The sequence below is a fragment of the Blennius ocellaris genome (assembly GCF_963422515.1).
Source record: "Blennius ocellaris genome assembly, chromosome: 21".
Lineage (NCBI taxonomy): Eukaryota > Metazoa > Chordata > Actinopteri > Blenniiformes > Blenniidae > Blennius > Blennius ocellaris.
Genome location: NC_137670.1, coordinates 13,545,250 through 13,610,297, shown reverse-complemented (window position 1 = coordinate 13,610,297; position 65,048 = coordinate 13,545,250). Strand labels below are relative to the sequence as shown.

The 65,048-nt window shown below is 41.9% G+C and overlaps 6 protein-coding genes across 6 annotated transcripts; 4 read left to right on the top strand and 2 right to left on the bottom strand.

The window, feature by feature from the left end:
* Nucleotides 1-8,489: 8,489 nt before the first annotated feature.
* crygmxl2 (crystallin, gamma MX, like 2) lies at nucleotides 8,490-9,501 on the top strand (the record flags this gene model as incomplete). Its single annotated transcript, XM_080516674.1, has 2 exons — nucleotides 8,490-8,741; nucleotides 9,226-9,501. Coding segments are annotated over 2 exons (528 nt in total), but the record flags the coding sequence as incomplete, so codon positions are not given.
* A 50-nt stretch (nucleotides 9,502-9,551) lies between these two features.
* Nucleotides 9,552-11,495, top strand: crygmx (crystallin, gamma MX; the record flags this gene model as incomplete). The annotated part of the gene is made up of 4 exons (XM_080517467.1): nucleotides 9,552-9,582; nucleotides 9,936-10,006; nucleotides 10,710-10,952; nucleotides 11,220-11,495. 4 exons carry the CDS (start codon nucleotides 9,552-9,554, stop codon nucleotides 11,493-11,495), a joined length of 621 nt encoding a protein of 206 aa, XP_080373593.1.
* Nucleotides 11,496-16,363: 4,868 nt separating this feature from the next.
* Nucleotides 16,364-25,098, bottom strand: aldh18a1 (aldehyde dehydrogenase 18 family, member A1; the record flags this gene model as incomplete). Its single annotated transcript, XM_080516658.1, has 15 exons — nucleotides 24,949-25,098; nucleotides 24,352-24,456; nucleotides 24,098-24,256; nucleotides 22,951-23,041; nucleotides 22,425-22,549; nucleotides 20,271-20,415; nucleotides 20,119-20,192; nucleotides 19,865-19,964; nucleotides 19,300-19,520; nucleotides 19,039-19,176; nucleotides 18,667-18,862; nucleotides 18,438-18,559; nucleotides 17,933-18,119; nucleotides 16,683-16,778; nucleotides 16,364-16,560 (listed from the first exon to the last, which is right to left on the bottom strand). Exons 1-15 carry the CDS (start codon nucleotides 25,090-25,092, stop codon nucleotides 16,364-16,366), a joined length of 2,100 nt encoding a protein of 699 aa, XP_080372784.1. The 5' UTR covers nucleotides 25,093-25,098.
* Nucleotides 25,099-34,548: 9,450 nt separating this feature from the next.
* Nucleotides 34,549-35,720, top strand: pnmt (phenylethanolamine N-methyltransferase; the record flags this gene model as incomplete). Its single annotated transcript, XM_080516666.1, has 3 exons — nucleotides 34,549-34,723; nucleotides 34,929-35,139; nucleotides 35,282-35,720. The coding sequence occupies 3 exons, from the start codon at nucleotides 34,549-34,551 to the stop codon at nucleotides 35,718-35,720; spliced, it is 825 nt and encodes a 274-aa protein (XP_080372792.1).
* Nucleotides 35,721-39,361: 3,641 nt separating this feature from the next.
* LOC308145290 (protein phosphatase 1 regulatory subunit 1B-like) lies at nucleotides 39,362-48,100 on the bottom strand (the record flags this gene model as incomplete). Its single annotated transcript, XM_080516671.1, has 5 exons — nucleotides 39,362-39,648; nucleotides 39,753-39,884; nucleotides 41,610-41,685; nucleotides 41,881-41,964; nucleotides 47,969-48,100. The coding sequence occupies 5 exons, from the start codon at nucleotides 48,098-48,100 to the stop codon at nucleotides 39,524-39,526; spliced, it is 549 nt and encodes a 182-aa protein (XP_080372797.1). The 3' UTR covers nucleotides 39,362-39,523.
* A 5,822-nt stretch (nucleotides 48,101-53,922) lies between these two features.
* On the top strand, nucleotides 53,923-56,935 carry LOC308145289 (neurogenic differentiation factor 2-like; the record flags this gene model as incomplete). The annotated part of the gene is made up of 2 exons (XM_080516670.1): nucleotides 53,923-53,997; nucleotides 55,828-56,935. Exon 2 carries the CDS (start codon nucleotides 55,841-55,843, stop codon nucleotides 56,933-56,935), a length of 1,095 nt encoding a protein of 364 aa, XP_080372796.1. The 5' UTR covers nucleotides 53,923-53,997; nucleotides 55,828-55,840.
* Between the last annotated feature and the right edge of the window lie 8,113 nt (nucleotides 56,936-65,048).

Here is a 65,048-nt window from a genome sequence, read left to right as displayed (position 1 = left end):
TTGGATGATATAACAACGCAGGAGATACATTAGATGTGCCAAGTGAAATATTTACCAAACAAACCATAATGTAGGATGTTGCTGCGTGTGTGTTTTCATATCTTCAGAGACAAACGTGTTGCTAGCAGTGGAAGCAAAGCTGAAAAAGAGGATAGAGGTTTGTGCTGTCACACTCTTCTCCATCTATGAGCTGCTGAATTGCACCAGGGAGGTGATAGTGGTGGTGGTGGAGGTGGTGGTGGTGGAGGGGTGGAAAGTCAGTTTATGCCTGCCTGATCCGTCTGAGCCTGGCATTGTTGAGTTTTGAGTTTGGGTACATTATCCCGATTGTCAAGCGTGAAATTAATTTCCTTCTTTTCCACCTTCTAAACGGCTGAAAAGTGCCACCGAAAGTGCAGATTTTGTCGTCTTCAACCAGATCGAAGCGGTCACAGCTGCTGACAAACATCACGTCTCCACTTTCAAACAAAGGTAAGTCCAGGACAAACTCAGCACTTTGGAATTTGTCCGCATTGAAAAGGAAGTGATAATGAACATTAATATGTACAGCTGGCTCTTTATACAACTCTTGCTGTGCCGCCTTTGGTGTCCTGTTGAGAGGGTGTCTAAGCAGTGCACCATCAATGGCAGGGAACAAAGCCGGAGGAAGAAAAAAAAAAAATCAAGTCCTTTTCCACAACTGCCTTCCTGCCTTGCACTGCCTTAAGATTAATCTAATTTGGTCTTTATTGAGAAATGGGTAAGAGCAGTTTTGTTTTATTTATGTGTGTTTTTTCCTCCTCTGCTCCTTTCCTTTGTTGCTTCTCCTCGGCTGCCTCTGACAAAAGACAGCCAGCCTGCCAAGCCCGGTGTTGCTCTGGGACGGACCTGTCAATCACTCCTGACGGCACCCTGACAACATGTACGTTAAAATTTCAAACGGGACTCAAAGGCAGCGCGTGACAGCCGAGCCTTTGAAAGTGGCTGTAGCGCTCGGCGACAGCCAGAGGAGTACGGCTGGAAAACAAACTAGAAAACAACAGTGCGGAGGGAGAAGAGAAAGAGAGTCAGAGGCGGAGAGGGAAAGGGAGAAAAAAAAAAAAAAAAGAAGTTAAAAGCAAAACCGTGAAGAATGTGGGTCTTGATGATGGGAACTGGTATTAGTTTCTCCCTTAGTGTATCATTGTTTTTTAATTTGGTTGAGACTCCCCTGAGTGGAGCTTTCGGTCTTCCAGGGACTCTGCAGAGGGCCTGTTTCCTCTGCAGTCCAGGGACGCCACAGCTTCTCTCCTGCTCCTCTGAGGCCTCATGCAGATCAAGTCAAGCCTCTTATGCATCTCACTACCCCATCCTTGCACACAAAACAACTGTGCACGAATCTTAATAACATTCTTGATTCCATCTCGCATACCTGCACTCCCTGGTTGTGCAATTAATTCCCAGTAGAAATGGAAACCCGAGTCTTTTTCTGTAGAATTCATAAATCTGAGATATGTAGCTTCCAAAACCAAGCAAATAATGAAAAAAAAAAAAAAAAAAAGGACAACTCAATTTAGATTCTTACTCTGTTGTCTTGAATGCACTAGGACAAAATCCCTTTCAAAACAGTGCATCCGTGAGCCTTTGCCTGCAAGCGAACTGACGCCATATGGAGAACGACGCACGCGTACAAGCTTGAAGATGTACTTTCAACTGATCACTCGGCACAACACACCGACACACACCGCCACCGCCTCTTCAGCGTGGCTAAATGAACAGTGTAAATGGGGTTCAACACAAAGGCCTTGGCTGTGCCAGACCCTATGGGAGAACTGCCATCTCTGCAGTCCTGCAGTTTGTGCACTGATCCTTCAGTCAGCATCCGCATCTGCAGTTCAAAAACTCACACTGGCTTGAAACTGCTACAAAGCTAACTGTTCATTGTCTGTCTGAGACTTTGTTTGACCATGCTGTTTGGCTCTGTGTGTGTGTGTGTGTGTGTGTGTGTGTGTGTGTGTGTGTGTGTGTGTGTGTGTGTGTGTGTGTGTGTGTGTGTGTGTGTGTGTGTGTGTGTGTGTGTGTGTGTGTGTGTGTGTGTGTGTGTGTGTGTGTGTGTGTGTGTGTGTGTGTGTGTTGTTTCAACAATGAAGTGGCCAAGCAGCACCTGGGACACACAGGTCATGTCATGCCTGTTAGACATTTATGTATTTTAACGTCTCCCTTGGTGAAGCCGTGTCAGACCACTGATAGGCATCGGTACAGACGGGAGTTGTGGCACCGACATACACGCCGTGGAACCACGTGAATCTGTGCCATTGTCAAAGTCACGTCTGTATACATGCTTCCAAGCTTACTTACAGATGAATATATGCAAACAAACCAACACGCACTGAGACAACGTGCTCAGAGATGTGGCGGTTGTATAAACAAGTTAAAATCAGTCGACCTGCACACAGGCAATGTTTTGGCTTCTAGTGCCCTCTAGTGCTGGAGACTCACAGGCAATTCAACTGGAAGGGTTGTTTTGCAGGGCAAATGTGAAACAAAGTCACACAGGGTGCTTCAGAAATGTCCAAACATAAGAGGGCAACATCAGATGTTTTGCAGAAGTTATGTCCCCTAACCCTAACCACATTAACAGTTCTCTAAAAATCGTTTGCCTACTATTATCAAGGATCATTGAGGGAAAAAAATAGTTTAGGATAATAAATATAAGCTATTGTATTATGTAATACAACAAATGTGTGAATGTCACAGTAAAACTTTGTTAAGGCAGATTAAAAAAAAAAAAGAAATAACAAAATTACGCAACTCTATATCTTTTCACTGTCATCTCGCATATTTCAGATTTAGATATAAATATGAAAACTGTTTCTGAAAGACTGGCTGATTAGATGATATTGCCTACTTAACTTATATCTTCTTCTTTATTTAGGAATAAAAACAGACGGTATATTAAGAATTAAAACAGGCTCACCAAAAAAAAAAAATCCCACCATCTCGTCTGATCAGTTCACTTTATATTAAGATCTTACAAACTCAAACCAACACATACTTTTCATTTTACAGTCGAGCCTTAAGGTTTTTCTGTTGTCTAAGTAATTGCAACATTTTCTGATTCTAACATTTCATAAGCAGATTAGAACATTGAGGTGTTTCAATTATGTCACTGAATACAAAACCAATACAGAATTATAAGAATTGCTTCTCGTCAAGATGTAAGCTGTGCTATTAAAAAAAAAAAAAAAAACATTCACACAACAAATACAGTCTGAAAGTGGTTAATAACTACAATAGTGTGTTTTAAGTGAGTCTTATGGGAAAGTGATCTAAGACGTATGTTATTTTAAATGGTGCGTTCTTAAGCAAATGAACAAGAAAGAAAAAAGAATCCTGTTATTATACTCTCTGTTGTACATTATTTATTTGCTGCACACAAAAAAGCCTCTGAAAAATTAGGGTGTCACTACAAACAAAGTTATTTGCACATCTTTGACGCTTAGAAATATCACAAGTTTGGGGGGGGGTGAAATGCTTTGATTTCTTGAAATAAAGAAAAGTCTGTAAACCTTCCTATTTATTATCTTGGTCCCACTATTTGGCATGCAAGTGGCTGAGATGTTGGGTCATTAATGTAAAATAATATAAATATATAGGTTTCCAAATCAAAGAAAAAAAAGATGTAGAGCCACATTTTTAGGTCAGCTCAGATCTCTGCCTTGGAGCGACTGATTCTCCCCGTTAACGTGGTCTTATCTGCCACTTAATTTGCCACAATAATGAAGGGTTTTTGTAAATCATATGCGTGTGTTTTTTCTTTCTTTCTGTATGCATGATGGAGCCAGCAGAGGTGGGATTTGAGAGGCACCTCAAAGCTATGATTATCCTGAGTGTCTCTGCCCAATAATGTTACCTGCTGGGACAGCAGCACTGCTCCTCTAAATAAATTGCAAGTGGCCTTGGGCAATAAGAGGAACCCTCCTTTGATCTGTCTGACTGCCAACCAGGAAAATGTGCAGGCAGTCAATCAAGCTCTTAAGGCTTTGCAACAATAGAGCCGACCCCAGTTTATTATTTATTTTTTAAATTGATGTATTTCATTATCACAAGGTGTCTACTTGGTGGGGTGGGGGGGTGGAGGTGGGTGGGGGTGGGGGGTGGGGGGGATGCAGGGACGGGAGCAACATGATCAATAATTGATATGCGGTGTGAAAAAGCTGATTTGCTGCCTCTCCTCTGGTGCACTTGTCACTAGCTGTTGTCAGAACACATTTGCTTTGATGACAAATTTGAAGAAGTGAACAACAGCATCACATCTTATTACAAATTTAGCGAGTTGTGAAAGGCAGGGGCCCCTTCTCGCTGAGGCTCTGTTTGTTCAGGGCGCTCTGGAGGAATGAGTACCAGGCTCCGAGGTGAGTTACAGTCTTGTAAGCAGAGAGATGAGAGGGGGTTGAACTTTTTTGTCATGTGTCAGTAAACAGCGTGACTTGTTTGAAAGGCACCTGGATTACAGGGTGAAAAGTTGCTCTTTAAACCTTTAAAGCTTTGGGGTACGGGAGACACGCCACGTCAAAACAGAGTGAGGAGATGAGGAGTGAGAGCAACTAAAAGCCATCGCTCCCTCGGGTGTGTCTGCTGAGAGTTGAAGGAGTTGTCCTGCTTCTTTTTATTTATTTTTTTTTTACTGAGTTTGGGTCATGCTGCATGGTGGAGCATCTCAAATTGATTTAGTCAATGAAAAGCAAGACGCTGGGATGATTCAAACAGCGCAGGTTTGGTGAAGGACAGGTGTTCTGATGTGAAGGAAATCTGTCACAAACAAGGATTTTGGCGGCTGAAAAACACTTCTAGGCTCCAATTTAATTTCTGAACTCAATACAAAGTGGAGGAACTGTCATTTAAAACTGCAATATTTTGAAGACACACAGTTGCCAAGTGTGGCATTGTTGTAGGCACCCTGAAGAGGAAAGGTTTTCGTAGCAATACAGATAAAGCTTTCTTAAAATGACGAAGGTTTAGATGAAAAAGCCTTTACCTCAGATGTAAATTTGTGTGAGTGTTGTTTTTTTTTACAAATTCTCTCAGAGTTGTACTTTATTGATCACCTGCGAGTCATCGGAATCAAGCTGAGAGAAAATCTTACCCGGGATTTTATTGCTAAGAGCAGTTCTTAATTAGCCTAAATGTTTGTTTTAATTGCATGTATGGAGTGGAGATTTACCACAAACTTTCAAACTAAATCCTGATGGAGAACAGTTCAACACACAATCTCAGGGAGAGAAAAACAAACATATCAACAATTCCACATAATTGACAGCTGCATCCATTTGCTCAGTCCAAGCCCCCTCCCTTCTGCTTTTCCACTCTGTTCTTCCAACACCATTTCCTCTTTTAATTATCCCCCAGCAAAAAGATGGAGCACATCAGACGCATCGCGGTAAATCCTGGCCCTGGCACTGGCTCACAGTGGCTCCTGCGTCTGGCAATCCCGATAGAGCCTGTGCGCTGGCAGTGACAAGAGAGGGAGGATGCCTGGAGATTTTCTGACAGAAAGAATGGAGAGGATGATCTCTCAGCAAAAGAGAGGTCCTCATTCTACTCCCGGCGTGGGAGGCTGTTTGGCAAGCACTTTCCCATCATACCACATTTTCAGCACCAGATTAGCCAGTTCTCAGGAGCAAAACTCACATAGACCCCTTGTTTACACCTCAGTACCATAGTGTTTTTGTAATGACTGTTCAGTAAAAGAGCACATTGGAGGCACTGCAAGCACGCCTGCACTCCTATCTCTCCCTACAACATTTTTGGGGTGAGGCATATTGCATATAGCAGGGTCAGCGAGACCAGGGTTTGGATTAAGGGAATATGATTTGTTTTATATTGAAAGAAGTCTCCTCTGACCCGAAATGTGTTTTTCTGAGTGAATTGCACATTCACATTCTAATTAGGTATCAGCTACACGAGTGGATTTGTCTTTTGGAAGCTGGTTAGATGAAAAAAGGTTGCAAGTTAACTAGTGCCGGGGTTGCTATCTGTCAAAGTTTCTCCTCTCTCTGTGGGGCGCACATCAATCACAGCGGTCCCCGACTGACAGTCATTCTGCGGGCTAATAGTGTCGTCATCTCCCACGCGATTACACGGATTGCACAATGAGATCCTCGGACACAATGGAGCGGCAAATCTAGCCCCCCACCCTGCTCCCTTCTCCTTTCCTTTTCTTCCATCATTCTGAGATGAAGAGTGGAATGCTCCACAGTGGGTAGCTTTCTTCTCCTCCGGGGGGAACTGAGAAAGCAGGCGAGGGCCTCTGTGATGTTAGTTTCCCTTCAGGGTGGGGAGGAGATGTCTTGTAGCACAGCTAAAGATGATCATTTGAGATCCTGTGAAACAAGGTTCCCCCCTGGAAGCCACAGCGACGGAGAGAGAGCCAAGGTCCCAACTAATGAGTTAGGGTTAGCCGATGTTCCTCAGTGATGAAAATGAGAACGAGAGTGACGATAGTGCAAATCACTTGCTTTTTTCCCCCTTATTTTTTCTCCCCCTATTGTACCTCAGTGACACATTTCTTGCCATACAAATGTCACAGGTCAGGTTATACAGCAACTCTCGAAAAAGTCCAGCTCAAAGGTGATTAAAAAAAAAAACAACCTCTGACCAAATCCAAGTATTGGTGTTGGTCATTCTGCTGGTCTCTTGTAAACAAAAGTATCTTACATTTAATATGCCCGACGGAAGAAGTGATTAATCCACAAACATACAAGGAAAGTAAAGAAATATTTCTTTTGTTTCTTTCCTTATATAAAAAAAAAACCTTTCCTCTCAGAGTAAACATTCGCTCCAGAAACTCACAAAACAACATCCCATGTGATAATCAGCCACAATTACGCTGCACGGTTTTGATAAAAGGATATCAACGGTCTACTTATGTCATGGAAAAAGAGTGGCGCTTCAAACATGAAACCTATTGAAGCCTATGAGGGTTTCAAGTCGATCAGTGATCAAAGGAGCCAGAGCTTATCAACGCTGTTTCTTAACAACGAAACAGTGTCATGTAGCGTTGGATGTACAACTGGGGTAACAGCGTTTTTGCCCAGGAACATAATGCCTATTGTGTTTTCTGAAAACATTAGCCTTTCTACACAGTTGAAGCTGCAAAAAAAAAAAAGCACACAAAGTGGAGAGGGGGCACAGGCTCTTTATCCTGATGAAAGGCTAAAGGATGGGACTGACCTTTCTGGCATCAGCTGGGCTTTGGGAACACAATACATGACGGCAACTCTTTCTGGCCTTTTCCCCTTCAGCTCTGGGCTATGCTTACAAGCCAAACACTCAAGTCCAACATCTATCATTTCATACAAAGACTCAAAACACACAGATGCCCCAAACCCCTGCTTTCATATCACACAAACATACACACAGACACACACAAGCTGTGCAGTTCTGTCTGTACATCTGCAAACAGACCAGTCCCGTCTGGCATCACAGTACAACTGCAGGCTATGGAAGCAAAGAGACAACAGATCAGTGTAGATTATATCAACACAAAAGCTTAACTCAGTCCACGGTATCAGCACCATTTCCCTTTAACATGAACTATACCACTTTGGGAACGCAACTCTCCAAACTTACACAAAACTGGGACCGAGAGAAACGCAACGATGCTTCAGTTTCCCCGGCGCTGACATGAAATGAAAACCATGACCTGGTTAAGCACTAGTTTACCGACTGCCCCCTCAAAAATGACCAAAGCCACTGTACATTTTTAACGCTTTGTGGTTGGGGGGCCACATATCCAAAGGCCCTTTGTGTGATATTTCAAAAGGCTGCATCACAAGGTCACGGCAGAACAAGGGTCATGCAAACACAGAATACCACTTGTGTGTTGTTTATTTTTGGGAGGGGGGGGCATCAATTCTATAGGTAAACTCTAGCAGACAGGAGATAAGTTCCCCGTGGGGTGTCAGACAAAGGGAACAGTGGTGGGCATCTGAAAAGGTAAAGAGTAGTAGTCCCTGACGTGTCAGAGGCCTCATCACCAGCAGGAGAGTATAAAAGGACCTCTTAGAGTGTCTGGGGCTACGGTGCGCAAACATCCACAGCCCCACAACCATGGGAAAGGTATGAGATCACATGCAGGAAGACGTCAGTTTGATACGAGGAGGAGAAGATGGAAATGCTGCTATTTGAGATAGAAATGCAGTGTATGAGTGGCGGAGCAGGAGAGGTTCTCAATTCAGTGAAAATGTTGTTCGCTTTTATTTGTGTATCCTCACATTTGGGGAGTTTAGGTGGGGTTTTTTTCTGATTGGACAAAAAAAACACCTAAACCTTTTCGATGGGAAAGTAGCTTAGCTAGTTGTTAAACTCTCCAACTGTTACACAGGAGCACAGGAAAAGTTTGAAGGTCTCATGAAAAGTAATTGAGTTTGTTTAAGGGAGAGCAGTGTCCCCTACAGTCTGCTCAGCAGTACAGCAACTAGAGAATCCAAAGAAAACTTTTTTTCTTTTTTGTCTTTTTTAACCTCCTTTTTTCCAAGATCATCTTCTACGAGGGCCGCAACTTCCAGGGCCGCCACTGGGAGTGCAGCAGTGACTGCATGGACACCTTCAGGCACTTCAACTGCTGCAACTCCATCCGGGTCAGCGGGGGTCACTGTGTGGCCTACGAGAAGCCCCACTACATGGGCTACCAGTACATCCTCAGCCCCGGCGAGTACCCCGAGTACCGCAGCTGGATGGGTTTCAACAACTGCGTGCGCTCCTGCCAGATGTTCCCCCCCGTAAGTCAATCAAACCGACAGATAGGAGTTGGTAGTCTCCCTCTCTATCCCCCGCTCACCTTGTACATCAAATGGCGCTTCAGAATTGGATGTCAATCACGGGCTTTTTGATGTCATTTACAGATACTCATGCAGGTCATGGCATAAAAGTCTCGGCTGCAAGGCCCGCTAGGAGAGGCACAAGCAGCTTTAAAAGGAATATGACGAGTCCCCCAAAAGACTTTGTGCCGTCACTATAATTCTGCTCGTCACATTTAGTGTTTTTGGCAGTTTGGGGAGGTAAAAAAAAAAAAAAAATCTAATTCAATCATGCTCCTGAAGAGTTAGTGCTCATCCTCATTTGTTACCTCAGGAAAAGAAAAAAAAAAAGAGTCATGCAAGTACTCTCTTGAATTAAAAAACCAGCTCCACTAAAGAGTTCTCCTCAGGGTTCACCGCTACCGGAACAGCATAGTGATCTTGCTCTTGTCTCTTGCACATACAGTACAGAGGCTCCTACAGGATGAGGATCTACAACAGGCCCGACATGATGGGACACACTATGGAGTTCATGGACGACTGCCCCAACGTGCTCGACCGCTTCCGTTTCCGTGACATTTACTCCTGCAACATCCTGGAGGGTTTCTGGGTCTTCTACGAGCACCCCAACTACAGGGGACGCCAGTATTTCCTGCGGCCCGGGGAGTACAGGGCCTGTGGCGACTGGGGCTGCCACAACCCCATGGTGGGCTCATTCAGGAGAATGAGGACTCCCATGTAAACACCATCCATGCGCATCTTAAATAAACGTTGAACATTTAATTTTGCACCATGTTTGTTGTGAAGTTGTTTGTGTATGAGTGTGAACTGCAAATAAAAAGCTGCGCACTTGCTTCCTGCTCATGATGACACCATAAAAGCACATTACTGCAAGAAAAGTACCAAAAAAAAAAAAACCTATGGAAACACACCCTGTCTTTTCTGTCATAGGTTTCTGGCATTCACGTCCATAAAGGCACATGTTGCTGCTGTTGTTGTAGGCCTTTGAGAAAATGCAGTTGTACAGTATTTTCCATAGACAGACAGACAGAGCTTTGACAAAGACAAAGCAGCCGCCGCAGCTCACCGGTCCTATAGTGTTCTGCCGTCCATAGCGCAAACTGTGCTGACACGACGAAGCTTTGTTTCACGTTTGCAAAGCCCTGATCCCAGCAGGGTCTATAAAGAGGTCCGATACAGCCTACCGACTGGTCTGGTCTGAACTTTACACAGTTACAATGGGCAAGGTAAGAAAACCTCACAGATTTTACAGTTGAGATGGTTTTAGCGGCGATATTTGACATGCGGAATATTTATTTGCTTAAACAGCAGATGAAATAATACCTGCTGCAAGGAATAATTCAGATTGTTTTCTTTATTGTCAAATAAAAATGCTGAAGAGCTTCACAAAGTAATAGCTGTTGAATTTCAGAGGTAAAAAATGTATTGGTCAGTTGTTCTACAAAGGCTTGTGCATCACAATTTAATGAAATAATCTTTAATTAATGAAAAGGAATTTAAAATGAAATCTGCAGATAGAAATCTTTTTGTTCTGTTAAGGACATTTCTACTGCAATTAGAGTCAAATCTCATGAGGGAAAAGACCAAAAACTTTTCACAAAGTCTTGTAAACTTCCCTTTCACTTTATTAAAATATACCACATGCTATACAGCATTTTGTTCAACTTTGCTTCCGGCACATCATCTGGGACTTTTTTTTTGAAACTCCCTTTAGTTTATCTTTTTAAAACTTATTCACTGCCAGATATTCTGTCAAAAAAAAAACTTTGTTCAATATAAGCAACTTGAAATCCTTGTTCGGAATACCAAATGGTACGATTATGGTAATGATTTTTTTCCTCCTTGTTTTTTAAGTCCTGAAAAAAAACTCGTCGTCTTGTCTCGGCCTTTGCACTGATGTTGTGATGTCCTCTCATCTGTTGCACGCAGATTATCTTCTATGAAGACAGGAACTTCCAGGGCCGTCACTACGAGTGCAGTAGTGACTGCCCCGAGATGCAGAACCACTTCAGCCGCTGTAACTCAATAAGGGTTGAGAGCGGTTGCTGGGTGGCCTATGAGAAGTCAAACTACGGCGGCTACCAGTACATGCTGCACAAGGGAGAGTACCCCGACTACCAACGCTGGGCAGGCTTCAATGACTGCATCCGCTCCTGCCGTATGGTGCCACCTGTGAGTTTTTAACTCATGTCCGACACTGTTTGCAGCAAATGTTCCCACGAAAAAAGGGTTTATCTGTAAAAGTGCCAGTTCGGCGTTATTTAGTTCTCAAGCCCAGTGCTGCTGCTTTCACTGCTCTGTGCCAGTAGCCGTTTTAGCACATTTCTCTGTCCACTGAACTTATTAAACCAGGCCTGTTTACGTGCGACTGTGGTGGAGGAGTTGAAGTGTTCGCCTGACGCGGCAACCGTAACTTTTATTTCCTCATGTCTTCCTCAGTACAATGGGAACTACAGGATGAAGATCTTTGAGCGGTCCGACTTTGGAGGCCAGAATCTGGAGCTAATGGATGACTGCCCAGATCTGCATGAGCGCTTCCACACGCGCGACATCTCCTCCGTCAACGTCATGGAGGGCTACTGGATGCTGCACGAACACCCCAACTACAGGGGGCGCCAGTACTTCCTGCGTCCCGGCGAGTACAGGAGACACAGCGAGTGGGGAAGCACCACCCCCACCATCGGGTCCCTGAGGCGTGTCACCGAGCTCAACTGATTCAGTTTTTTAACCCTTATTGATTCCCCCCCCACCCCCCCACCCCCCCCCCCCCCCCCCCCCCAATTGTTAAGATTCCACCCTCATGTCTCCCCCCAATCTCACCACTGTTTCAGTGTCGTCTCAACACTCTGCTGTCCGAACCTGAAGCCGCACATTTGATTAATGGGGGGTTTCAGTGCGTCTCACGTTGAGGGTCTGGTTTAGTTGGGTTGCTTTGCGTTGTTGGGTGAAGTTCATCTCCAACCCAAGCAATGCTCACAGTCAAGTCTTTTTTTTTTTTGCATTGGTTGCTCCATTGCAAAACGATTTGCCTCGCCAGTCCCCAACCTCCTGTCCTACTGGAATCACAATAAATGAAAACTTGATGAAAGTCAACTAAAGAGAGCCTTTGTTCATTTTCTATTGACTACTACAGCTGTCACTATCAAAAGATCAGGGGGATATGGCTTGTCATGAATCTGAGTGATATTTTTCCTCTTTAACACAGCGTTTGAACTTTAGTTTCATCAGGCCACAGAGTAAGATGCAGTCATGTAACCACCGAGGTCCGAGCGAGACTGAGAGTTTCTACAGTTTTTTTTTTCCGTGATATCGTCGGTCCACATACACAAAGGAAAATTATCAAGGAAACAGAAACTCATTCTTTGAAGTTCACTATTAAAGACAAAAAAAAAAAAAAAAAAAGGGTATCTCAGAATGGGCATGTTGGAGTCTTTATGAGATCACATGGTACAGAGTAAGCGCTTTGGGTCCATGAAAGATGCCCGTATTAGATCCACATCACAGGGCCAGTGCCAACTCAAAGAGTTGGAGTCAAAGTGGCCTGGTATTAGCCCCGAGCATCAAGCTCTCTCAGAACAAAAAACAAAACCCAGTCCACATCCCGGCTCATGCATTTTTCATCAGCCCAAGATACTGAACCCTTTCAGAAATAAATATCAATTATTGAAATTGTTAATTAGACGCTGCGTAATTGGCGAAGATACACATGAATAAATAACTTTGACCATTAATTATTGATTCAAAAAATTTTGAAGCCCAGCAGGGAGCGCATTTGAGAGTCTCTTAAGATCAAGTACAAGAAATATGAGTTTTGGCCTTGAGTAATGTCCAATTAAAGGACTGTCAGCTTTGCTGTACGCGTCCAGTGATTTGCCCTCATCATTCCTTTTTCATATCTGTGGACAACAATGCCCAGCGGACAACACAACATCAACAGGGCGCAACACGGGATCTGATCAGCTGGGGTCTGGGGGCAATGCCTTAGAAGAGATGAGAGGAGAATGTACAGGCTGCCTGGCTCAAGATATAAGTAGAAGTTAATCTAAGGTCAAAAGGGGGCAGGAGCTTTAAACATTAACAAGGACACACACAAAAAAGAAAAAAAAACATTTTAGACTCACACGTAACTAGAAATAACATGTTCATTTGATTTTATGATTAATATGATCCCAGCTTTACATAAAAGAAATCTATCAAAAAATGTCTTCATTTTCTGCACTTAAGGTCATGGGAGGCTGAGATGAGATCCCAGCTGAGTATTGGTGAAGGCAATATTTAGAGTCAATCATTTTAACAAAAGGGTTGGGCTGTGGGAAGGAAAAAGAAAAAAAACCACTCACAGGAACAAAATGCAAACTTTGCACGGAAAGGCTCCAAAGTCTTTCTTGAACTCAGAATATTCACGCTGTGAACAGAGTGAAAATACTGTATTCATTTCTGCCAGTGAAGCAACACTACGAACCACAACACAGAAACAACTGAAAACAGACTGCAGAAATATCAACAGCAGCAATAAAGTCGATGCCTTAATGTCAGTGTTCGGGTTGAATTATATGAAAAAGAACATGAGATCATATTTTCCCGGATATAATTTCAATATTTTCATTTCGACCGCCCTCACAGTTTGACTGCAAGAGAATTAAATGAAATAAATGAAACAATAAGACGGAGCTTATTGTGGAAATCTTTAAGAAGCTATTAAAACAATTCGAAGACAAATACAAATGACTTATTTTGGTTGTTGTTAATGAAATGGCTCAATTTCACAACAAAACCCTCCTCAGTATTGCTTCACCTGCATAAAGTCACCGGGTGTACACCTTCCCCTCAGTAACTACTGTAACTGTAACAAACAACTCTGATCCACAAGATATAGTAAAATACGATTCACTGCATCAAAGCGGCAGTACTCACTGTCCCCAGTTTCTCCTCTACCTCAAGTCATTTAGATGATATTTTCAATCGCTTCACACATAAAAAGGACAAAAGAGTGAGATCCGAGTTTTGTCTGCCTCTTCATCTCTGAACCCTTTGGACTTGTGACGGGGAGCCGATTGAAGGGTAAGTAGTGCATTTTGGAGAATGAATTCTTTAGATGATAGAAAAGAGAAGAGGAAAAAAAAAAGAGGGAGAAACAAGAGAAACCCAGAACATAAGCCTGTGATTCCATTATTAGTCTCAGTTCTCCTTTTTCTCGCTTTTCATTTGTGATGGCTGGATAATTAAACCTCTATAGTATTGTCTTCCATCTTCCTTGCCCCACTTCCAGCAATATGAATTCCCCTATGGGCAACTTTAAAAAGGGCCTTTTTAGACATCTGTTTTTCAGATCACTATGCACCCCCCCCCCCCCACCCGTTCCATTAATTTGTGTTCTCTGTGAGAGTAGAAAGACGCACGTCAGGACAGAGATGAACATACATGTTTTGAGTAAAAAAAAGAAAGAAAAAAAATCCTCAACATTTTTGCATTTAAAAAAAGAAATTCAAAGAAAGTAAGAACAACACCAAAATATTCTTTTTCAACTTTCTTTTTTATTCTACAATGCAGCTATTAAAACACCCAAATCAAACCTTAAATGTGCACCGTAAGACATCAGATAGCAGCTCAGAGGCTGAAATGGTACAGAGCTTAATTTAAAAGCAGTCGCGTTCTCCCCTCAAGCTGGAAGGAGGCAGCTTGTCAATTACGATCTCTGCTCTGACAGAGGCTCTGGGCGCCACGAGAAACAAGGAGGAACGCAACAAAGCATGAAAAAGAAATGAGTAGAAAAACTGGTAACGCTATTTAAATAAATAAATTTTAAAAATAGGAACTGAGACGGAGGTGCGCCAGTTCAAGTATATAAAGTTTATAAAGTCCTCTAATTAACCCTTTAGCGGCCATAATATTACGTTTGGCGGCGCGTCCTCGCTTCACGTTTCTTCCCAACAATAAAAAGTTTGACAGTCACGGGACTCCAGATTAAATGGTTGTGCTGAAACGCAGAGATGGGAGCGACTTGTGTGTGATTTGTAGACTTATTGAAAATGGAACATTTTGTTTTGGCCTATTTGCTTTGGTAATAAATCCATAGTCTCATTCAGTGGACCTGATTGGTGCTTTAGAACAGTAATATAAAAATATTCACACTGTATTTGTTGATATGCATAGTCGACAGTATGGCCATTTAAATACACACTTTATGAGAAGTCACAACTAAATACCGTAATTATTCCTGAGATATTTAGTGACACTTGTTCAATTATGCCCTTTGCATTGTATGTACATGGTATATAAGAGTTTTTAGTCTTACAGGTTGTAAACTCACAGAATTCAAAGGGTCTAATATTTAATTATAGCATTAGAAATGGTAAAATATAAAGGGTTGCAGGTTTCATATAATTAAAAAAAAAGCTTGTTAACAACCAGGTGTATGAAAGAAAATGTTTGTCAACATGTATTGACAAATATGGTTTTACAGGCTGATTCAATGTAATCTCTACAAATCAGGCTTGAATTATGAACCGGGATCAAATTCAAAGAAGTATTTTATTCAACCAATACTTTGACTCTTTCCATACAATAAAATGACCAATCACCATACTGAGCTGATAAAGTGCCTTTTGTTGTTAATGATATGTTTTGGTATGTTTGTTGACTCACTGTTTCTTGTGCTGAAATGACATCACCAAATTTAATATTCAAGTTTTATAAAGTTTTGACAGTTTTACCCCCCAAAATTGCATTTTGTTGTGACATTAATACATTTTCTATGTTTGATAAAATTCATGCTTCAGTATCATGTCCTGAAATCAATACTAAACAAAATAGTTAAAGCCCATCGTCTGATTGACTAAATGTAAAGTATGAAATGCTACAATAACATAAAACAATATAAGGCTGAGCGCACGAGTTCTATAAGGAATGGTTTGAATAGCCAATATGAAATATCAAAAAAAGTGCTATTTGAATTAATCAAAAGCATACTTCTCAATAATACTGTTGTTTTATTGGCAGAATAGACTCAACAATTTCCTGACCTGATAAAAATGTAGTTCAGTAAAAAAGGAAATTGAGTGCTTTTGAGTACTTTTAAGTACGGCTGCATGTGCTACTTTACTTTACCTTCAAATAAACTTACATACAATGGATCTCTTTTTTAAATTGTAGAAGATGTTGATAAGTTGCAAATATTCTTAATCAACTTATAACACGTCAGTCTTAATAATACTTTGCTTTATAGTCTATAGTGCAGGTTGTAATGACTTGCTGTGGCGAACACTATAAAACTGAGCAGTCAGATAGATTCATCATCAGGAAAAACTGAGTTTCATGTTCTAGCATCACCAAAGACACAACCAGAGTAGAATTTGTAACTTTACATTAAGTAAACATCAGCCAATGCTCACTGTTTCCTTAATCACTGCATACCTGTGTATTGAGTGTCGTGGCGATGCCTCTTGCAAGACTGTACTAAGGCGACTTACGGAACTCGTACACAAGGTGAATATGTGTATAACAGGCTGAGGTAGACTTTAAAACATCTTTATAAAGACCCTGGGAGTTTATTGCGGAGAACCACAGCTGGTTGGAGTCCTGGACTAGTTGCTGTCCCTTTGACCAGGTAAAGTCTGACTGACTGGCAGGTTTTCATGGAGATACTTCATGGTGCCGCTCTCCGAGAAGTCAGCTGCCGTGTGGCCGTCGCCTCTCAGGACCCACTTGGTGGTGAGGAGCCCCTCCAGGCCCACAGGCCCCCGGGCGTGAATGCGAGCCGTGCTGATGCCCACCTCTGCTCCTGCAGAGAATAAAGAAGGCGGCAGGCCAGCGTTCAGGGAAAATACAATGAAGCAGGATGCTGAGGAAAAAAAAGAGACTGAAAAGTAAAGTAGTGGGTATCCTAACAAATCTACCACACACCCAGTCCAAACCGGTAGCCATCAGCGAAACGAGAGCTGGCGTTCCAGAAAACACAGGCACTGTCCAGCTGCTGCAGGAACTTCTCCGCTGTGTCCTCTGTGGGAAAGAGTCATGTCTGTCTTTAAGATCTCAGATTGATTAAATTGGCATAATACCGTTTGTTTTGCAGGTACAGCAGATTTGAAGCCATTCTAGCCATTCAAACTTTAGATACACATCACATTTCTGTTGTCATGTTTAAAAGTCTAAATGTCACCAACAGATTTCCTTGAGTTACTCGATTCAATGTCTAAACAGATAATCTAGATTTAGGCTAGCTCGTTTTCTTTTGACCTCACAGGAACCCTTCTTTAATCCTTTTTTGCCAAAAAAAAAGTGATCTTCGTTCATCTACATGCCTCAATATCTCAAACCATCCCTCCTGGACCGGCTTTATGTCCACAATCTCCTCAGTCACATACAGTATTTGGTGAAAGTTACAAGTATTTCATTGAGGTACCTTGTGTATGCCACCAGAGGGCAGCAGTTAATCCTTCACTCCAGATGAGTCAGTGAAGAAATGCGCTTTTGAAATGGTGCTCAATGATTCGATTGTCAAAAGAAAGTGGAAAACACTCAGTATATCTATTTAAATCTTGCAGTTTCACTTTTATGTTAAAGAATCATTTAGTTTACAACAAGTTTGCTTGAGCATTTCTGTGGAATTAGAAAAAAAGAAAGATGAAAAATGGCAAAGTGTCAACACTGTCCACGTGCAATATGGTCACAGCCTGTAAAATCAGGGAATCCTCTGCGGGGGCTGCACAGGACAGTTTCCATCACAACATGTTAGGCAAGATGCCGTGTGATGGCTCTCTTCAAAAGACAGGGGAATGTTTGAGCGTGATTCAAAGTTATGACGGGGACGAGTCTTTTAAACTGTGAATCATCTGCTGTACATTTTAAATGGCTTCTGTCCACTACATTAGAGTCACAAAGGGAGGGTGTGCACTCATCTTGACAACAAAATGTCACTGCTCATTAGCCGCCGTGGCAGAAAGTGAGCGGGAAGGGGAAATAAATCGACAACGGTGAGCGGGAGAACTTGATGAATGTTGGAAGGTGACGGAGAGAGGCGTGGACCGGGACGACGCCGACCAGAACTGACAGATGCATCTTGGACAGAGTGAGGCAAGATGTGACTGAAGTAGTGGGCGAGTGCTGGTGGTTTTAAAATGCTAATTAACAGGGTGAGCCGCAGTGTCACCTACCATTTTCCGTGATGATGACGTCCGTGTGGGAGCTGCCGTACTTGTGTATATGGTCCACGGCCTCCTGCATGCTGTCCACCACCTCCATGCAGCACTCCAGGTCTCCGTACTCTGTCCTGAGGGACTTGGCCTCTGAGGGGCTGAACGTCAGGTAGGAGGCGAACCGAGGGCCTGCGTGAATCTTGACCTGATGATGACATGCAACAGATGCAGGATCACTCAAAGGGAACAACACTGAAACAATAATACAAACAAAAACAGACGGCTCTTTCATTTAGCACCTAAAACCATATATATATAAATGACACTATAATGATTTTCTTTTCCTGTTGTTTTATCTGTATAGTAAATCAACCTGTCAATTTTGTTTATTTGGCCTAAATGACAATCCAAAGTTATTTTCAAGTTGAAATATTCTGAACTAATCAGTTTTATTTAAAAGTATTTGAGAAAACCGATTTGGCCATTCGTTCAACAGGGCGACGAGACGCTTGTGTTATTTTACCCGTTCAGTGCGCAGCATGTCAATTATTTGATCGAACAGAGGAGTCCTGAGGATGTCCCGGTGGATCAGCAGAGTTTCCATTGCATTGCATGCAGCTGGGTAGTCACACTTGGAGTCCCTCACTGGAACAAGATAGCAGCAATTTATATCACGAAGCCTGTCTTGCAAGTACTTAACCTTTATTGTAGAAGACATCTGTGATATGGGATGAAATGTTCATTTTACTGACCTATTTTAATGACTTTATCCACGCTGGCCTCGGCATCGACGTAGACGTGGCAGATTCCCTCGCTGTGGCCCAGCACCGGGATGCCCTTGGCCGCTCGCTGAATGTCTCGCACCAGCTGGGAGGAACCTCGCGGGATGATCAAGTCAATCACCTTGTCCAGTCGGCACAGATCCTCAACCTCCTCGCGGGTGCTCACCTTGCTCGTCGGAACCGGGCCGAGAGTTTATGTTGGAGTTATTAGGAAAACAAATGACATTCCGCGAAGCTGACGGGTGAATGACGGAGGTGGGGCACTCTGACCCCACGTCAGTGAGATGTGACAAGCATGCGGAGATTGTATTCATGCTGCCTTTGAACGACAAATGAGCTCACCAGCTGCACGGCCTCTCTGACGCCGTGCATGGAAAGAGCCTCCTGGGTGAGCTGGTGGAGCACGCGGTTGGTGTTGGCTGCCTCTTTACCCCCCTTCAACAGAAGAGCGTTGCCACTGGCTATGGCCAGGGCGGACACCTGCACACCAAATAAATATGGGGATAAATGAGTGAGACAGGAGCAGATTTGTTTTTTTTTTCTTTTTTCTTCAAAAACTTGATGAAATAGACGGGACTATTAGGAAAAAAAGAAAAAAAGGACCTGTGGCAGGCAGTCCGGTCGGGCCTCAAAGATGACAAGAAGCACGCCAATAGGTACTGTGATCTGCTCCAGCTCCAGGTTGTGAGCCACCCTGGTCCTGCGCAGCACACGGCCCACACTGTCCTGGGCGGCCGCGGCTATCTGACGCAGGCCGATGGCCAGGCTGTTGAGTTTGGAAGGTGACAGGCTCAGACGCTTCAGCATGGCTGGAAGCAAATGGCCTGTGAGAGGAGAAGGCAGAGTGAGTCTTCAGACTAGAGAGAAAGTAATGGTTGCCCTCTGGTGGCGAGTTATGGATTAGAAATATGACTATAATGGATAGATAATAGTGGATAGCACTCAAGGAGGGCTTTTCATATCACTCTAAAAAAAAAAAAAAAACACCCCAAAGCACAAGGCTGCACAGTCCATATCATCACCTTTAACAAATATTTACTTCAGTATTAATAACAACTAAGCAGGGCACACGAGAGGCAGTGAAGACTTAAACAGTGGTGCACATTTCAGGTACTACGCCGCGTCGCCTTTAAACCTAAACACAGACGCTATGTGATAATCTTGATACCTGCACTGACAGCCAGGTCCATGTCCATTTTGTTTGCAGCCAGAATTTCTTCCTTCCTTTCAGTCAAAAGGTCTGCGAGACGACAGATGATCTCACTTCTCTGACAACACAAATTACGGGTATTGATCATTTCTCCACAGCTCACAACTGTGGGTCTTTGTAAGATTTTGAACGCTATACAATCATGGACACAATGCATTTATCGAATGGGAACTTCACTTTGTGACATTTTGCATCCAAAAACGATGCATTACCTGATCTGGAAGCAGTGAGGCAAGGCTTCTACCACAGTTACTCGCCATTTCTGTCTGCTCCTCCACTGATGGTCCTGCAGGGCAGCAGCGCAGCAGATGAAGGCCAGCGGACGCCGCGGCGATGCGAGACAGACAGCGATCGTTCGGCTTACCTGCAGGTTTGATTTCAGAGAAGAAGGTTCCTACTTTCTTCCCTTCGACAATGTCGGTGATGACGTGGCCCGTGACTTTGGGATGAGTGCCGTTGGCAATGACCACCGAGGTGCCGCCCTGGAGCGCCCAGAGAGCAGCCTTCACCTGCGGGAACCGGAGTTACACGCCATGTTAGTGAAACCTTCAAACTGGTCCTGCGCATGTCTACCTGTACATTTACAAAGGGACACATTGGTTTCCGAATCTGATGTTGCTGTTCTGTCCGGCAACTGAGGACAAAAGACAAATTAATTCAGAAACGTGTACTATGTATACTGCAAGAATGTCAATACATTTCAACGAAGAGTACGTTAAAAACTTACTGGGCAGAGTGGTCATCTCTCAAGTGGAATTGGTTGCGCGTCCATTTACCATTTATAGAAAAATATATATTTAAGAATTATTGTATATCAGGTGTATTCAGGGAACATAAAGTCCCATTTGACTGCAGAGGATCCAGACTGGTTTCTTGGTTTTAGTGCAGAGCTACAAGAACATCATGATTTGTTTTTCTTTTCTTTTCTTTTCATTTTTTTTTTTTACAAAACCTGTGTGCTTTAGTAATTCTCGCTAAACAGAACATGACTTCTGCAGCCATGAGCACGCACGGCTCTTACATATTAATCGATTGTAAAATCTGCTAGCAATGAGGAAACAGGCTTTCACAACAGCCTCCTGCCACAATCTGCTGTGTTGTTTTATCTGCTAATTCTTCCTAAAAATGCATGACCCAAGGTCGACACACTTGCAACAGCTGTTGCGTTAATTGAAAATTTGTACTTAATGAATTCTTTCTTTGTAATTTTTACTTAAAGCCAGATTGGACTCTCTTTTGGCCTGCAGGCGACATACTTAATACTCCGGCTAAATACTTTAAGCAGCACATTGGTGTGGTGGTTAGCTCCATAAGGAAAATGTCTCTGGTCCAAGTCCAGGTTTGACTTTTCTTGGCTCTACTTTGCTGCACTGTGGACCGATTGTCCAGGGTTTAGCCTGCCTTTGACCGCAGGCAGCTGGGATGTTGGATCAAGCAGTACAGAAAACAGATGGATAGACTGGGCACTGTTTGGCTGATATAGTTTTGAATAACTTCATATAGCGAGAACAATAATTACCAGCATGGACCTCTCCATTATTTGGGAGGCTAATTAATAAAAATAAATACATAAACAAACAGTTCACATTTGTTTAGCTGCAATGTTGAAATGTCCGAACTACTAAACGGGCGTTCGTTGTTGGAACAATAAAAATTCAACTGTTTTCTGAAAGCTCCAAAACTTCCCTTTTCAGCCAAAATCCAGGTATTGTGGGAATTTCATTCATGTGGACAAGCGGACTGTTATGTGGGCTTGTATCTGCAGCCAGAGAAAAGCTGCTCCTGGTACCACAGAGACCTTTGAATATGAAGCGACTGTGTCTGCAGCCAGAGGAGAAAGTGGCAAAAAGGCCCGGACATAGTTTGTATTCTGTGGCCTATTTGCACAAAATATGAATCGAAGACTCAAACACTTCAGTCCCAAATGAAAAAACAAACAAACATTTGTTCAAATTTCAAGAGTCAAATAGGATTTGGTATTATTTTAGATAAATTAAACAATTACCATGATAACAAAAGCGTTATAGAAAATATCGGCAAAATCACTTTTGCACAATATATCTTCTAAATGTTTTAATTTCAAAGTAAAAAAAGGTATTGGTGGATATGTTAAATAAAATCAAACTGTTTGTTTCCATTGTCTATCTTCTGATTTATAAAATAGTGACAGTTGGATTGGTAAAACGCTTCAGAAAAATGTCTTGTGCTGTATCACATATTCTATATATACATATTAGGTGAAGTTACTTTCCTGTCAAAAGTTCTTGTGTTTGTTGTAATTCTGAAAATATGTAAGATCATCTCATCAGTTGGATTGGACCCTATTGGGTGAGTTTTGGCCGTCAGTTTTCTGCAATATATGAATTCAGCTGAAGGCTTGTCTCCTGTTGTAAACATCGAAATAAACAAAAATAACCACAGCATCCAAAAAGCATTTAACTTTACCCAAATAAATAAAGTTAATCAAGATCACGCTTGAATGTAGATTTTAATGTGAAGAAACGTTTCCATGACCCACCTTGGCCTCCATACCACCCAGTCCCACTCTGGACTTTGTCCCGTAGGTAATGGACTGCTGGTCTCCGGGGTAGAAGATATCAATGAGTTTGGCGTCATCTGTTCCAGGGGGACTGTTGTAAAGTCCTACATTATGAAGAACAAGCCAAAGAAAATCAATCTGGATGACAAATACGCAATAATGCAACAATATTTTATGTGCAGTTTTATCAGAGTGATGCAAAAATCCCAATCAGTCTGACCTGGAGTTCAACTCTTAAAAATACATATAGAAAACAACTTTAACTTCCTCAGTTGATGCCGACTGACTGCAGAGACTTGACAAGTCGTGGGTGCATGGCGGCGCTGTGACGACCCCATCAGCATTCATTTCAAACATGAAGGCAGAAGGTCTGTGTTTGTCTTTCTCACAGGAGTCTCATTTGACCCTGAAAGTGCTGCTTCTTCCCCTCCGGTGAGGAGCGCAGACAGATGGTGTTGTTACCTAACAGCTGACCCAGACTGTTGGTGTGGAAACGCACACATACCTTCCACGTCAGACAGCGCGATGAGCAGGTCAGCCCTCATCTCGACGGCGAGCCGCGCTGCCAGGCTGTCGTTGTCCTTAATGCTGATCACCTAAGCAATCACAAGAATTGCTGACATGAGCTCCCGAGGACCGAACAGTAGCAGCAGGAAGTCAACCGCCCGCCAATAAATCAGTCTTCTCTATTCGGCTGGAGCCGAGCTGATGAATAAAAACAAAACCTCAACTCGAATGTACTGTCACTGTTTGCTGTACCATCAGGGAGAAAGTCAAACGGTAATTATCAGGTAACCAGGGATCCAGCTTCTTGTGCCAATTTGTATTAGATAAGAAAGTAAACACTTTAAGAAGCGGAGCCAAATTAAATCCACGGGAGGTTTTCAAAAGAATGATATATTGCATATGCGAGGATATAAACGGAGTTGGCCCAAAGATAGAAATAGAAATAGGATGTTTTTCCACTATAAGGTGTTTGGCTCAGATGTGGCTGCCTCTTCGTACTCTTCCCCCTCGTGACTCTGCTGACAGTTTAGTATCGCATGCCTCAAGTTGTATGCACTCGAGTGCAAGCACTAAGCGTACCGATATGATGGCTAAATGTCAATTAAATGAAAACACCCAGCATTCACTAGCTGTAAATATGGTGGAAGAGCCACTAAGTTTTTAGTTTGGGGAATGACTGTCCTATGCTTGACATAGTTTGCTTTTGTCACTTTGCCTCAAGTCATTGTCATACAAAATAAGGTGTACATTACATTGCTGTGGCAAAGCTTGATGGTAACACCTGACTGACCGCAGCTCAGCTGCTTAATGTACCCCCCCCCCCCCCCAAATAAAATGATCTAGCCTCAATGAAATGTGTCTGTTATTCTGTGTAAGAGAACAAAACGAGCATTTTCATCAACGCAAAGTTAGACCTGCATGCATCTCAATCCACCCCCTCCCAGCATGCACATGCCTCAGTAGTGGAGTTGGGGAGGTGATGCAGGGTGGCGTTCCAGGAAAAAAAACAACAACAACAACAAAAAAAAGGGTTACTGAATACTAAACATATACATTACATTGAAAAAATGTCTCTGAAAACCCCTCAGCACTCCTGCTGTCACCATCAGGAGCACCAGCGTCGCCCCCATGCTGTCTATACCCACATTTACCCCCTGCAGGTCGCTGTTGGGCTCCGGAGGGGGAACCACAGCGTCGTTGGTATTGATGATGGGCACGATGTTCATACGCAGCAGCTCCTGCAGCGTGCTGCTCAGGTTCTGCCTCTTTTGGTCATCATGAAAATCCAGATTTGTCACCAAGACCTGACAGCAAAGAATAGAGCAAAACGTTTTTTTTCTTTCCAGAGCCATGAGTGATGAAAAGACACATGTGCAGCATCTGTTTACGATGCACGTACCTGTGCAGTGCACGTGCTGTACTGGGTGAACATGGCCTCGTATAAAGCCATCAGGCCACTCTGTCCTGCTGCGGCACAGGCTCGGGCCTCCAGCTCCGGCGCGGACTGCAATGCAAGTGCAAAACCCTTCCTTTATGCAAATCCTCCAACAGATGTTCGATTAAATGATAAAGGTCCAGAAGGTATTCACACGAGGAAGATTAAATTCAGCAGACAGCTAAGTGGGCCTAATAGATTTGGCACAAGCTGTTACAAAGAAACTTGGGGCCGCCCTATGATGGCGTAAATATGTTGCATGCTAATATTTATTGAAACACACTTGTGACTATATTCAAAAGAGCTGCATGACAAATAGAATTTGAATTGGCATATTTCCATGTATATTTTATCAGTGTTAAACTCCACTCTGACAAAAGAAGCACAAAAATAAACAGGAAATTTAGATTCTCAAATGCAGTGCCATGTCATCAAGAAGTACGGTTGGAGTGTGGGTTGTCAGAGTTTGCATGTTTCCCCTCTGGCTTTCCCTCGACATGCATTTGAGGCTAATTGGTGCTACACAAAAAAAAAAAAAAAAGATCCTCGATGGTTCCTTACCATGTCTTTGAGTGGACTGTGTCCGGAGTGCAGCGCCTGCCGGACACTCTGGGACAACAGGATCTCATGTCTCAGCCTCTGCTTTCCAAAGGCAACGGCACCACTGGTGACGATCAACATCTCCCTGCCTTGATTCTGCAACATCGCCACCTATAAAACAACAACATAGCTTTTTAGTAACACACGTTATTTTCCTGTTTGGAGAGGAAAAAAGATTCAGCCTTTATTGTCAGTTCTTCCCAAATCAACCCACAACTACATATTTCTATGTCTAAAGGGAGCAACCAGAATGTTTTGTGAACTTTGATATAGGGAATAAATTACTGTCTGTCTGAGCAAATTAAACAAAAAATTAAAAAGCAAAATGCATTCTGCTTTTATTTGTTTAGTACTTCAGGTATGTATAACTTTAACTGATAGTAAAAATGGGCCAGTTTACTGCTGTAATATACATAAACAGGAGAGACAAACTAGAAAGTAAATTTGAAATCAGGAGCAATGAAGTACAAATAAAATATTATTTATTGTTGTTTAGGTTACATTCTTTTAGAAATATGCCTAGGTACTTTTCAAACGTTTGAAGCAACAGAAAGTAGATTCTAGATAGTCACATACTGTTGTAGTTTAATTCACAAACACCAGAAAGGATGGTGGACATTCTGCATGAGCACCCAAATGTGAAAACTGTTGTGCTGCACATTGGTGCAGTAAAGATTTTCTCCGAAGGCCGCAGTTATTTTGCTAAAGCAAAGGGTTGAAACTCTTCTACTTGTGTCAGATATCTGTCACTGCCATCAAGAACAACAGAAAGGAGATGTTGCCAATGGAGGACAGAACAAAATCATCCATCTGTTCCACTGACAACTGTACATATTTGTTAACGTAAAGCACTTTGAATTATAGTACTGCTAAAATGCGATATACAAATAAAGCTGCCCTGCTGCCTCATAAGAATAAATATATAGGAAATTGCAGATGACAAAATCTCACTGTGAAAACGTCTAATAATGAAAACCGTCACTACTGCATACACGACGTGTGCATAGATCTCCTGGTGGAGTTGTACAGGTGAGTTACTGGATGCCGTGTTTTGGTTTCAATAAAAGAAATGACATTGAGTACGTAGCAGGTTTGCATGTCCCCAAATGTAAAACAGACGGCAAGACAGCCTTTATTGCACTGTGGTGTTTCTTCTATACTTCAAACACCAAAAGAGCGTTTCTGCGTTTTACCTGCTCCACGATGGAGGCCAGCCTCCCCAGAGCCAAGCCACACTCATCCCCTCGAGTGACCACAGCACTGCCCAGCTTCACCACAATTCTCTTGGCGTGACGGAGTTCACGCCGGTGTGCGAAGGAGCTGCCATGAGCCCGTCTGTGGGAAACTGTAGAAGTTGATTTAAAACTGAGTTAAAACTGAAAAAAAAAAAAAAAAAAACACTTTTACTGATTTATTCATTTTTTTCCTTTTAGTATTTCTGAAGATCAACTCATATTTAATAGTTTTACACATGTCAATTGTTGAATTTCCTTTATTCTTTTCCTTATTCCCTTTTCATCACTGTGTAAGCCGGCATGCTTTGCTTTACGTTTGTTCCACTGATCGCATGAATGAGGTATCCTCTTTTACATTCATCTGTGACCTGGGAAACAGATAATCGCGGGCTTCAAACTGCCACATCAGCGGGTCGAGCAGGAAAAAAAAAAAAAAAAAAAAAAGCCTGTGCTGACAATACACATCCCTCTGGAGCAGTGAGGCGCAATGAGAGGGGTGGCAGAGAGAGCAAAGCCCAATAGCATCTTGTACAGGTTCAAGTAGGTCAGGAACCTTCCCGCAGGCACAACATCTCAAAGTCTGCACATCTTGTTAACAGATACACATCTGGAATGCACTTGTATCTGCCAGCGCGTACGCAGCTTTTATTGCAAATTTTACCGGCAAAACATCAACAAGTGGCGTGTTCAATGCAAAGCCTTCAAATTATGGTGATCTCAATGCTGCGGAGGATGGAACATGTGTATCTTCTAAAGCAACATTCTGTTTATCTTCTTTAGCAATATTCTCTTTATAAAAATAGTTCATTTAAAAAGAGAGAGAATACAGAATATGTCGATTTTTGCATCAATGAGGCGGGAGTCAGCTGATTATCATAACGTTTTATATTAAAACACTTCATTAATAGTTCAACTGGTTCTGGGACTGCACAATTTAGGGAAATGCTGATCTGCAGCACATACAACTCGCAAAGGTCTATAATGGTGTTGTGAAATGTTGATTCAACAAATCTCTTGTAGAACATGTCACATTAAAGGAAGCAACAATTAAGAGTTAACCTATCATACAAAAAATAAAGACGACATTCCAGTTATGAATCACAAAATAGAATGAGTGATCATATTATGGAATTTTGTGAGACAAAAGCAAAGATGAAAAGCTGGCGCTTCAAAGTGCACAGGTTTGTTTAGAATAGCAGAGAATACATACAAACCAATAGGTGGACAGTAAAGCAGCAGGTCTGAGCAGAACTTTATTGAACTGCCATCTCTGGTCTTTTCCTCAGTTTATATATATATATATAAAAGCAATAATCACCCCAGAATAACTGTTGTCTTTCCTTGGCACCTTGAAGTTATGTTGCCTCATAAAAATAATCTATATCGGAGCAGTTTGACTCTCCTTACAGTGGAGACTGCTTCAAAGAAGTCTGAAATCCAAATATTACAAATACATACATTCACATGACAGCACTATAGCCTGTCTACTACTACAAAACCTCTCTAATCTGTGGTTCAGATGTGCTGTTTTATTGTGTAATTGGTGTTGCTGGGTGATCAAACTGCCCAGTACGCACCTTGTGTATACAGAGTAGATGTAGTGTCCCTTACCTTGAGTCAGAGAACTGGCCAGCAAACGATAAACCTGTCTGGGTGAATCCTGTGGGATCAGCCTGTGCAGCATCATGCTCATTTTAGAGCCTTTATCATCAGAGACAAACACAAAAAAACACTGAAACAGCACCATGAAACGCATTAAACGTTGTTCATTAAAAAAAAAAGTCTAGTGTGAAGAGTTTAGTTAAAATATAAACTGTTGAAATAAGAGGTTTGATTTAATCCCTACTGAGGTACTTTATGTCCCACTTTACCTGTTTCTGGGTTTGCAGCAGCTCTGTCTTCTCATAAAGTTTTTTTTTTTTTTTCTTGCAGAAACAGCTTTGTGTTCTTATAAAGTTTCATTCACCTCCTGCTCGTTTCATCCATCAGAAGAGGCTGTGCACGTGTCTGACTCCTCCCCTGATGATGAAACCACCGCGGCCGTTTACAACTAGTTCCGACCCAACGTCGAACAAAAATAAAATAAAGACTCCGAGCAACCTCGGCCAAAACTCAATACACGTCAGTGTAAATTAACACCGCTGAGACGGAATTAAATGTTCAGGAATAAACTCTAAACGCGGAGGGGAAGTGGCAGGAAAATACGTTTAAGCCGGTTAACAGAATGCGGAAGTAAAGAGGAAGTAAGCTATAAGCACTTCGATTTCAAAATAAATGCTCAATGTGTGTTTTTCATGGAGGGAAAATAATCTAAATAATAATTTCAATGTTCTACCAATATAATGAATATGACAATATAGACGCGGGTAACTATGAGTGGAGGCAGAATGCTGCCATCGAGGCTGTATTTTGACGACATTTCATGAACAGTTTTACTCTAAGTACAGTCAATGGTTTATATCTTGACATTTTTATTTAGTCCATATAGACACACACACACACACACACACACACACACACACACACACACACACACACACACACACACACACACACACACACACACACACACACACACACACACACACACACACACACAAAGAAACAGTACACTTTGAGTTTGGTGTTTTCTATGACAATGATTGTGCAGGAAAAGAATCAAACATTGTTTTAATTAATTTGTAAATTTGGATGGATGGATGGATGACACACAGTTCTGTTAAATAAAGCCATCTTGTCTGCTGGATTTTGTTTTGTAACACATATTGAAAACGCATGAGGCCATGCTTTAGCTGTGAGTCCAAAACAGTCCGGATATGTCAGCAATATGCCATTTTCATGCTTGTGACATATAATAAGGATTTATTGTATCGGGTTTATTTTAGTGTGTCATATAAATAGCATACAAATCACCTTTATGATGAAAATAAAGTATGAAACAATTAGCTTTGAGTATCATATAACAAACCTGTATTGACTTTCGTGCTGTTAACTCACAAACGCGTACAAGCATGGGAGTTAATCCCTTGTAAAAGTAAATCAATTGATGAATTGTTTTGATGAGGTCTTTCATGAGCTTGTCACCTTTCATTTACTTCATGTAAGCAGAACAATGACAGGGCTGCAGCAGTGATAAAAGTTCTCTGTACCTGGACTGTCCTGCTGTGCAAAATGAAAAGTAACCCAAGGCAGAGTCGGCTGACACCGTCAAAGTCCCACTGCCCCTAGGACTATAGATAACTAAAATGGTTCCTGCAGGTCTGGCTAATTTGCTTTATTCTATTATATCTGCCCTGTTCTTTTCTTTGTTGTCTGCTTTTGCCCTTTATCTATTCTTCTGTGTTCCTCCTCGCTCTTTTATCTGTCCATCTGACTCAGGGGAAGAAAGTGGCCCCTTACCTTGCTCCTGCCTTCTCTAATCCACTAACTACATGTGCTGTGTGTGGGAGTGTGTGTGATCCTGATGTGTGTACCTGCACGGCATTTATAGTTTGTGTTCACCTGTTCATGTCAAACGCCTTGTGTTTCTTCCTATGGATTCTTGAAATTAAAAGAAGAAAAGGAAAAGGTGTAACAAGTTGAACCTTCAAAGTAACATGATTTAAAGAAATGTTGGTTTTACAATTAAACCATGTGAAATAAACATTGGGTCTATATCAGAATGAGTGTGACCGATGAAATATATCCAGTCTGTTAAATGTACATTTGCCTGATCCTTTTGGTGTTGAGTAAATACTCACATAGCTAATGACATTCCTATTTCCGCAGCTGTACTTTGTGTTTATTGCTAATTGGAAACATATATTTTAATCCGTGACATCGATTGTGAACAGGGAATAAATACACTTTCCCTCCTTATGTCACTATAAAGAGGATTTATTTTGTTTGCGTGTCAAGCAGAGTGCTTTACACAGTTAAACAGCACACCAGGAATTAACTAAAATCACAGAACACAATAAAGGTGCAACACACATATTTAACAAAAAGATAAACATCCGATCATTAGCAAACATCAGCATTTTTGAATTTGTGAGAATAGCATGCTGATGTTTGCATTTACCTCTAAGTACCTGTGCAGTAACTAAACACAGCTTCATTACAGTAAGTCACCGCAGTGTGGATGTTGACTTTTGTTGCCACATGAGTGCAGTTTTCCTTTATTTATGCACGTCATAAAAAACAAAAGTGTCACGCTGACATATAACGATGACAAAGAGACTCGCGCAAATGTTTTCAGGTGCCTTGAATTTCTCATATGATGAAATGGCTTTTCTGTGATTATAGGTGGTAATTTAGTTGTGTGTGTGTGTGTGTGTGTGTGTGTGTGTGTGTGTGTGTGTGTGTGTGTGTGTGTGTGTGTGTGTGTGTGTGTGTGTGTGTGTGTGTGTGTGTGCATTCTTCTTTCTTTCAGCACCACTATTTTGCCTACATAGTTGTCCTCTTTGTGACATACCCGACCAAATGATCAGAACCTCGTACGGCTCACTTTCCAAGTTGTCTTGAAATGAGCTCATCCTCCAATTCATTCATTCTAAAAAATGCATACATACGATCTCATAATAGTAATATAATGATTTTATTACAGATTATGTAATGGTGTTTGATTGCGTGCGATTTTATTGAAAATTGTTTCTCACTAGAGAGACTTTGTGTTTTACATTTTAAAATCACACAAGTGGAGCGATGATGAGTTCGGTCTGTCAGGAGTTTGCATCTTGTCCTTGTCCCTGTGTGGATTTTCAGCGGCTTCACCATCTCCCACAATCTAAAGACTTCTAGGGTGATTCTACTTCCCTTTTTAAAACAAAAATATATATATATTTGCAGTGATTTTGGCACAAAGTAAAAAAAAAGTGAAATGGTAAAGTTTTGCGCAGGAGAGGAAAGAAACACAGAGGATTTACAGATTAATTAAAACATGCAATAATACATCAAGAACATGCACCAGACAAAAATATACTGGTTACCGGTTCATTGTTGACATCAATTGGGCTGCAAGTGTGAAAATGTTTATGGTGACTGTACAGGATGTACACAGTCTCTCACCCTTTGTCATTTGGGATTGGCTGCAAGCCTTCGTGACGTTGAGTTGAATCAAGCAGTTTTTGTCCTTGACAGGTCTGCTGACCTTTTACCTTTTTTATTTATTTTTTTACTTTTTCCATTTTCTTTCATATTGAATAGACAAAATTAACATATAACTTCAGGAGATGCTTTTCATTGCATTTGTTAATTTTCTCACAATAGAATAAAACTAATTCAAAATTATAGATTACAATAATAAGAGGCGATTAGAAATCAGCTATTAGCTCCGTCACTCGAAACCATTTTCATCTGCAATCTGGTGATTTTTTTTTTTTCCCATGATGTAGACATATTTTTTCAGTCTCTGCCTCTTCTCTATTTTGAGGTGATGGATGGGGGGTTAAAGTATCTCGTTGCTGCTGACCTTTTTCAACACCCCCATGCTGTTGGTAAGAGGGAGGAGGAGCCATTGGACACCAAGTGCTTTGTCTTTACAAGGATGCAGTTACTCCCAAAAGAAAGGTCACATCCTGTGAAATAGGAATAAGTTCTGTGGATAAAGTGGGTGTGCTCTTGCTGACTCAGGTAACCTTTGGGTGGCCACAAAGGATGTCGGTGCTTTCCCAGCGATGCGGATGTTTGCGTGTGTCTCTCTCCACCATTTTTGACATTTCCTGACTGCAAACAACAGCAGAGTTGTAGACACGGTGACACTCAAACTGGGGGACACTATAGCCAGATCAGCAACATCAGTAAACATACCAGGAGAGATCACATATAGGTCATCGATCCCAACTGTGACAGTTTATCCACATATCTCTGCTGACTTTCTCCATCCAGATGACTCACTGCTGTGAATGGCTTCACTGCATGGCTTGCTGACATATTTAATCCATACACCACTCCTGCTAATGGCTGTTCTATCATAGTTTTTAACTTGTGATTAATTGTTTATGGCTACTGCAGGCATCCAAAACGGCGACTCAATGATTTATGGCATCATGTAGTCCCGTGAGTGGAAAAACCTCAATACTAAACAAGCAGAATCACATCTCCATACAAACCAACTGGTCTTATTGAAGAAACGTCTACTGCTTTGAAGACTGAACTCGGTAAAGGTGGAAAAAAATAAGTCAAACTCGGCAAAGGAAACATTGTTGTCAAGTTTGTTCTCCATCGTTCCTCATCTCCACCAAAAGCAACATCAAGGCTTCTGGTCAAATGAAACAGAGACGAGTCTGTTTTTGACGTGAAAATGGATCTGTTTGTGTTGTTCGGAACAGGTTGTCTGACAAACCTGCTCTCTTCTGACTGAGTGTAAAAAGGCCCTTTCGAGTGATTGTGTAGATATGCCGGGCCTTTGAGGGGTGGTTGACAGACTTGAAAGCCATATGAGCAGGCCCGCCTTAATGTACCCATAGGCCCCGGGGCTTGAACAGAATTGTAGGCCCCCCCCCCGAATCGCATAAAAAAACCCAACCCTGCAACTCCTACATGTGTCAAAAATAAATGTTAAATGACATCTTGCAATGTGTATCAAAATCTCAATCTTTAATTAAAAAAAACAACAACTACAACTCAACTAAAACAGACTGTCTCTTGCAAACAACAGAAAACATGCTTCAAAAATATGGCAGAAATAATAAATATGAGCAAAGCTATACATCTTAAAAGGGTCTTTTTCTTGACTTTCTGGTTGAGAAGTCTTTAATTATGTCCGTAAAGTCCAAGTCACGAAGTATGTCATTTTCAAGTGACATCAGTGAAAGATGGCTAAGTCTCTCTTGGTGCATCCCTGACCTCAGGCGAGCAAAACACATTCCCACTTTGTGGAGAATAGCAGAGCCACTCTCTATGTACATTTTCCCCATTGATGAGTTTGCGCATGAAATAGCTTTTGGAAAAAAAACGTTTCTGGCTTTTGAACTGGCGTTCTGAAGCAGACACATCAGCGTCCTTATTCTGGCAGCGTTCTGGTCCCATTTTGGCCCAATAGCCACGTACGTTTTCTGCCACACTGGCAGGCTCCCCCCATCGAACAGGGTCTGAGTGAAAGGGGTCCACAATGTTCGAGTCCTCTTCCACTCCTCCTCCTGCTGCGGGAGGAGTGTCTGCTTCAGCGGCGCCTTCCGTCTCTGCTCCTACCTGGTCCGCGCTCTCCTCCCCCGACTCGTCTGGGCGTAGCGGTGAAATGGCAGCTGCATAGCTAGTGGTTGAAGGCTGGGGTTGGCTATACGGGGAGGGCCGTGGCACCTCCTCTAGCAGCTCCTCCTCACCGGAATGAGAGCCAACAATCTCCTCTCCGCTCTCGCTGTCAGCTGCGCGGCCTGCGCCTCCCGTGTCAGGGTCACTGGCTGCAGCGGCTGCGGGTGCCAGTTCGCCGAGGCTTGTGGAGGTGCCTGCGTCCGCGGCGCTGGTTCCACCTCTGGTTTTTGATTTAAAAAAGCCCATTAGCTTCGGCATATGGCTCATAAGTTCTTTATCACGACGCTCCTTCTCCTTTTGCGTCTTTCTTTTCTGTGCACCGCTCTCAAACTTTTTCTTCCCCGACATTTCTGTCTCTCGCTACGAGTCGCTATCAAGAAGTGTTATAAGTGAATAGATGCGTTACGTACATAAGTTACGTCTTTCTATGCGCTTGGATTGGTTAGAATTTGTCACAGCATCAATGTATGACAAATTCTAGCTAATTGGTCAGTTGTATGTGATTGACAGTTAAAACAAACAAATTACAATATAATATGGAATTCGATTATATCTGATTTGGCCCTCTGGGCCAGGTAGGGCGGGCCTACTCCAGGTACACACGTGGGAGCGCATCACTATCATCCGGTTCGTCATGCAGCAAAGTGAAGTGATTGACATGTAAATCGACCAATCATCTTTTCTTTTTCCTTTTTTCCTTAATTCTGATAGGCCCTTGACAATAGTAGGCCCCTGGGCTCCAGCCCCTGCTAGCCCGTTGGATAAGGCGGGCCTGCATATGAGGACTCCATTAGTGGGTCTACAGTCGGAGGAAGCCAACTGATCTGATGGTATCAGCGCCTCGAGGCAGGGATAGAGAAGAGAACAAATGCTACCAGGCAGCACGGGTTGAAAAACAGGATCACTATCTCTTTGCTCATGAAACTCTGAGTAGCCCAAAGCACGGACACACCCTCCGCCCCCACCACACACACACACGCGCACACACACGCACACACACACACACACGCGCAGACAGGTATATATTCAGCTCAAGGATTCCCAATGCACCTGAAGACTGACCATCCGACAGAGAAGGTGGACCCTTCAAGACATGATGATGCAAGACAAGGAACAAGAGAAAGGAATAGCAGCCATGGCGGCCTGCTACCAGACGTTTGACCCTGCAGCGTATCTGCAGTATAACTACACTCCACCACGGGCGGACTTTGTAAGAAAAGACAGCATTGTGCCGTGGAAACTGGCGTGCCTGCACAGAGCTTTCACTGAAGGTAAGGAGACCAGGATCACTGATTTTTCTTATTTCGCCTCTTCTGATATTCAAGTGCAACATGTGCAAATTTTTTTTGTGCCCCCCCCCCCCCCCCCCCCCCCCCCCCTCCATCTTTTTGATCAACCAAAAGTTGTCCATTGCATCAGACCTGTTTGAGAGTCTCACTGCTCCTCGCCGTCTCCTCTTCCTCCCCTCCCCTGCAGGTGATGTGAGCGGTGACCTGCTGCTGGACATCGGCTCGGGTCCCACTCTGTACCAGGTGCTGAGTGGCTGCGAGGTTTTCAACAGAGTGTTGATGACGGACTTTTTGGAGGTGAACCGCGCGGAGCTGAGACGCTGGCTCCAGGATGCGGGAGGCTGCAGTCTGGACTGGACACCTTATCTGCAGCACGTCTGCAAGCTGGAGGGACGACGGTAAAACGTCCTTCTTTTTCATTCACACAGAATGAAATGCATATTAAAAAAATCAATACCAGAATGTGTTTTTTTTGCATACTTCTGTTTTTGTTTTGTTTTTTAATTTAACTTGCTAATTCCTTAATATTGCTTCTATCAGACCTTCAGCATGGACAGAGAAAGCTACCAGGCTTCGCCGGGTCATTGCAGACGTCCTGCCCGTTGACGTGCACTGCTCTCAGCCCGTGGCCCCTGACGCCCTTCCTCCAGCCGGGGCCGACTGCCTCGTGTCCTGCTTCTGCCTGGAGAGTGTCAGTCCTGATCTGCCTGCTTTCACCAGGGCCCTGGGAAACATCCGGAAGCTCCTGCGGCCCGATGGCCACCTGATGCTCATTGGAGCCCTGGGAGAGAGCTACTACTTCGGTGGGCCGGGGCTGAGGATCCCCGTGGTCCCTCTGGACGAGGCCCAGGTCTGTGCCAGTTTGAAGGAGACCGGCTTCACCCTGATCCGGCTGGAGGTTTACAATTTGCCGAGTGATATGCGGGTCGGGGTGGATGATGTGACTGGAGTGTTCTTTGCAAAGGCCAAAAGGGATTAAAAAGAGTGAGAAGAGATTTAAAAACAACTAGCATCTACCTTGCTCTAAATACAATGAAATGCTAATAAATGCTTGCGTCACATAAAACTTTGACTAATCCTGCATTATTCTATTTCTGCATATAAATTCTAAAGTTATCATAGTTGATACGAGTATATTTAGATTTTTTTGTTTCAGTTTGCTATTATCATAGAGGTTGAAGGATTGAGTTAAAGTGAGCTTTTCAAACTTTAATTCAATGAATAAAACATTAATTTCATCATGTTTATTGTTTGTCTTATAAATAGTACTGATTTATTTATTTTATCCGGAAGATAATTTGGTCTATTAAGATGGAGAGCTGGGAAGCTGCATATATAATAAACAACCATGCACAGAAAAACAAATCATGACTCCCTTATTATTCCACATTACTGAATCTACATTTATATGTATTTTTTCTATGTTTGTAAAAAGGCACCTTTGTTCTGCGTTTTCATGCCATCAATCGATGAATTTCAGAATCTCAGAGCTGCGTAATTGTGAAATGTGAAACATTCGCCACTGGGTGTCACCACTTCATCATCTTCAATTCAAAGTAAATACACACACACACACACACACACACACACACACACACACACACACACACACACACACACACACACACACACACCAGAGAGAGGAGAGGGAGCAGAGGGAGAGAGAGCAGAGAGAGAGAGAGTGGAGAGAGAGAGAGAGAGTGGACAGAGAGAGAGAGAGTGGAGAGAGAGTGCAGGGAGAGAAAGAGTGGAGAGAGAGAGCGGAGAGAGAGAGTGGAGAGAGAGAGTGGAGAGAGTGAGTGGAGAGAGAGTGCAGAGAGAGAGAGTGGAGAGAGAGAGAGCGGAGAGTGAGAGCGGAGAGAGAGAGTGGAGAGAGAGAGTGCAGAGAGAGAGAGAGTGGAGAGAGTGAGTGGAGAGAGAGAGTGCAGAGAGAGAGAGAGAGTGGAGAGAGGTAGAGCGTAGAGAGCGAGAGAACAGAGAGAGGGCCGCACGAGATCGAGCTAACAGAGCGAGAGACAGTACTTTTCCAGAGCGCTTTAAATATGTTGCTTAAAAGCTTCAAATAAAGCTCTGATGTCTTAAAAAAAATCATGATTTCTTCTCTTGATCACTGGAAATGTGGTTTGAAAGGTACATTTTGTGTTTGATAAAGTGAGGTGGTATTTCTGATTGCGACATTCTTGTCAAGTGTACAGGGCTCATTCTAAAATGCTTTGAAAGATATTTTGATGTGTTGTTTGAAAATATACCTGATATAACGTCTGTTTTCCCTAAACTCAGACTCACGTCCATTTCAAATAAACCAGCCCCCAAAAAACATAAATTTTTCTAAAAGCATCTCTGGAGTCACTAGACTGAGTGAAGTCAGAGACGAAGTCAATTAGTTTTCAAAAGGTTTCACCTTGGGAGCTGTTTTCAATAAGCTGTGTTTTCAGTGACTCAGTTCCAACACAAGTACATGTTGTAAATAATTGCATATTTATTTAAATATTGGCAGACTTTTAATAACTCCACCCCAAAACCATAAAAGGAAAGAATAAGACAGCATTGGTGTGCGATTGTGAAAAAAAGTGCTGCAGTGAATCCAATGGACAGGACAGGATCACGGTGTAGTTTGCTAGAAACAAATTGATTTGAGTTTTTAGGAAACGTTCTGCCTGGACAGTAATATAACGTATTGCGTGATTTAAGTGTGTAATTGTGAAAAATGTTGATGTTGTCGATGATCACGTGAATATGGACCACAGACAGTACAGTGTACACTATTTATAAAAAAGTTTTTTTACATAAGCTGCACCCAACATATTTAAAAAGAAAACAATATTTGTACATATACAGTACAAACACTCGTCTATTAGTACCCGTGTCCACATTGTAAGAGGGCATGAATTTCACTGTGGGATTGCAGGTTTTTTCTCCTTTTTTTTAAAAAGAAAAAACACGTTTTAAACACTGCTTCCATGGTGGGGCGACGGACTGGACTGGAGGGAAAGAGAAAGAGGGAGGGAGGGCAAGTGAATTACTGTAGAAATACACAAACTGATGGTTTCATCCAGTTTTTGTAATAAACCCCCCCACACACACACACACACACGCACACACACACACACACGCACACACGCACGCACGCACACACACCACAGTAACGAATTACTTTTTTTTTGCAATGTGGGAAGAAGAAGAAGAAGCCAGAGTACACAGAGAAATGCAAACTCTACACAAATCAATATTCTTGCTGAGGCAAGATTGTTTAATGCTGCGCCAACCTGCGACTCCTCCCAACCGTCATCACCATATAATATGCTGTTATTGTTGCTTTAACTGTGATGTACTGTAATTTACTCCTGAAAACAGCACACAGCTGAAGAGTCATAAAATAAAATAAAAAAATCCTTCATTACAAAGTCTTTTTTTCTAGGGTTTATTAAGATCCTTCCATTAACTTCCAAGTATTACACCACCTCAGTATTACAACTTAAATAGAGAGCTATTTTGGACTCACGTCTTGATCAAGATGATCAAAATTGCAAAACCACATAGGGAGAATTTTTAATAAAGGTTCATTCTGCGGTTACTTTCCATATTCAGAATTCCAGGCACACGCGGCTAAATTTAATTTTGTATCTAAAATACAAAATAAAGCCTTTTTTGAAGATGCAACATTCATACATATGAATACTGAAGTTGTACAAACACCAACAGTCTATTAAGTAATTGTTTTATTAGCAACCAACACAAAACATTATATATATACAGAACCATGAACTTTAACATGATATGTCATGTAAATGTGTATAAAATAAAAGGTAGGTTTATTATCACTTCTAACCATCCAAAACAGCTCATGCTTGTTAATCAGCATGTCGCAAAAAGCCAGTTTATGATAATAAACCAGAAACTCAGCGCTGCATTATCGCGATTAGCTGGATTAGTCTGATATGGTATAATCTGGTGCGCTGTGGCTGTGACTTTGCTCAAATCGTCTTATAATCCATCCTTGTTTTATTTCCTTGACCTTGAATCCGAATCCTGAAAGACTGCTGAAAGCAGACAGAAAAGCAACGTCATGTTTGACTTTGAAAGCTCCTCTGCAGCTGCTGAGTCAAATTCCTGTACTGGATTTTTCCACTATTTTTCATCAACACAGTGCCCACTCCACTCAGGCTGGGAAAATATTTACTTCTTTTTTATTTAAAAAGAAAAATGTGAATTGTCCTGCATGTCAGCCCTTGTTGTGAAAAGAATGCTGTGACCTTGATCATACATATTGCATGAGTTTTCATTACAGCAGCACAGATAGATAATCAACACAGGTTGTGTTTAGCATGAATCTGAATCACATGCTGTTTACATGACGAAAATAAAGGAAATTTAAACTCTGAATATTGAACCGTGAATGCAATAAATATGAATCTTGTTTTACCTTCAAAAATAAAATATCCGGAGCATTTATTGGCTTATTAAAATACTGCAGTTCTTTGCAGGTCTCACTTTGTGCAGTGTCCTTGGCTGATTGAATTCTAGCCCTGGTTTCCTTGGCAATTACCTTCACAAGTCTCCGGTTAAACTTTTCCTCCCACCTGCTCATTTATATGCCGACCTTCTTCAACGACCTCCCGTTTCCTTCGCCCTCTCTTTTTCCACCTTGGTTGTATGCATGCACACACTCACAGATTCAGATAACACGCACTCACACGTACATCGATGCAAGCGCACGCACAGTCCATACATGCGCCTTGCAGGCTCAGTCCTCGCTGCCTCGGTTAGAGCTTCCTTCGTTCGTCATTCTCCCTTCACTCCCTCTTTTTCTTTGGCCTCCTCTTTGTCCCCATGCCGGCGGCTCGAGTCCACCGTCACTGCTGAACCATCCAGCGCGCCACCTTGATCCTTCTGCAGTTTGTTTTCCTCTGATGGAGCCGACAGGAAGAGGAACACAAGTTGAAGCGATCCATCGGATTCTTCTGTGAGAAATAAAGTTGAAACAAGCGAATTATTATATTATCCGACTCACCCGAAGAAGCCGAAGCGACCGGCTTCTTTTCTTCGGCGCGTTGCCCCTCTTCTTCCCCAGATGAGGAGTCCTCTTGGTCAACAGACCTCATGTCTAATGAGGCAAAGTGGGCCTGTGCCATCCTCTGGACAGCTGAAAACACAGTGTGAAGGATGACTGAGATCATTTTGAAGAAATGTACAGTTTTGTCACACAGCTCAGCAAGCAGTCAAGTGTTAGATTTAACACTCATCTGCACACAGAGAACCATAGAATGATGCTCCAGTTGCACATAAAAGTCATCCATGTGCTTTATAGGCTTCAATTCATCAATGAGCAAAGTGTTACAAAGACGCGTTAATGTGAAAATTACTAATACTGATATTCTAAGTAGGAGTGATAATGATATATCTCACAAGTACAAAAATACACCAGTGGACAATAAAATACATGAATATATGGATACTGAACACAAATGATTGAATGAATGTCTTTATTGTCGTAAATATGAAACATTCATGAGCTAAAAATTATTATCAGCCAAATATTGAATATGTAGAACTACATAGTGAATAAGAAATATGTGTGTATAATCAAAACATAAAATGTGTGCATCACTTGAAATATCTAAGCAGTAAAACTTAACTGATATGCTACAATACATAAATATGCTACAACTGGCAAGGAGAGTATTTCATTTTTTGGGGGGATAATTGAGCTCATGCACGAGTTCAGAGTATACACTTGAGGACTGGAGTCATTTTTACCTCCACCAAGGAGGTTATAAAGTCACCCACTTTTATTCTGCACGTCTGTCTGTTAACAGGATATCTAAAAAATGAATGGGTAAATCGTCATGACAATTGATATACAGTAGCATTTTGATCAGAGGAAGAACCCATTACATTTTGGTGGTGATCCGGATCAAAATACAATTGAAATTTTAAATCTCGCAATATATTGTCTTGTGTTGTTTCAAATTATGAAATAAAATCACGTCACCACCAAACAACATAAACAAAGAAAGACGGTTGATCGAAATGTGGAATATGTGTCATTTTCCTGAGTCCATGTCTTGGTGAAGGTCAGAAATCTCTCATTGCTCTTATTTAATTTGCATTTGATGGAACTGGTGCCTTAAACAAAAGGCCATCTTGTTCAAAAAACGAAAAAAACAAACAAAAAATGAGATGTATCATTATCAAACATGGATGTGCTGCACTGAGATATCGTGTCTCAAGCAAGAATATCAGTGGTTTAAGTTTGATTAGGGTCTTTCTGGCTGGAGTTTGTATGTTCTTCTCATGCATGTATGGGTTTTCACCTGTTAATCCAGTATCCAGCTCCATCAAAGAACATGCTTATGACAACTTACAACAACTGCTGAAATGTCGAGGGGCTTTTTTTTTTTATTTCCTCGATTTTGAAAAATGAAATCAGCAACACATTGCAGAGATACCTGTATTGCATGTCGACTTAACATTTACAGGAGGAGAATAATGATTTTGCATATGTTTAAATCTGTGTGACTGATAGTGTGCAGGCATGCATGTGTGTGAGAAAGACCGTGTTGCCGCTCTGCGCCCATCCTATAATCCAGGATGATCCAGAACAGACCCACAGCTGTCTCTGCTTCTAATCTCACATAATACACACATACACATACACGTACACACACACACACACTCAACACACAACTCTCACTGTGTTTTTTGGATATGAACCTAGTCCAGACAGATATAGACCACATGGCAGTTGCCACGGCGGAATTAGGTCTCCCAATTTATTTATTTATTTTTTCATTCCATGCCATCTGTTATATAAAATCAGACGTGTACGTAAGACACCACATCGAATAATTAAAGACGGTGTTTTCACCTTTGAGTGAGGGCGGCTGGTAGGTTGACATGTGAACCAGTTTGGCTCGTAAGGCTCCGTTGTCCCCAAGGACCCACTGCCAAAAGAAAACAACGCAGGTTAGTAACAGTCGGGAGTGTTCATAGATTTCCAGTCTCGCCCAGGCTGTATGAAATTGCAACTTCTGCCAGGAAAGCCATCAGTTCCTTGTTCTCATGAGAAACAACTGGCCTTTTACCGAACACATACTTTGTGCAGCGTTCAGTCCTTCGCCTTGCAAATGTAGCTCTACCTGATGTGAGCCGCTGTCCTCCTCCGGCGACGGCGGGTCGGTCAGTCTGAACAGTGTGGCGGGGGTCGGCCTCCGACGGCGAATCTTAGTGAAGACAAGAGAGACCAAATGTCCTTGTTGAACCTGGGAATGTGTACGTATGTGTATAATCCAGTAATCTATCCATCGCCAATGGAAAAATGTATGTTTATGGAAGGAAAAAAGTTCAAAGTGCAAACCAAACCTTCAGCGATTTCTTTTTTATTGATCCTTAAAATCTAAACGATTTGCACACGACTCTTATAGGGTGAAACATCAGCAATCTTGCAATTTGGACACATGGTTCTTCAAGTCATGTGAGCAGAGGATTTTTTCTAACTATGCAATAGGAAAATGTATATTAATAAAGAACAGCAACCAAAAATTCCATTGTAGATTGTTTCTGAAGGAGGATTACATCTTGTCTTGGATGGCAGCTGGATTATTCATATTTGCTTGCTGTCTTTCTACATGCTCCAATCGCTGAGCCTTAATCATTTTCTTTCTTTCTTTTTTTGTTGTTGTCCAACGTGCCTATTGGGCCATTTGGTTACATGGTAAAATACAGCTTCACCATCTCATTGTTATTTTCTTTCTTTTATTTGTGAGTCAGAGTGAGTCATATAAACCACCAGTTACACAACATTTATATTTAAATCAGTTTTGGGCCATGTTGAACAAGAGCTTCAAGCTCAGCCTGGAAACAATATGTGGGATGAAAAAAAAATCATTCAAATGATTTTGAATTTTCTTTCGACACAATATAAAGCCATTTCACCTTTGTATTATTTGTCCTCGATTCGCTCTGTTGAGTTACTTGGCATGGAACATTCAACAATTTGCTTTCAGTTTGTCTCCTTGTATTTGAAACACTTTTGAGAGGAAAATCATGTTAATTGTAAAGAAATATGAGTTCCGTGTGAACATGTTCACATAAAATCACATTTTTCCAGGCCAAATTTGACAGAAAGCAGTCGTACTCTTTTCCATCCTTAGAAGACAAATTAAGAACTCATTTACCGGTACTTTTCTTGTAAAATACACAACGAATGTCATTTTTTAAATATAATTTCCACACTTTAAAAGCTGGGTTAAACCCTCCAGTGTGCTGGTTTTAGCTCATGAGGCATGTTTGACACCTCGTATGTGAATTAAAGCAGTTAACATTATGTCCACTGCAATAAACAGGAAGAATTAAGATTACTTTCAGTGTATTTACATCACAAAATAATGATCTCATGACAATATCTACTTACTCATATAACACTGCGTTCTTTTTATTCTTTCAGGAATAAATATAATCGTCCTTCTCTCTCTTTTGTAATTTGTTACAGCCATAGTATTGTTAGGAGATACAAGAGGCTGCCAAGCTAATCGTAATAGAGCATGTCGGCATGAAATGTGGGGGCAGCTTTTACTCTGGAGTTACTTCCAGCTTCTGCTTCCCCCTGAATGTTGGATTCATAAATATTCATCATCCCTGCACGAGAGGTGTCCATTGTTTGGGGACACATTTAAATATGAATTGGAAGGCGTCTAATTAGAGGTTAAAAATTGTTAACATGAAAATTTCAACATTACACACACACACACGCACACGCACACACACACACACACACACACACACACACACATACACACACACACGTGCCTCTCAGGAAACACCATAAGGGACCAAAGCACCAAAGCACATTTTGAGCACCTGTCTGAGAGCCCTTTCAGACACAGTGACCTTTCCTGAGTGTTTTGCTGCCAGAAGGTCGAGCACCTCCAGGGAACGTTGTATTTTCATCGAGTCCTTGTTGAGCACATCGGAAATGCCTGTAAATACCAGCGGTAGCTCAGTGTTACTTCGCTGAAGGACGGACTTTGTTTTGCGTTTCGAAAACTGGCTTTGTCATTTTCGCCAAATAGGTTTTTTTTATTGTATTAGATATCAATCATGTGATAAATTCTTTGTCCTTCTCGTCTACAACCCAGTCAATTTAAAGTTAATTACCTTCCACAAGGCATCGACAAAGTGTTTATGTTTGTGGTGTGCATTATGTGTTCCACTTTGTTTGTCTTGGAGTGATTTGTGTTTGTCTGTTGATGAGTGGACGTTACACTGTGTTGCTAATATGTTGAAGGTCATTCAATTTCACCTTATCGAGTTCAGAGTCGCGGGTGTGCTGGAGCCAATCCCAGCTCACAATGGGCCAATTCAGAGGAGACACAGGACAGTGCAAACACAGAGACACGGACAACCTCACAGACTCACATCAATACCTGTGTACAATTTGGGGTCACCAATTAATCACGTGTAGTTTTTCAACCGGGAGGCTAGGAGAAAACCATGCAGGCAAAAAGCTCTACACAATGGTGCATCAGGCAAAACTGTGTAACAGAATGTTAAAAAAAAATATCAATATAGTACATAAATATGTGTATATTAGTTATAACATTTAGATATAGAAATCACAGAAATAATGTTTCTGATTTGGGCATTCGTCTATATTCAGCTATATTCAATTTAGGGCAGAGGGAGTGACAAATGTGACAAATTTTTTTTTTTGAATTTTCTGCCAACCTCTCTGAAGTATTTGGGTCTCTACAGTTTTCATTCTTGAAGAAACCAAATTACAGCATGCGAAGAATTGCTAGAAAGGAGAATTTAAGAAACATGGCGACAACCGAGCTCCCAGGGAAAAATCCCTTTGTGCATTAATCCACCACCTCGTCTAAACAGTGTCCTGTATGGTTACCTAACCCTCTGCTTCAGTGATTTATTTTGGATGTTCATAGTGCACGGAGACAGCCCCGAGTGGAAAAAGCTACCAGAAGAGCCTTTTTTATTTTGTATTTTACAGAAACAACCTCTCCACTTAACAATTAAGACCACAAACTGAAAGCATAAATCCCTTGTTCATCATGCACTGACTAATCCCTTGATTTAACCACAAAGTGTTCAAGGAAATAAAAAAAATAAATAAATAAATAAAAAATCGCTTCAGATATTGGACCTTTTGTTTCATGTGAGTGAATTATAAAACCGTATTGGAGTTTTTTGGGGGGGTTTTTTGTACATCTTTTTTACAACTTTCCATATTTTGTTAAGTGAATTAATAGTCCTGCTGCTGCACCCTTATTGCAGCTGTTTTGCACCTCTGGGGAGGCCTGTGGCAATGTTAATGCAGACAGAGGTCTTCACACAAACATATACGGTGTGTGAAAGAAGAACATTTACACAAATAGATAATGCTTTCAGTCTGCATGCATTTTGTCTTTCATTTGCCAGAGTAACATCACCTTCAAACAGCTTTTAAATGAGGGTTTAGACAAGTGGCTCTCTATGGACAATTTACAAGTAATATTAAGTTTTCAAATGAAAAAATAAACATCTATGGCCATATTATCACCATAGAGTGATGATATGGAGGAAGTTATCAAACCTCACAAAAAACATCAGAATCACACAGGAAAGGTAAAGCTGCAGTTGCCAAACAATATGCATCTGCATTTGACTTCAACATACTTTGCGATCGCCCACGTATACAAAGGTAAAACATGCAGGCACCACACACAAAAAGTGTTTGCCATAGTGCCATATGTGGTGAACTTTCTGGGCCACTGTGACAATTTACCCACACGTGGTTTATAATACAGTAAAGATGGACGCCGTCCTGCCACAGTCTGCAGCTCCTGGATGTGCCGAAAGGTTGTTCTTGGCATCGGCTTCCCTCGACCTTGATTCATGCCTCAGTCGTCCACAGCTAATCTCTTTGCGTCCCATCAGTCATCTCCTTGCCTGATGATTTTTTTTTTTTTCACCCATTGTCTTTCTTGATTTGCATCTGCGGGATAATAGCTTCTTTTTTCCTCTTTTCTTTCCTGTTCTCCTTATCACTGATGTGTTTTATTTAGTCTTTCACATCCTTTCCACCCATCTCTTTGTCATCTCTTATTGCACCCTGTGATAATGCTGTATCACACAAAAGTACTTAAAAGACAAGTCCTTTATATCTATAAAACACCAGTTGGTGAGCTTGAATGGATGAGAATGGTATGAATGTCGTAAAAAAACTAAAAAAAACTTAAACCACTTGTAATTAGCAGCAATTTATCAAATTCCTGACTTGTCAGGACAGCTTTAGAAAAAAAAAAGAAAGCTGCATATAAGCTCCTGTCAAAGTCTTTTAAAGCACAGACACTTTCCCAGAAGCATCAAGTTGAGTTGAATTATCCTGGAGAGTCCTAACTTTCAACATTCACACTCATGCCGAGTACATCTGAGCCTCCGTCCACATGACATGACCATTAAGATTTTTATTTTGCTCATCATCCTTGCAAGAGCCTGCATCACTTAGAAAACACTGCTTAAGACTTCTAAATAATGGAATTTAAAGCCCATATTGCAGCGGAAACAGCTGAATGGATGTTTATCCTCACAGCTGGATTCTTGGTATCTTAAGCTTTGCAAAAAAAAAAAAAAATAGCAAAATGACAGTTGATTTCCTCATCTAATATCAGCAACAGGTGGCCCAGAGCAATATAATTTTTGTGTATAATGGAACAGCAGAACTAGAATCAGCAGCGACAAAGGGACATATATACAAGCATATATCCTGTGACATAAGAAGTGTGTAACCTTTTGCGTGCTTCATCAGGGATTGCTGCTTCTTTAACTCATATTAGATCCATGGATGAAGATTTGCAGTAATCTTATTTGGTTCTGTTGTGCCAAAATGCAGCAGCATCTTATAAGAAAAAGTGACATTATTCAGGACGAGCATTTGCAAAAAATGTATATTAGAAAACAGAAAACTGATGAGACAACTATCTTACAACTACATTCTACAATTGGGTAATGAAATCCAAAGATCAGTTCAAGTTTGTTGATTCCTCTGTCTGATAATATAGAAAAGCAAACATCCGGGCTTCAAGTGGGCTACAAACAACAGATGTGTGCAAAATATTTAAGACCTCAGAAATGTTTGATTTATTAATTTGTTTTCACATTCCTGTCTGGAACAAGCCTCTCCAAACAGATGCCATAGGAAATCTTCCAAATCCACTACCAGGAAGATATAAAGATGTTGGCAATGCAACTCGTCTCTTAAGGAAATACAGAAGAAAATGACATTTCGGGCAACATTTGGAGGTTGTTTTGATTTTAATATGTCCTCATTGTTGACCTTTGTGATCCTTCAGCATTAACACTACATGATTCCATGCTATAAGCCAACCCTTTTCCTACAGAATATCCCACATTGATTGAATTGGATGCGTGAATTTCAGTTTCATTTGTTTTACGTAACACATAACTCACCACCCACTTTCAATACATGAGTAATGATGTGTCCTTGTGCATTGTGTTTCACATACGTTGCCAGGGCGTTATCGCTCAGGCGCAAGTCATTTTCAATATCACAAATGGAGCTTTATCCTTCACTTTCTCCTCCTCCACCTCCACCTCCTCTTCCTCCTCCTCCTCCTCATGCTGCCGTTTTGAAGGGCAGAGATGTCTCATCACTTTTAAGGGCTCCAAAAACTCTGGTCGGCTTAATCCCAACGCTGCACACACACACACACACACACACACACACACACACACACACACACACACACACACACACACACACACACACACACACACACACACACACACACACACACACACACACACACACACACACACACACACACAGCTGCACTCAGGGTAGTGCACAACATCAAAACACAGAATTCTGCAAAGTCTTGCTAGACTGGTTATGTAACTGTCTGACAGCCTCTGTTGCAAGAAGTGGTGCTTTAAAAACTGCAGAGGGCAACTCTCAGAAAGTCATGATGAAAGTTGAAACTTCTGTGATTAAAATAAAAACGAGGAAAAAAAACAGAGAGAGGCTGAGTGACTCCAACTAGGAGTTGAAAATATTTACGCAACACACAAATGACTGGGATTGTGGGGCTTAACATGCACAAAGCAAGAGATCGCTGGTCCTCAGCTGGCCCACGTTTGACCTCCACCCACGCACCATAAAACCCACAACCGCTGCAGCGATACGGCGAAAGGCACACGTCTCTGTCTCACCATCTCCACCTGCCGCGGGTCCAGCTGGGTGGGCACCGAGGAAGGCACAGAGAACTGGATCTTCTTCCTCGCGTCTTTGTCTTCCTCTCGCTCCATCACCTCCGTCTCTGCTGCGGGAAGCAGCGGGTCCATGTCATACAGGCTGACGCTTCCACTGCAAGCCGAGCGCACGTCGATCCAACTTTACGCAGGACTTCGCGTCCAGGCGGAGCCGCGTTGACGGATCCACACCACGAGAACTCCCAAATGCAATCAATTTCGATCCCGTGCCGTCTGCAAATAGCGTCGTTTGGCGAACAGTGACATCGCTCTATCCTAACGATCCATGAGTCTGTGTTGTTTGACAGATTTGCCTCCTCCTCTTCCTCCTCCTCCTCCTCCTCCTCCTCCCTCCAATCTCACTTGTCCGGCTCTTATTCCCACTGCGTCCTGACCTGAGGAGGTGAAACGAGGGAAGTGAAGGTAAAGCTTTCAGGCGCTTCCAAGCACAAACGGGATTTTTTATTTATTTTTTAATCCCACAAAAAGCAAATGAAAGTAGTATGGAACAAAGCAATTATGAAAAATATGACTGCCATTTTTTAAAGTTGCAAAGTATATATTGCTTTATACCATAACTCACTATCATGTTGGGGTTTTTTTGTAAACACGTGCATATAAACTGAATGCAAAAATGTGTGTCTCTGCGTTTGCGCTGTGACGGACTGACCGGTGACCTTTCCAGGGTTCACTCCCTTCATCCATGGTAAACTGGAACTCACGTGACCTGCAATTGTATGGACATCAGTACAGAATAACGACGGCCGCACCGATCATTGCCATGTTTGTATCATTTCTGTATCTGATATTATATGTTAATATATTACATAAGTAATACTCTATTTACAAATGTGTTGTCTTTTTGAGTACATTATTGTTTCCATCATAATCACAGGTTTAATACTGATATACATTTACATCCATCTGGTGTACCCTGCTCCCCCTGTGGGATGGATGGATGGATGGATGGATGGATGGATGGATGGATGGATGGACGGACGGAAGGACAAGTTGCATGTCCAATCAATGAAAGTGCTATGCTTTAAAGCTCTTGACATTGGAAACAGATGCCTTTTCTTTACAATAAAAACCGATGTATATTATAATTCAGTTGCAATCTTCTCAAACAGTAAACAAATCAGTCAACATGACAAGTGGGGGCATCAAAATTCTTTTAGTGGGTGTTGGGTGAACGCAGGCCTGGGGTTACGTAGCATAAGAACCACTGAGTTTTTAGGAATGTTATTATTATTATTGCATTTATTAATTAATTTTAGGAATATAAAATGTAATGTACATTGTACAATGTACATACAATGTACTTCATAAACATATGGAGGACCAATCTGTTCAATACACCGCACTATTATGAAAATGTAGGGCACAAAACACTTTTAAATACAAATCCTGTGAGGAAGACATGAATTGGGAAAGTAAACCACTCTTGGAAACTTCAAATGAAGATACGAACTGTCCTTGTGTACAGTTTTGTGCAATCTGTGTCAAAAATAGGAGTGTTCATACTTACTTTTGACCACGTACCATTATGCAATGTGAAGGAACACGGTATAACTGAGTGTTAAGTGTGACCACTCTTTGCTCTCCATCAACGTCAAGTCTTCTTGGAAGAATAGCAGAAAGTCTTTGAAACAGTTGTCTCAAACAAAATGTGAAACTTAGCATGGATATTCTGCAGGCCAAAGTTTCTTCATGAATTAACAAACCGAATCTGACATTAAGACTTTCACAACTCCTGATGGATTACAGTTGCCTTCACTTACTGTATATGATGCTTTCCCACTGCTCCAGCTGCCCCTGAACCACTTTATATTGTTTATCGTCCATCCATTCAACCATCCAATGGTAGAAATGTGGGGTTCAATGTCTTGCTCAAGGACACTTTAGTATAGGAGGAACGTACTGAACCCACAACTGTCCAATTGTAGGATGGGATTAAATACTGTTGCACAGCAAATAATCTGTGTGTGCAGTATTACAGAAACAATGAAGATCTTGATGTCAATACTGCATGGTGTCTTTCAGACATGCCTCCTACTTTTGCACATCGATGCAAATGTGCAAACATTCTGTATATATCTGATGTTTTGCAAATGTATAAAACAAAATTGTCTGTTGGAAAATTCATTGCCATGGCAACAGTTTTTCTCCTAAGTCCTGTGTGTTGGCAGTGCTGTATCTGCGTTTTGTGTGTGTGTGAGTGTGTGTGTGTGTGTGTGTGTGTGTGTGTGTGTGTGTGTGTGTGTGTGTGTGTGTGTGTGTGTGTGTGTGTGTGTGTGTGTTTGTGTGTTTCAAGCAGTGAAAATAGGCACAGGTGAGAACGGAGACGAAACACAAATGCGAGTGTGCGTAACAGAAAAGGGAAAAAATATGTTGTGTGTGGGCGGGTTAACATAATGGTGCCAGCTTTTAAATTATACCTGCTATTTAGCATCACGATAATATGACAGACGTTTTTAACCACATGTGCACACAAATAACCTGACTTTATTGTCAGTGTTCTTGGGATCTGAATACAAAAACTGTCAAAAGTACTTGTGGCCGTGTGAGACTGTTCTGTATACGTTCTTATTTAACTGCTTCATGTGGTGTCACTCCTGACGTGTGTCCGCCATGTTTGGTGTCAGTTATCAGGTAGGCAACGGTAATGCATATGGAGCCTTGTTTGAGCGGTATGTGACCTGCTCAGGTACGTTGAGGCTTGATGGTATGGCGACAATTTAGTGCCAAAATCAAAAAGAGCATAAAAGCTGTAATCGCGCACAGTTAGACCACGTTCTGCGCGCTCGCTGTGACTTCTGTGATCTCTCCTTGCTCAGTGATGTCCAGTTTTGGCACTTTGGTAAGGAATGAATTTCTAAGTTTAGATTTATTACTTTATACAATTATGTGTATTGTATTTACTCTTGATGGTTTATTATGTCTATTATGGTTTTGAGTGTTTGTATCTTATTTTACTGTCTTATTTCCATAGATATGTTTATGTATTCAAGATTTTGCAAGTTGAGGTAACTTGGAATTAACCCCTTGGAGAAGTCTGTTCTTGAAAATTAGGGTCAAAATTCACCTAAATCCGCCATGTTTTTCAAAAATATCCAACTTCCTGTTGAGTTTCCCGTTTGTGGGTAAGAGAGTTTTTTGTGTGCATTTTGGAGTGTTACGTATGTGTGCCGAATTTCGTTGCTCTGGCTGAAACTGGATGTTGAAAATACCATTTTCAAATTTGTCAGGTGGTGCTGTTTAGCTATTTTAGTAGTCACATTTGTAATTCCCCCTAAATTTCTTTTTTTTTTTGCCAGGTCTGAAGTGTCTACAATGTCTCACAACTTTTAGAGTATGTTTAGACCCTTAAGACCCTCGTTTGGGCTGACAAACAACAATAACAACAACAACAACAACAACAACAACAACAACAACAACAATATCTAGGATTTCAATAGGGTCGTTACACTTTCGGTGCTGGAACCCTTTTAATGTACATTACTGTAACAATCAATAATGGTATGTGCTGTGTGTAATTTAAACAAATTGCCACAAGGGATCGCCATTTTTCTTTTTTCTTTACACTGTTTATTATCAACAATTGATTTCTGTACCAAACACAAACTGTATATTTAGATTTTGCATTAAAAATAAAGTAGTGATGTAGTTCAAAAAGCTAAGATTCAGTCATTTTTCAGAATAATACATATAAATGCGTCATTCAGTGTATCTGCAAATGAGCCGTACTACAATGGACTCAATGAAAATATAAATCCACTTTTTGATACCTGGGAAAAAATGTTGTGCAAAAATCAAAAGAAGAAGCATATATTGGGGATTTGGGGAGCTATTTGGGGAAAATTTCCAAACGTGTTCCTTCATATCTGCTCATTTAAACAATACGTTGCAACCGTTTGATTGTTTTACTTCAAGTGTCGTTTTACAGACAAATCCATTAATCTTCTATCCTAAAGGCAGCTGAATGTGTGTGGATCCGAACAGACAATTACCACAAGCTCCTACAATTAATTTTGAGTCAGAAATGAGCCTCGAACACAAGCTGTGGCCGGTGGGAGTCCTGTCAGCCATCCTGAACTCACCACTGTGCGGCGCTCTGAAGGAAACATTATTTTATTTGACAGTTTTCTGTACTTGCTTTATTTGGCCAGCAGATGTCACCCATCTATAACTGGAAAATCCTCTGGTCCTGCGTGAACTCAACCATAACGAATGTTTAGATAAAGCACCTTTTATTTGACGGAGAACAAATTGTCTATGTTCATTTGCATGTTCAAAACCTACATTTCGTATTGAGAATAGAGTAGGAATTGCTGATCAAATAGAATTGAACAGATATCTGTTTGCATTATTTATGGAAAAACAGCAATTATGTTCACTTGATTAATGGATCTGAACTGACCATGACTGTTTGATATGCAGTAATACACAGAATACGATATGATATTCTATTTTTTTTTTTATTTCGTTCTGTCTTCATTACCGTTGTATTTCAACTGTGAAATGGAAGTGTCCTTGAGATGTATCACCTGGGCCTGTGTCATGGGACCTGTATGTGTGAATAAAGATGACATTGTCAATGATAAAGTCTGGCTCAAAGGTAAAGGAGAAAGGGGGGGCGGTTATTGTTCAATCATGTAGATCCATATAGCACTGGTGCCACGTTGGTTAGGGTGTAACCTTCAGGATTCCACGAGAAGATGTGATTTTTGGTCATTCAAGCATTTCGGTTGCTGAAAAATAAAATAAATTGCGCAGTGGCTCAATAACACCATGGTGATGATAAACCTGCTCCCTCAGGCTGACACTCTTATTCTTCCCTCTCTGCCTCTTGTCTTGCCCCATCTTCGGGCCCCTCTCTGCAATCTGTGCCTCCGCCACCTTTGGCACCAATCCGCCCACCGGCACCTGTGCCAAGCCTGGCAACCCAAACCAAGACGCTCTGCTTAGCTCAGTTCAATTGACTCGTTTAGGCAATTGCACCCTGACTCTGATCTTTATGGCCAGCTCCTTATTCATCACTCGGCCTTTGTGTGGAAACGTACCGGTTTTCTCTCAAGGTGGATTGGATGTTTTCAGAAAACTGGGGATTAATACTGTTTAGTTGCCCATTCTTTTGTAGTAGTGACAGTATTGTTTCTAATTGCATCCTTGAAACAGTTCATTAGTTTTCCCTTCAGGCTAATGTGGATTAGGTTTTCTTTTTTTTTTTTTTCCTTCTAATCCTACAGAATCAATATATCCCACAGTGCGTCTAATGCTTTCACAATCCAACCGGATTCTGTCTAACATGTGAATGATATGACGGACAATTTTTTTTATAATAGGATTACTATAATTATTTCTCATAAGGGGATTGACTTGCCCAAACCTTCTATATCAGATTAACCCCGTTTTTCCCAAAGATGGAGGCTAACAGACGCAGTTTGAATCCAGTGCAGTTTTTTTTTTTGTGCCATCCACTCCTTATTCCATTTTCTCTTTCAGCTTGGTGACAGATGGCGACTCCCTCTCCCCCAGGGGAAGCCAGTCTCTGTGAATGCGGCCGCATGTCAATCACCGGCTCTCATGTGATGGCTCTTGCCAATGACGTGCCAGCCATATGGGCCTGGCATCAGAGCTGGTATGTAACCCACCCAGTCCTTCCTCTGAGGTGCCACACGGCTCCCTCCGCGCGTTGGGCTGGAGAGAGCAGCAGCAGCAGGAGAAGAAGAAGAAGCAGCGGCAGCAGCAGACAGAGCAGGGTGGCAGGAGAGAGCGAGCGAGAGAGAGAGAGAGAGAGAGAGAGAGAGAGAGAGAGAGAGAGAGAGAGAGAGAGAGAGAGAGAGAGAGAGAGAGAGAGGGGTGTGAGAGCACAACCCAGCGCCTCGCCTGCACAAGCATCCGTGCAGGGCGTGTGGATGTGATGCCCACCCGGAGAGAGATGGTGTAAACAAACCCGCTTTGCCCCATCACTGAGCTCCACCGCAGAGGTAGGTTGCACATTTCTACCCTACTATTTAGAACATCAGATATAGATCCTCCTCTGGGATCCGTCTTTGTGCACATGCCTACTTGCAGCCTCCACGAAGGGAGAATGAAGGTATCTGCGCCCAGGCAGGGGTGATTTTAATGCGTTAGACGTGTTTGGGAACATTTCTCTTCGCTCTCTTTTGGTGCGCCTCCTCATCACATGGCGATGGGATCAAATGAGCTTGCAATCTCCGTTTAAAATCTCTTTATCGCCGATTCAAAGAAGATGCTGATCTGGCTGTGTTTAATTTGAGAATTTTCGTTTAATTAAATCTACAAATCTATTTGTTTCAGGGATAATTTAAAAAAAAAAAGGAGAAGAGGATATTCTGGCACTTTTGCATTGATAAACTGAAATTTAAACACTGAGAAAAATGAACATTGGTGAGTGTATTTTACATATTTCCCAATTATGTATTTGTGTGCGCGTGTGTGTGTGCGTGCGTGCGTGCGTGTGTGTGTGTGTGTGTGTGTGTGTGTGTGTGTGTGTGTGTGTGTGTGTGTGTGTGTGTGTGTGTGTGTGTGTGTGTGTGTGTGTTGCCGCACGACGCGCGTCAGAGCACCGTGGGGGTTGAATTCTCCATAGAGATACACAGGCTAATTGACAAGGTATTGGTTGGCATTAATTACATTGTGCTTACAAGATTAGATAAAAAATGCGTCCTTGGAATCCACAGGCACAGCTGAGCTCAGGATACTTAGAAATCTGTGAAGATTGGGGCATCATATAGATGTTCCTTTGCCTTTGAATCTTATTTTTAAGCCCGGTTTCCCCCCGCATTATCTTTAGGCGTATTAACATTATTATTTTTGGGTAGATGATTAAAAAATAAATAAAAATAAGATCATTTCTTTTTTCCCAAAACCATAAATTGAACTTTAGATTTGATTCGCTCATAAAACGAGAGAGAGGTTAAAAACAAATTGAGGTGATAATCAACCAAAACAAAGACTTGGTGTAGATTATGGGCTGCATTAATTAATTAATTCATTCGTTTATTTATTTTACAAACGTTCAAAAGGGGTTCTTGTGGAAAAAAAACACCGAAATAATTATGTTTATGGGGATCCTTTAGCTCTTTTGGATGTACATTTTTAATGGTTTGCATTTAAAAGCACACACTTAATTTAGACAGGGGTAGCTGTCCACTGTGCGGTCTGATTGTGCTGGAATGCTTCCAAGATGGTAATTTATTGGAGTGAGGAGGGACCGGCACCCTCGACGCACCCTGGGGGATCAGATGAAGCAGTCCGATCCGGGCAGCCTGAGGGGACACAGCCAGGCACATGTGGAGGCCGGAGAGTGGCCCACACCGTTGCTTTGTATACCACCGCTCTTCAATCCCATCCGATTTTATTGACATGAAATACTCACTTCTCGACACATCTTAATAACCGATTAATGCCAAATAGATTTTTTTATGGCGGTAAATGATATGCGTGTCCAGAAGCCCTGCGCTTCAATATGATCAATTCGAGTGAAGCTGGAATTAAACATGCTTTAAACTGTAATTTCTTTTCCCCACCAAGAGGTTGATAAGATGTTTTCCTTTAATAAAACATTTTGATTTTTGGCTGTTATTTGGCCTAAATAACTGGTGGGGGGAGGGGGGGGGGGAATCTAAAAAAACAGCCGAGAAGGCAATGAAATGTCGTATGAAGAAGAATGAAATAATTTAATGACTGTAGGGAAGAGACACCTGAAGGCCTTCCTGAATCAGGTGCTGTCTGCACCCATGGGCGCGCATGACAGATTCTGAAGTGTGTGTGTGTGTGTGTGTGTCTTTCAGGCTGCTTGCCACAATGTTGAGCCGTCTGTTCAGCGAGGTGCTGCCGGACGTCCAGAGGCTGGCGGCTGACTGGGTGGAGGACAATGAGAACGAAGACTGCAAGACCAACGACGACGAGCACGAGCCCTGTCACCTCGGCGAGGACGAGCTGGACGACCCGCAGGAGGGCAGCAGCCGGGCCGAGTCCGAGATGGCCGGCGACGACGACGACGACGACGACGACGACGAGGCCGAGGAGGAGGAGGAGGAGGAGTGCGGGGATGAGAACAGCGGAGACAAGCCCAAGAAGCGAGGCCCAAAGAAGCGGAAGATGACGCCGGCGCGCGTGGAGCGCTCCAAGGTGCGCAGGATGAAGGCGAACGCGCGGGAGCGCACGCGCATGCATGACTTGAATTCGGCCCTGGATAACTTGCGCAAAGTGGTGCCGTGCTACTCCAAAACCCAGAAACTCTCCAAGATAGAGACCCTGAGGCTGGCCAAGAATTACATCTTAGCGCTTGGGGAGATTTTACGCAACGGAAAACGCCCAGATGTGGTGGCCTACGTGCAGATGTTGTGCAAGGGCCTGTCCCAGCCCACCACCAACCTGGTGGCGGGGTGTCTGCAGCTCAACACCAGGAATTTCCTGACTGAACAGTGCACAGACGGAGCCCGCTTCCACGTGCCGAGCTCTCCTTTCTCGGTGCACCCGTACCCGTACCGCTGCTCCCGCCTCTCCAGCCCCCACTACCAGCCCGGAGCCGGGTCGCTCAACCTGCGCAGCCACTCTTACGGCCCTGCAGGCTACGAGGCCGTGTATCCGCCCGGTGGCACGTCCCCAGACTACAGCAGCCCAGACTACGAAGGCCAGCACAGCCCGCCAGTCTGCCTGAACGGCGGACTGTCCGGGAGGCAGCAGGAATCCTCCGAGACTGACAGGAACTATCACTACTCTATGCATTACTCCGGACTGTCCACCTCCCGGCCCGGACACAGCATACCGTTCGGGCCCTCTGGAGCGCGCAGCGGTGGCACGCACTCAGAGAACGTCCCCCCTTTCCACGACGTACACTTGCACCACGACAGGGCTCCGCCATACGAGGACCTCAATGCTTTTTTCCACAATTGAGCCTCCACAGTGGATAAATCAGGCTTAATTGACTTCATAATGACAATCCTTATAATGTCTAATATTGTTTGGGGAAAAAAGAGCTCCTGAAAAGAACGAGAGATGGAAGTGGAGGAAAGAGCCCTCTGATTATCTTCTGTACTCTACTGATGTCATCTCTATACTGTTGTACATCCTATCAAAGTGTGTCCAGTATTATCCTGTATGCAGAACGAGTGCAATTGACTTTAACGATGTATAGGCCTACATGAAAATGTTATGACACAAACAACATAAATAAAAAGTGTTTTATAATTGTCTGAAATGATCGAACAAATCTTCTTTTAAACACCAAGACTCATCATTCGCTCAGTGGCTGTGGTTTTTCAGGAAATAACATCCAGTAAAGTAAGAACGTGTGCTCAGTTGACACTCCACACAAATAAAACGCATTTGAAACAGACCAGAAATCGTTGGCTGCAATCAGCGATTTTCTTTGTCTGCACCGAATTCATAGATAATTCAACAGACTGGAAATTATTGTTATGCTGTTTTAGTTGTCTGTGTCACAGTAAAATCGACTGTTAAAGTGTTTGTCCTGTTGATCTCCCGCACTGTGCATCTTATCGTCAACAGATTAAGGTCTTTTACAACATAACGCTATTCTGAAAAATAAAACAGGTCTGCCTTGTCAAAGGAATTTTTCTTTTTATGCTTTATTTTCTTTAGATGCTGAAGTTTACAATCATAAATTCAGCAATTTGAAAAAAGTACTGATTGTTCATTGTTATGTGGAGTAATTGCACAAACACCCAAAACAGTTATTGGAAATAAATTCTCGTTACTGAGATCCTAAACTGTAGATTTCATACAAACCTGTTGTACATCCTACCCTTTGATAGAATGTGCAACAGTGAAGAAACATGAACCGAACAGATACACCTAAAGGAAATGTAGGATTGTAATTTCCATTCCTTCTATTGGATCATAAGTCGTGGGCACGTTGACAAGTATGCAAAGTGCGTATTTCTTGAAACGTGCAACAACAACAACAACAATAACAAAATACAACCAACCTAGAGCTCGGGTTGCAGTAAACATCGGTGATCACGTTCAGTTTTGCACAGTTTCAAGGATGTAGAAATTATTCAGACACGCACACGCCCGTGTGCATGCAGAGGAATGTTATTTCACCTGTTAATGGGCGAACTGTCATCAATTATTGACAGGATCCTAGATTGTGAGCATTGATTGATTTTTAGCTTTGCCGCCGGAAGAGAAATAGTGAAAATGTATCGGGACACCAATGAACCAAAACTAATGACTACTAAAATAATTCCAAAACTGAACGAAATCAAAACCGAAGCCCAAACAAAGCCATTTACACGAAATAGACGCTAAATCCCATTTTTTTGCTTCTAGTACTTTGTTTTGCATGTCATGTTATGGTTTTAAATAAATGACTTTAGCATTTTCAACAATGCATTGCACTGTATTTGTTCACAACCATTCTAGTTTAAGGCCTCACACAGCCAGGGAACAGTAACTTTGCGCAGGCATTTCACCCAGAGAAGAGAGCGAGAGCCCGGTTTGTTTTACGTCACAGTGCCGGTGGATCTGGGCCCTGTCACACACACACACACACACACACACACACACACACACACACACACACACACACACACACACACACACACACACACACACACACACACACACACACACACACACACACACACACACACACACACACACACACACACACACACACGCACCATGGTTTGATTCTCAGGTGGGTATATTTGAACAACTGCGTGAATATTACACTGATCTCGTTCACAAATCACAACACTAATTTATAAGATAATAATATCAGATTTAATCATAACAGAGTCTGGGAGCACTCGCTTGATAAACATTTCCGTTTTCGTCCAACCAAAAATTGATAACTAAATGTCTGCTGCACAAATACTGTCGTTTGAAGTCGATCTGCACATTTGGCAGACAATGAAGTAAAACCTGTTCACCAATTCGAGGGAGGATCGTCCCTCCTGTTAAAAAGCATCCTCACGATTTCACAGAACATGTGACAATCGGAGTTGATTTGGGCTGATTTCTCATATCAATAGTGGGAGCATGCAGACACCATCTTTGGACCGATGCCCTGGGTCCCATATGTTGCAGCGGACATCCAGGGGAAATCAGCACCGGGCACCGCAGGGTGGAAACTGTCCCATCCAACACTGACCCCGGCAAAGCAGCAAAGGGATGTCAGCAGATTGTACACGAGTTTGACAGGAAAAAAAAAAAAGGGATTCAGAACATTTTAGATTATTTTAATTTAATCACATTTCTGCATTAAAGGTCCGTCTGACTCACGAAATCAATAAAGGGGGCGGGCAGGTGTGAAATCAGGTGAATCAATGGCCCGATGGTTTTTTTGTTTGTTTTTTGTTTTAATAATTGAAGAAGCCCAAAACAGAAAATGAAAAAAGAAAAAAATCATGATGGACACACACTCTCTTTTTTTCTCTCTCACACACATGCGCGCGCGCACACACCTTTTCCACACAGATCATGTACACAAACGATGTCTAGTTAAATAGATAAGTAAATAAACATTTTTGAAAGAATTTGGCAGAGATGCAACTTTAATTATCATCAGGTGTAGACAAGAAAAAGCGGATTTTAGACACGTTTTCCCCCTGACATACTGTTATCAAATAACAGGTGTGCACTCTTAGAGATAGTCAAATATGTCTTTTTATTGGCTTTGAATTATTGATGTTTAATAAAAATTTGATAAATTTAGTAACCTCAAACTGCTTTTTTTAACAGGGGAAATAGTTGCTATTCATATATCTTTAAAGGTAGCTAATTGCCAAAGTTTGTGATTTTCATCTTTTTTAACCAAACGTGATATTTAGCTGTTTATTCTTTAATTATTTTTAAACATCATTCAAATAATCAATTATTGACGCTTTATTTGTACATTTTAGCTTGTCAATGCCACACATACGGTTTCAGAAAAAGATTGAAAAAGATCGACTGAATGCCAATACTGACTAAATATAGGGAAACAATGAATTAGCCTCAATCAAATATGCGAAAACAGTCAAGTTAAATGTTGGAATGCGCTGTCAGATTGACAATCTTCTCACATATGCAGATTTTTGACATTAATTATTAAACCAATTGTCCAATTGTGTGTCGAAACGAGAAGATCCCGTTCTCCGAACACTTGTAGGGTGCAAGCAGGTTGATACCTGAAATACGAACATTTAAACATGTCTGAGGTGCTCACGGTCTAAAAGGCCTTTAACCCCTGAATTGCTCACATTGCGTCAGGTGAGGCGTCCGGCTTAAAAGTTGCGGGTGAAACGCCTCACTGTGACCACCGGGAAAAGGGGGGCGGCCTCGATCAATACACCCAAATTATATATGTTGAGTTATTAAAAGAAAACAAAATGGGTCGAACAGTTATTTAGATCGCACTGAAACTATTCTTCCTGTGTAATCTCCAGCAGACACCATGTCATGATTTGTTCACTTAACTTGACGTTCCCAGGTGAGAAGGCGGGTCTCAAAGGGCAAGGTGAGAGACACCTCTTGGGTTTTATCGTGTAACCCCTCAGTTAGCTGGTGGATTCTTTAGTGAGGAGGGGTGGCGGCTGGCAGGAGATTTGATGGCGGAGCTTGATGCCAAGTCGCTAAATGTCTGAGCACCAGTAAAGCCAGAGACTAGTAGAGCCCACCATCACCAGCACGGTGCCAGCTGCGCCACGTGGCAGCCAGGCGGCCCCTGCCAAAGTGGCCCTTGTGGGAGGGACCCAGTATTTCTTTCCTAATTCACTCAGCATCTGTTCATTATTCTCCACCGTTAAAGGAGGCTGAGTGTCCACACGCGGCCCCGCGCAGGAAGGAGACCTTTCTCTCGGCCATGCGCCTTTACGCACGGACACGTGGAACCGCAGTCGGACATCAGACAGGGTTAAAGAGGGTTTCTTCTTCTTCTAAATATCCTGTCATTGGGTTCTAATAATATCCTTTATAATTGTATGCACTTTTATCCTGTGTGTTACTTTTCACCCTTCAAACTCACCTGTAGACGGCTTTAAAAAATGTAATTCTCATTCTACATATCAAAACTGTAAAGTATTATTATTATTATTATTATTATTATTATTATTATTATTATTATTATTATTATTATTATTATTATTATTATTATTATTATTATTATTATTATTATTATTATATGAATTATATATAATGTTAACCCATTTCCTGTTCGCATTTAGGATAATTAAATTGGTAATTATCTCTTAATTATATATTTCAAATAACCAGATTTGACAGTTTAACAGGTTTAACAGATTTCAGCAGACATGCTTGTCACCTGATATCACCGCATTGTCTTTCTTATAAAAAATAGACAAATGTGTATAAGTGACATAACCAAATTGCATAAAATCAATTAGCTTGGATAGGATTCAGACGTAATTGTGGGAATGAATGTTTCCAAAATACCATGCAATTACAGTAATTACCTAATCCAGTGCACGAGGTCAAATTAACAGCTCGAAAAACGATAAATGTATTCTGTTAAATCGCTGCACATTTCTGTGAACGCAGCAGAAAGTAGAGCCACGCAGGCCTACTGTGGTTTATAAATGTCCATCTGGTCAGTTCCACTCTCATTTATCAGATTAGGCAAACATTTATCGGATTAATTATTTTGGGATTAATCTGTAAAAAAAAAAAAGAAAAAGAAAAAAAGGAATATTTCATGGAACTAATGAGTGTCATGATCATAACACGGAGGGCTTTGTTGTGTGGGAGAGGACAGGGACATGGGTGGACTGTAGAAAAAAAACAAAAAACCCAACACATCAGAATAGCAAGTGCTAACACTATTACAAGATGAGAGACAAAGTCCCACTGTTAGGCCAAGATGAGTTTGTAGAGCTCCTGTGGGGTAGTGTAGGTGTGCTTGTGTGTGAGACAGACAGACAGACAGACGGAGGGAGAGAGAGAAATAGAAAAAGAAGTATATATATATATATATATATATATATATATATATATATATATATATATATATATATATATATATACACATACATATATATATAGTGCAACATGTTCGATTTGTCTATTTGTCACTTGCTTCCCACCAGTTGAAAGAGGGAATAAAAAACATCACTGAGCTGGATCCGTCTGGCCGTCTGGCTGCATGTGGAGCTAAATTGGGGAGTCACCTCCACTGCAGTGGGCACGGGGTGCCACTGCATCACACTCTCACCCACCGTGCACCCTCCCACCACTGCCACCCTGCCAGCCTGAGCGCCACGCCCAGCTCTGTGAAGAGAGATGAAGCTGGCATAGGGTGAAATTCCACTGCATCCGTGGAAACAATAGTGCCGTGAGCACGTTGCAGGTTGCACGCGTGATTGTACGCGCACCTATATGTACACCCTGCCCTGTGGTGTGTTTCGCTGTTACACACATTGGAGACGACACAAAACGCGCAAAAGGTGTGAGAGAATCAGTCAGTGTGGTCAAAAAAGACACACAACAATCAGACGCATTGAAAGGCCTCACAGACTATGTATCTGGTCGAGAAGCACCAGTGAGGATTTGTCACGTTTGATGTGTGTGTGTTTTCTCAAATGTGTGTGTGTAGTGTACAGTCTGTGTTGTGCATGGTAGGGTATAGAGGTTGTTGTCACTCTGCACAGATGGTGGGAGTGTTTTTTTTTAAAATTTATTTATTTATTTATTTTGGGGAGGGGGGGGTGTGAGGAAATGGGGGGGTCGGGGGGGGGGGAAAGGGAAAGAAGAGGCGAGGAGGAGGGTTGCGTCTCTGATGCTGCCATGCCACGGTCACACGGGCAGCAGTAATTGGCCTCCATATTGAGGGGTTTTGCGGTGCTGCAGGGTGGGCAAACTCCCAGCTGGACCTGTCAGATGGTATTCAATCCAGCTCATTGCCCCCGCTCCTCTGCTCCTTTCTCCTCTCTTTCCCTCTGTCTCCTCTTCTTCTCTGGCATGTTGGCTTCTTTTTGTTCTCCTCCTCATCCGGCCTTGTTTTTACCCACTTCTTCCCGGTTTCTACTCCTTCCCACACACACACACATACACAAAACTTAAACCAACTCTTCCTTGCTGTCCCTATTTTCTTTCATCACACACTCATCACTTCTTTCTTTTTTTTTTTTTCTCCCTCTTTCCACACAGCACTTTCCTCTCCCGGCTTATCACTTTTTTTCCTCACCTTTTCTCTTTTCTTTACTTTTCACTCTTCAGCTTCTCTCACTCATGGCACATGGTCACTTCTATCTAACACGTTCAGTATCTTAAAGTACATCACACCCTTGCTTAGCTCTTCTCCATCGCTGGTCACCCACACACACACACACACACACACACACACACACACACACACACACACACACACACACACACACACACACACACACACACACACGCACGCACGCACGCACGCACACACACACACACACGGTAATGTTTCCCTCACTCACTGCTTTATATTGATTCCCTCCTCATTGGACAATGACACTGTGTGAACAGATTTATGTCCCCACAACACGAGAAACACAAGGGAACACAAAAACACCCTCACACACGCAAACGCACACACCTCATACAATTACTCTGCCCAGGACGCACAGATTAGTTCCCACCCCTGCAGTTGTGTCTCTGTCTGTGTCTGTCATGTTCCAGTAAGTTTTGACTGGCTATTAACCAGCATGTCCATCAGTCCAAGAAATGTTGTCTTATTTTTACATGCATGGTGGAGCGCAAGCATTTTGTCAGGAACTGGTGCAGGTAAAGATTAAAGTTAAAAATGAATGAAACACACACACTCACACACACACACACACACACACACACACACACACACACACACACACACACACACACACACACACACACACACACACACACACACACACACACACACACACACACACACACACACACACACACACACACAGTGCGTGCGCGGCTTCATATTGCTTTGAAGGTTATTCAGTCACAGCCTTCAATAGAGATGATGACTGATTTGAAATGGCAGGCTATCAGGTGAGTTTAAAATTTAGTGTTGTATCACAGAACTAAACTAAGTGTGAAGCACAGACATGATGGATGCTTCTGTGATGCAGCCATCCTGCTTGAGCTGATGAAACAGTCTGAAACAGGCACGTGTATTTGTTGGGTTTAATACATAATGGTCGGGTGTGTTGTAAAGGCTCTCCGCTAATCTGTTGCATGGACGATGCGTCAGACAGGTCCATCTTTAAAATGCAGAGATTATTGAGCAGGATACTGTCGAATCACTCAGATCACCTCAGAAAATATGGGGTAGAACCTTATTTAATACTTTTAATCTGAATTTTTTTTTTGTCTTTGCTTCAATAACCAAAAAGGTAACATATGAATGTAACATGCCAGGATGTTCTAAGATATCATCTCAACATCTGTCAAAACCTTGTGAGCATATATAAGTCTAAACTATTAGTTTCAAGCCATATGGAGAAATCCATCAATTGGAGGGTAAAATGATTACTTAATGGACATTAACATGTTTTAAAATCTAAGAATATATTCTTTCTGATTGAAAAAAATGCCAATAATCTATCATGAAAGTGGTACATGCCTTATTATATATAGTATGCATTTGAAATGCTTCATTTGTAGGTATTGTTTCTTTGAAAGAAAAGAAAAGAAAAAGTGAGACTAAAGAGATACTTACTTGCATAATTTATTTTGCTTGTTATCTCATTTAGAATTTCCAAGAATTGAATTATAATCATCCAATGATTTAACTGCACCCTGTAAAATTACAAACTATTTTCCTTTAACATCAACCTACCAGAATGCTTGAATTTATCAAACTGTCGGAGGAAATGTAATGAAAAATAATTACTGGATTTCTAATCTTCATACATCAAAACATGCATGTGTAACTACCAAAGACCCAACTGTATATACAGTGGAGAAAGTATCTGCCAGGTGCGCAGGTTTCATTTAAAGTTCAGTGAAACAGACCTGTGCTGGCCACTGTCCATATGTTTCCACATTGCCCTACTCTTGCACCAGACTGGCA